Below are 72,089 nucleotides of genomic sequence, written 5' to 3' on the forward strand. Positions count from 1 at the left end.
AATGAACTACATCATGCATCTCTAAAGGAAAACAACAATCTATCTTGTTAGAATCTTTCAATTTAGATAAAAGAAACTTGTTCTATTTGTTTCCAAATTTAATACTTTTATACTTTAAAATAATACTCAACTTTACTTGGGCCCGGCATTGTACCACTTTGCGCGCCTTTCTTAATGAGAATTGAGGTAGCTAATCCCAAAACCATTAAGACACTTCTAGACCTTATGTCTAGGGGCAACTTGGAGCCCATCCCTTGGACCTTGTGTCCGGTACATGCCCTTTTTAAAAATAAAATACTTTTCTTTATATCTTACTTTAAATGCTTCTTCTGATAAAATGCCTTGGCATTTCTTTGAGCACTTGATATGCTACTGATCTCAATTCTTAAAAAGATTAGGGATTCTATTAAGACTTTGGTCTCTTTTTTTTTTTTAACTTCTAACAGCAATACAGAAAACTAACTACAAGCTAAAAATTTAATCAAGCTATCTCATATTCATTGCTTATTAAAACCAAGCCAAAACTAATAAAACTTGTAAAGGAACATGAGCATTCTGATTAAGGCTTTAATGTAGTTATCAATTAAACGAATGCTGCTGTTATCATACTTTTAAGCATGCACATTAAGCATATAAGGAACCAAAACTTAGCTCATTGCAAAATATTTCCTTAACTACTCTTTTAATCTTCAAACTGTTCTAACATGGTTCTAAACTTAAGGAAATAAATTAAGCCATTAAAAGAAAACAACAGGACTCTCTCAAATAAGGTTGATCTACACCCATTGCATGGCACAAACTCAAATCTGACTTACCCAACCATAAAATGATCCCATAATCCACCTAGCATATTCGGATTTAACAATTATGGCAGCAACCATTATAAACCAACCCGAAACCACAGGAACTATAATTGGTTCTTCATAGATTAGAGATCAAAAATCTTGTATTAAGCCTTTGTTAAGTCTAATCGAAGAATTCTTTACAGATCAAACTTCACAAAAGGATTTTGTCTAACTTCTTAGAGTACACGGCATTAAAACAGCAACCCTAGCATGCTTCACAGGAAACTCAAGCAACCAGAAAACATAAACGAATCGGAACTACTCCTACTGCAGGTGAGAAGCAACTCACCTTGGGTTCTTGAACTTACAACCGAAGGGGAAGTGCTCTACGGTTTGGATGAAGTGAAGGTCTCGGCGATCCCTTCCTATCCGCGTGTTCTCCTTGATGAGGAGACCACGAATCCGCGAACAACTCCCGGAAAGAAGTCCTCGCCGGCCGCCGGAAACGAGCCCTAGCGCCGTCGCCCCTTTTTCGCCCGAGAAAGAAAATCGCGCCGTCGGGAGAGAAAAGAGAGGAAAACTTAGGTTTAGGTCACGGTAAACACTTAACCCCTTTATAACTTAGTTTTAAATTCGATTCCAACTATGCTTAAATCTATTTCTCTCCATACTAGGTTAATAAAACACGCGCAGTCCAGTTGGTTAGTCGGCTCTCAACCAAACCAAGGGTCTAGGCTTCGAATCCTTATCCGCGCACCTTTTATTTTCAAAGTTTATTTTCGGTTTCTAAAATATCGCTTAACTATGCTATAAACTTAATTCTTTCCTTATAAGGTTAACAAAAACCTTGTAGCTCAGCTGGTTGGGCTGGGTTCGGCTGAGATTCGGTTCGGGTCAAGGTCTTGGGTTCGAGTCTCCCCTTCAACGTTTTTATCAAAAACTTCTTTCTTTTTGTAACTCTACTAAACGACCTCCAAAAATTGCATAAAAATACTCTAAAAATTTCTAAAAATCCCTAGAATATTTTAAAAGCATTTTCAGACATTTTCAAAGATATTTAGAACTCAAAGTAAGGAGAATTGGGTCGTTACAGACCAACCCAAGTTAAATAGATTAGGGCATGGGGGTGTGAGAGCCACACGGTCGTGCCCGCCGCATGCCCTCTTTTTTCTCGCTTCTTTCCCATCTCTTCTTTTTCCCAAAGGCCCTAAATCACTCCCTTCCAATTTCTTCACTTATTTCCCTTAAAGTTCAACGACTCTAGCTCTTGCAATGTCAAATTTAATCAAGGAAACTGCACCGACAAGAAGAGGGAAAGAGAAGTTGCTTGCTTCAAAAGGAGGGAATTCATGCTTCAAAGGTATTTCTAACAACTTTGGTATTATTTTTTCTAGTGATGAACAAAAGCGTCATTATTTCTCCTTATGTAAACATTCCATCTTGAGCACTAAGTTTTTGGATTATGCAACCTTGGATACTTTAGGTTTTAGAAGTGATGTTGAATGGCTTCTTGAAAGAATAGGTTGGAATAAATTGATGATCATGAAATATCCAACTTATCCGAGAATTATTTTAGAAATTTTAAGTTCTATCATGGTTGACAATGTGCAAGGTGGGGGGAAACTCAAATTCTATTTATTGAATGATGATTATGAATGGATATTAAGTGATTTCAATACTTGCTATAATTTGCCTAGGAATGGTGTATGTACAATTCTACCCGTATTCGAAAATTCAAAATTTTGGCAATTAATCTTCGGGCAATCTCACTTTAATCCTCACACATCCAAAGCCTCTAGTATCATTAATCCTATTTTTAGATACATTCATTTAGTTAATAAAAATACTATATTTGGACGGGAGGATAAGGAAGAAATAGTAAGACTTACTGATTTATATTGTCAATGGGCAATGGTTAAAAATATCCCAATAAATTCAGGCTATTTTTTCCTTAAGCACTTAGTGAAATTAGGGAAGGCAGAATCTACCACACTTATTATCATAGGTGGGTTGCTAACTCAAATGGCGCTAGTACTAGGGTGTGATTTGGATGGATTATAAATGGTTGAGAAAACTTGTGGACTAGATTTGAACTCATGTTTAGTAATACATATGTTAAGACGTGAGGAACATGGATATAACCTTCTTGTTAAAAATAATTTCCCTTTATGATTGCCCAATTCTGATTTAACTACTATTCGTATTAAGGACAATTGGCGTTTAATCCTAGCAAATCAACATTCTAGATCCTTATCAATGTCAATTTCGAGAGATGTTCCTCCAGTTAATCATAACATTCTTAAATTCAATTTCCATGAACTTCATTCTATTTTGGATAACATTCATAATGACTTAGAATAGACTAATAAATTTTTTACTAGTAAAGATTGCATGGAAGATGAACAATTTAAGGAACTTCAGGAGTGTTTCAAAAGTGAAAAAGAGTTATGCATCAAAATTTCTGAATTCATGAACTCTTATAGGGATCAAATGGAGTTTAATGAAGATTTTTTAGGTTTTATGAGATATTTGTAAGATGACTTAGACAAATTGTTTGAATATCATAAATTTTTTAGGGATGAAGTATGATGGTTTATTGATTTTTTTTCCTTTTCCCCTTCCTGAGTTCCCCAAACTTCCACCACCACCACCATATTGATTTCATCGGGATGATGAAAAGTTTAACTCGGGGGGGGGGGTGTTTGCAACCTGAATTTTCTTTTATATTTTCATTTGTTTTGCATTTTGTTTTGCTTTACTTGCTTTAAGTTTCTACTTATTTCAGTTTTTGCTTACGTCCTACATTTTTCTTTATTTTGTTTACTAAACTTGGTTGTGACTATCACTTGACTATCTTTTGAAATATTTTATGCCATATTGAGAACATAATTCCTCACTACTGCTGGCTTGTCTAAAAGTAAAATTATCAGCACGTTTATATCTTGATTCATGATGTTGTAGACATAATACTAGTATATTTAGTGTACCTCTTTTCTCTATCTTCACATGAGCAAAGTGTTGTACGGAAACATATTTGAGTTTTGGCTTGACCATAAGGATCTTATTTTCACTTACTTGGGCTTGAATGGTTGATATCTTTGGAATAGACATGATTCATCCTATTTGTTCAGTACTTAGTTAGTATGGTGATTTCTCAAGCTATATTTTGGTTATTGTATGATGCTCGAATCATGTAAGCTCATTTTGAAAAATCAAGATATCCCAATATTTGTACTCAAGTGCATTTGTGTTTAAGTGTTACATCTTGCAATCACTAAAAATAATTAAAAAATGATGAATAAGGGATATAAAAAAAATAGTTGTCGTGAGTGGAAACTAGAAAGTTACCCCTTTAAGATCGAGTTAGGTTACTGGGGAAATGACTGTTATGTTTCTCTTGATATCAAACATGCCTTTGAGACTTTGGGTGGATTGAGGAATATGAACCAAGTGTGTGGCAGGTAAGTGTCTATCACCGGAAACATTAGGAACTCAATTGGATGACGACTTGACTAGGATAAGGATTAAAACTTGAAGAGTTTGGGTCACTTGTTGCACTGTGCATAGGAAACTTATGTTTAGGCCATACTTGAGTTATTTCCATGATCATGCTCATCAATGAAACTTGTAGATAGAGTTAGGAAAATGCACTAGGGATTATGAGGCATTATGGAGCACATAAGTTTAGATTGCAACATTTTTTTTGAGGACAAGCAAAAGTTTAAGTCTGGGGGTATAATGTGCACAGATTATATATACTTATTTAGCATATTTTGACACACATTCACATATTTTACACATGCTTTGTCACTTTCATACTCTTAGTTTTATTTTCAGCATAATTACTCCTCTTTGTTTGAAGATCTACTCTTGTGTATTTTCTATTGACAGGAGTCGAATTTGGAGAGGAAACAATGTTCGCGGTCGAGCTAGCCAACAACTGAAGGAAAACAACACTAACAATGTGACCTACACAGCCATGTCAAAGAAGCGAGGAGGAAAATGACCTTGGCTGCATGGTGCACACAGTCCGTGTGGCTTCACCAGAGGAGGAGCATGACATGACCGTGTGAGAGCCACACGATCGTGTCACCCAATAGCATATCCAGAGCAAGGCTGTGTAGATCCACACGTCCGTGCGACACTTCTAGAGAGCAAGCAGAGATTGGTTGTGTGGTCCACATGGTCGTGTAGGATTTCCAAAGACCAACAATGGCCAAACCGTGTGAGCCACACGACCATGTAGGCCATCCAAAGCCAAAGCAGAACATGGCCGTGTGGATCCACACGGTCATATCACCATGGCCGAGAGGAGAATGTAGGCGGTCGTGTGAGAGCCACACGGTCGTGTCACGGACCGTGTGGTGCCCGTACCCTAGCTCTATAAAAGGGGGTTTCTGCCCTTTTCAAAGGGAGGAAGGCTCTCCCTTTGGGGAGATCCAACTTGGTGTTGTTCTTCATCGGTGATCCGTTGATCCGAGGCCATCTCCATCTCCACATCGACTACGGTAGCTAAGGATTGGTTCCTAAGATCACTCATCGACACTAGATAAGCTTTTCTATTCTCTTTTCTCTGGATTGGGATTGAAATGCTCGTAATCTTCTTGTCTTCGGATCTACCTTTTAACTATAAAGTAGATCCATTGTTCTAGGACTAAGGGAGTATTTGTGGTGTGATTTGATGTAAGATCTCATGGATATGCCAATTTGATATCTAGATGATGTTAGTATGTTTTGTATCTATTTGATCTTGTAAGGATTCATGTGTTTGGACCTAATTACCATGTTTGATTGAATATTTATGATGCTTGTGGATCCCGTAGAGGGATGCCCTAGATCGTATGATCGAGGGATGCTAGTGACAGGCAGTCCTGCTAACGGACGTCTAGGGTGTCTTCTTGAAAGGTGAAGCAAGTCTCTACAAGGAGGTGGGATGGTTGAATGTACTTAATACCTACATCATTACGTGGATTGAGTAGAGATGTGTTTCTGTGTTGTATGACCGAGGGACGTTAGTGACAGGTAGTCCCGCTAACGGACTTCATAGGGATCATATCTATTTGTTCGGTTATGGTGTAGATCAAGGTCCCTTGCCGGTTGTCTTCTACAGGAGAAAATCAACAACTTCCTATAAATGCATGTTAATTGAGGATATGAATTGGTGAACCATATTACATTGATAAATATTACAATGAAACCGAACTCCTAGAACACTCATAAAAATCAAGTTCCTTCATTTACTTTTCTGTTTCTATTTTTAGTTGCTTTACTAGTACATTCACTACCTTTGTCAATTGTTTAACTAATTCATTGTGAGACATCTCTAGTGCTTATAACCAGACCTTGTAGGATTGATAATCTTTTATTATTGACAATGAAATCATGCACTTGCGATTGCGTAACATCCATTCCAATATATCCTTCAGTTCCTTGACTTGACTTTTCAGTCTGAAATTTTCTTCCTCAAGTTGTTGGACTTGAGTTGAAGTTTCAATCTGAATAGATTCAGTCAAGGAGCTTGGGTTAGTCACTTTATTAAGGGATATACCTCCTTTTGGAGTGACTTGACCTGAACGTTGAATTTGGCTAGCTTGCGCATGAGATAATTTTCTAAGTTATGTAGTTTATCTATTTGAGAAGAACTTACAGTGCGATTAGGTCCTTCAGAAATGGATATAGATCTGTGGCTTCTCTTGACTCAGTTTCCAACTCACTCTCAGTTTCAGATTCGTCGACTTGTTCTCGAGTCATAAGTGCGAGGAAGCTCGTCTATTCGACATCTTCGTCAGAATCTTCTGAAGAGGATTCATCCCACATTACCTACAATGCCTTCTTCTTCCATTGCTTCTTCATTTCCTTCTGGTTTGGATAGTTGGCTTTGATGTACCCTTTTTTGTTGTAGCCGTAGCAAGCTAGACTTGGCTTTTGGACTCGGTTGCATTATTTTTGACTGGATCACCTTCTTGATCTCCTTTTTGGTGAATCCTTTCTTCTTCGTATAAAGTTTTTATAAAAGGTTGACGAGCTCGGAAGTGATCTCGTCATCGTCGTCTTCTAAGTCCAGTTCATCTTTAAACTCAGGTTCGGTCTGGTGCTTGGCTTTTGGTTCCCACGTTTTAATTATACTTGAGACCAAAGCAATACCTTTCTCAATTGGCAGTGCATTAGTCTATTCATGAAGTTTGAATTTGGAAAACAATTCATTCAATTTAATTTGCGAAAGATCCTTAGACACTTTATAAGCATCTGTTGGAACCCTAAGCTTATTTTGGTGTGATCAACAAGTTAAGTTAGGTCATGTGTTTTTCTAACCTTGTGTCTAAGTGTGCAGGAGCTTAGGAGCACAGGTAGTCGAGCGAAAGATGCAGCTAGCTAGAAGGACGGCACGCGGTGCGTCCTAGGGATGAGGCGCTACGGAAGAGTACACCGGCGGACGAGAAGGAAGCGTGCAGTGGTTCTGAGGGGCGAGAAGCCGAAGCGGAAGACTACTCGAGAAGCAAGAGACGCAGCTAGAGAGAAGGTCGGCACAGGGTGCGACCGAGGGACGAAGACTGTGGATGAGTACGCTGGCGGATGAGAAGGAACCATGCAGCGATTCCGAGGGACGAGAAGCCGGAGCGGAAGCCTGCTCGAGAAGACCGGAAGCTAGGTTCGGGTGAGCCCTTTTCCGGATGGCAGAGATCACCCAAGCGAGCGGATCCGGAGTAGAAGACCTGGACCAAGGCAAGCAGAGCTGGAGTAGAGGACCCGGACTGAAAAAGTCAACCAGAGTTGACTTCGGGGTCCGGGCGCTCGAACCTGAAAAATTGACCAGATCGCGGTTGGCATGATCTGAACGTTGGGGGATAAAGTTTTATCCCCCCAAGGCGCTCGGAACCCTCAGGGCGCCCCGACCAAGGCTGTAAATATAGCCTTAGTCCAGAAGCTTTTCAACAATTGAGAACTCAAGAATTCTTTCTACACTTGTGAGCTTTTTTTTCTATAGTTTAGCTTCTGTTGTGCACTTCATTGCTGTAAAAGGCTTCTCTGCCTGAAGGAGATACTAGTGCTACTCTTTCCTTGGATTAACAACCTCCCCGGTTATAACCAAGTAAATCTCGGTGTGCCTTTTACTTTTCTGAGTTATTTTCTGTTTATCTATTTATGCAAGTGTTAGCTTAAGAGTTTGAGAATGGTTGGTTTTTGTTTTTTTAGTTACAAGGCTATCCAACCCCCCTTCTAGCCGGCCGCAACGATCCTACAACATCTACCTTGGATGCCCACAAAGTGTTCCTCAAAAATGCATTGAGTGCATACATGATGACGTCACAATTTTCCACCTTTTGACCAATTTCATGGAGACCGTTGAGGAGGTCTTGGATACGTGCATATAGTTGGCTCACTATCTCACCCTCCTACATTTTTATATTATACAATTTATTTAGAATCAAATCATGCTTACTTATCTTGGTGTCTGAGGTTCTCTCGTGTAGTTCGATTAGCTTCTCTCATAGTTCTTTTACGCTTAAAAATGGGTTGACTTGGTTTAGCTCTTCTTTTGTCAGGCCTCATTGTAGAGTATGAGTAGCTTTGGCGTCAGCCTCAATCTTCTTTCTGGTTAGTGCATCTCATTTGTCGTATGGGATGAGGATTTCATCTTCAGTGGGATATGCAAATCCCTTCTAGATGATTATCCACATTTCCATCTGCATCTTGAGGTGGTACTGCATTCAGTCCTTCGAGTAACCAAAGTCTTTGCCAGAGAATAGTGGAGGGCATGTAGTTCTATAACCTTCTTGGTGGGCCATTTGAAAAAGAGCTCTTGCACAACAATAAAAACAGAGCTTATCCCAAGACTAGGTCTTGGCTTAGTAGTGCGGAATAAAGTATTAAACAAATAAGAGAACTCGAGTGGTGTTGCACTAGCTTCGAGAAAGAAGAAAACTCGATTGCGATAAAATTGATCAGGAAGAGGCAATTGTACTGATTCCGATCGACTCTAAAAAATTTTAAAATTAATACCACGAAAAATTTACTTGAATGGTGGTTTTAGTAATTTAAAGCGACCCCACTCTAATACCAATTGTAGGATCAATGTGCTAAAGGGGGGGGGGGGGTGAATAATGCTCATGGCTTTCACAATCGTTTAAAAATATTCAAGTAAAGCGTAGTGGAATAGAGATAGGAAAGAAAGAAAGAAAACAAAGCAATCACTAACACGTTTCTTTTACTTGGTTCAGAGCTTGTGACGACTCCTACTCCAAGGCCCGCGATCGCCGATCGCTTTCAATGGGCAATTCACTAACAATTCCAAATAAGGACAAGTGTGAAATCACAATATTAAAATGATTATAAAGTAAAGTATACCGATAGCTACAAATCTCAAGATTCTTGTTCTAGGTCGTCGGAGCAGCATTTGGGCATCATGGAAGCATTTTCTAAGTAGCGCATAAGAGCAGAAGTCATCCGGAATGTTATGTTTCATGTGATAGTCGAATGCAGCTTTTATAGGATGTTCCATGCACCTGGATCCCTTCTAGGTGCTTGGACTGTGACGTAGGGTCGTCCAATCAGCAGGCTCTAGCGTGGCGAAGAGATGAAATTTGGCATTCCGAGAGCTCGGACTAGCTCCGAGTGTTCGGACCGCGAGGGCACCTGGCCCTCGCCCAGGCTGTTGCTCAGCAAGGTATCCTAGGTGCCCGGACCAACTTTTTCCAGCCCCTTCCTTTTCTGTAAAATAAAGTTAGTCCAAGTAATAAACATTATATAGAATATAATTTGACAACCTCTAACTGTCTGGTTCTGACTTTGAGTTTCGTTAAAACTCTAGGTCGAACTGACACCTACTGTTCTCTCTTCGAGAAATGCATCCTCACCTACTCCTCTCAGAAGAGTTTACCTTTTGCCAGACCGGTCCTCCAGACCATCTGGATTTTTTCTTAGCGTCCAGACTTCAAGTCTTCATGTTGAACGCTCACTCCATGATCCGTCTAGATTTCCACCTGGTCAACGACCACCAGGATTTTTACCTAGAGTCCTCGACTCTAGGATTTGCCCAAAGTGCTCGACCCACCAAGACTTCGCCTAGTCCCCTGGACCAGGACTTTCCATCACCTAGGGTTACCTCCCCCTTGGACCTCGGGTTACCTCCTCCTAGGATTTTCCAACTGCCTAGAATCCACTAGGACTTTTGCTTAAGAACACTTAGGACTTTCCTACAAGCTCATTCACACTTGTTAGATAATAAGTAACCTTAACTTTGTACCCTTTTCCATAATCAAAATACAGGTTCGATCATCTAGTGCTCCCTACACAATAGTATACACACAATAATAATCAAACTAACTGAAATAATCACATCTAAGGTAAAGCTCTACAAGCTAAACCACGGTCTAACCTCATTGGCATATAGGCACGAGCCTAATAATAAACAAATATTTAGTAGGATACTCAATATTTTACTCTATGGTATTGCTACATAAAGACACAAGTCTAAATAGCAATAAATATCATGGATAGCAACGAGACTGCATAGATATCAAATAGATCAAAATATAAGATCAAGTAATAAAAGGTCAAACTCAAGAAGTAACATAGAGTGGAGTCAAGGTAAGCGATAACTACTATCTAATCAATAAACAATAACAATAATCATGCACTAAGATTCAAGAAACTAAAGAGGTCAAAGCAGGAACTTCCCACCTCATTAGAGATCATCTTAACCATCTTCGAGTCAAAGGTCTACCTCGAGCTCCAATCCCAATTGGTCGCTTCTTCTCCGGCAACAGTAGAGGTGGCCTCTTGGCGGAGAGCGGTTGGTGTTGGTCAAGGCAGTGTTGATGGCCAGGGTAGTGGCGGTGGCGGCTACCCACAACAGTTGGCAAGATGCTGGCTTCGGTAGCTACTCAAACAAATCAAGCAGATCTCAACGACTAGCATAGTAGTGCGTGGCTACTCAAACATAGCAAGGGCCAGTGGTGATGACAAGGAAGAAGAAGAGAAAGGAAACAACAACAACAACTCTCAACAAGAATCAGGGAAGGCCGGTGGGGCTAGGTTGCTGCAGCGGTTGCACACGATGGTGACGCGAGTGTGTAAGACAACCAGGGGTTGCTCATGGTGGCATGCGACCAGCGACAGCAGCAATGGCCGGTGGTCAGGGAAGGAGACGGGCACGTGCCCACGTCGGCCAGACACGTGGGCAGAGGAGTGGTGCCAACGGTCGGTGTACAAGGAGCGATCCTTCCGTCGTGCATGTGGCAGAATACCGCCGTGAGCGCATGGGTGAAGGAGCGACGCGGAGGGTAGGAGACACCAATGTCGGTCGATTGCATGGGTAGGGATGCGATGCCGACGATAGGCGTGAAGGCGACGTCACACGCGGCGGGCAGATGCGACTGTCGTGCGCATGGGGAGGAAGGAAACGCCACTAATTTGAACTTAGGATTCAATCAATATGAAAACCTAAGTTTAATTCAATCAACTCCCACTTTATATAGGGTATTTCTAAAGAGACTTTATATATTACTTGTCTATCCCTAAAAAAATCTAAAATGACTCAGATTAAATTATGAAAAATTCCATAAAATTCTAATAAATTCTATAAATTTATTTCCTTATTAATTACTAATTATTTAATTTTTCTCTTTCCAAAATAAATTCATTTAGTTCTAATTTTAATCATTTTAAACCATTATATATATATATATATATATATATATATATATATATATATATATATATATATAGTGCTATATGTAGTCTCTTTTATCTCACGGCTAGTAGACCCGATATATTATTTTTCATGGGTATGTGTGCAAGAAGTCAATCTTGTACCAAAGAGTCACACTTGAGTGCAATTAAACAAATTCTTCGATATCTCAAGGGAACTCAAAATATAGGCCTTTGGTATCTTCGAACTGAGACCTTTGATCTAGTGGGATATACCGATTTCGATTATACAGGATGAAAATTGGATGGCAAAAGTACTAGTGGTGGATGTCAATTCCTAGGATCCTCTCTAGTGAGTTAATTAACTAGGAACAACATTGTGTAGCTCTCTTCACAACTAAAACGGAATATATAGCTATGAGAGAGTAGGTATCACAATTATTGTGGATGACCCATACATTAGAAGATTATAAACTCACTTACAAAAATACCCAAGTTATTTGTGATAATGCGAGTACTATAAACTTAACTAAAAATCCAGTCCACCATTCAAGAACAAAGCATATAGAGGTTAAACATTATTTTATTCATGATCATATGACTCGAGGTGATATTGTCCTTAATTATATTGAGTTAAAATCCAACTTAGCCAGCATTTTCACTAAACCTCTTCCCAAAGTTGAATTCAGTTTTCTTCAAAGAGAATTGGGAATGTGTTGTGTTGTCTAGACCACAACCCTTTATGATCACTTCAAAGATACAAATTCTTAAAGTCCACTTAACCTTTATTTTGCATCTCACAAAAATATAGGATTTCCCTTGGTTGTTCCTTTGATATGTTTAGATGGGAGTTCTTTGTCATAATGCTTGTTATGATGCATTACTTTGGTCAAGAAGGTTGATTGTTTCTGTTAGTGCAATATCCCTCAGGTCAAAGTTGACTTGGTTGACCAAGCTTGAGTCTTGGTTTGGGTTTCAATGTTTGACAATACAAGACTTCGATGATATGGACAAGTGCAGGTGCAGTTGTTCATTTGGGGAGATTGTTTGGTGCAATTTCCCTCTGATCAGGGTCTGATCAGGTTGATTGAAGAAAAGTCAAGTAGGTCAAGGTTGACCAGATACTTGACTGAGAAGTCCTAACTGGGATGTTAGGCAGAAGGAAAATCCTGGTGAGTGAAGCCAGGTGAAAGACCTAGTGAGTGAAGCTAGGCAGATAGAAAATCCTAGTGAGTGAAGCTAGGTGAAAGTCCTGGTGAGTGAAGCCAGACAGAAGTGAAAATCCTAGTGAGTGAAGCTAGGTGAAAGACCTGGTGAGTGAAGCCAGGCAGAAGTGAAAATCCTAGTGAGTGAAGCTAGGTGAAAGACCTGGTGAGTGAAGCCAGGCAGAAGAGAAGTCCTAGTGAGTGAAGCTAGACAGAAGGGAAGTCCTGGTGAGTGAAGCCAGGCACGGGGAAATCCAGATGGGTCAAGGTTGACCAGACATCTGGTGAAAGTCCAAGTAGGTCAAAGGAATTGACCGGATACTTAGCACGATGAGGAAAAGTCCAAGTAGGTCAAGGGAGTGACCAGATACTTGGCACGATGGAGAAAAGTCCAAGTGGGTCAAAGGGATTGACCAGACACTTGGTGAGAGAGTCCTAGCTGGTCAAGGGTGACCGGATGCTAGGTTTTATGTACCAACAAGTCATGGTTGACAGGATGTTGGTTTAGGGGGCTTTGGACTTGCTTTTGGGCAAAAACCAAGATCTGGATTGATCAGCGGATTGATCCAGCATATCTGGATTGATCAGCGGATTGATCCAGCAGATCTGGATCGATCAGCCGATCGATCCAGCAGATCTGGATCGATCAGCCGATCAATTGGATCATGCCCAATCGATCAGCTGATCGATCGGGAGAGTCCCCACGAACAGAACCCCTTTGGATCGATCCGTGGATCGATCCAGAGGTCCCAATCAATCAGTGGATCGATTGGGAGCTGCTGTTTGTGCGCGATAAGCCCTGGATCGATCAGCCGATCGATCCAGGCTATTCCAAAAAGCACAGAGGCACTCTGAATCGATCGTTTGATTGATCCAAAGCCTCCCCGATCGATTGGGAGCAATCCAATCGATCGGGATCCGACCGTTAGCATCGTATTTAGCTGCAGGCAAGCGTTTCCTTCAGTAGAACTTCACCGATTCATCTCCGATCCTTACAGCATCTCCACAGCAACTCTTTAAGGTTCAGATCGCCAATTCTTGAAGGATCTTAGAGAGACATCCAAGTCAAGAGGCGAGAACACAACAAGAAGAAAAGCTAGGGTTAGGGTTTTTATTGCTTATCTTGTAAGATATTTCTTGTATCTGTTTTCCCTTTGCTTTCTTCTTGTATAGAGAGATTGTAGGGCTTCTCCGCCTTTGGTAGTTACCATAAAGGAGGGTTATTCATAGTGGAGGGTGCGTGCGTGTGTGGATCCTTGGACTAGTTACCTCTTGTGAGGTGGATACCAAGTAAAATCCATTTGTTAGCGTTGTATGCTTTTGTTTCTTGTATTTTCACTGCATATCTCTGAAGAAAAGAGCAATGCCGACGACAAGCACGCGAAGAGCTATTCACCCCCCCCTCTAGTTACTTTTCGGTCCTAACAGTTTCATGGATCATTCATTTGACCAATCATGAGGAAGATCAATTCATAATTTATGTGTATTTAGTCTAAAGAATATCAAGATTGGATATTTTAAACTTTACTAACAATTTTAATTCACTTAAATAGCTTTGCTCATCTTAGTCACACCTCTAGAATGTCTGAATCCAAGTGTGGGTACAAATTGGCCAAATTCGGCATAAATAAAAGGTTTCAAAAGTTATCAGACACTTATCAGGGCTCTAAGCGACTGATATCAGTTATCAATCGCTTAGGAACCCAAACTTTCATCATGGATTGAATCGTAATCGCTTAACCCAATCGATTGGGCTAAACAAATTGATTGGATAAATTGATTTGGGAATAAAAATCCTGTGCCAGAACTTTCCTCAAGCTTCAACCCCAACCATTTGAGCATGTCTCTCTTGATTCCATGCATCGGTATTTCTATGGACAACCACGTCTCGATAGACCCCTAGCTTCCATCACCACATATTCTTCTACGGAGATCTCTCCAGCTTACTAAGTCTTGTTTAAGGTCATAGTCAACTGTATTTTACCCATTGTCACGAGGGCCCTTGCATTAATCAGACCCACACATATGTTCATGTTATATGCCCTTAGCCAGTCCCTTGACATCAATATCGCATTAAACATGTTCTAGTGCATCATACACTTCACTCGACCGGTCCACAGGACGATCCACATGCCCTTTGGCCATGTCATTACTGAGTGGCTGGTGTCTATGGGAATCAATGTGTCATGTTGTTGCCAACTTCTGATGACGCTGAAGTATTCAAGGATCTCTGCACGCTCTTTCTCCTTAGCTCACATTATGCCCGAGGGCTATCATCTTCATTAGGGTGTGCATCGGTAGAGGCTGCAAATGATAGGGCTTGCAGAAGTTGATGCTGAGGTGGAGGCTGGGTCTGTCATGTTTGAGTCCAAGGATGATGTCTGACCTCAACTCCTTCAATTTAAGGAGACCATGGACCCTCAATTTGAGGAGTTACGAGTGGAGCATGATATGGAGATGGCACAGATCTATGGGTAGCTTGCTACTCTCACACAGGGCTAGGCTATCACTCAGACTGCCGACATTAGATTATATATCACATCATTACATGATTTGATTTGTTCTTGGACTATCGGTCCACTGATTCAACCTCCTCCTTCAACTGGTGGTGCCTCCGCTACTAGTGTTGGTCCTTCGGGAGTAGCTGTTCCTTCAACAGATGGTGGTGATTCTGTAGTCACCGATGATGTTATGAAGTTTTTTGTATCTACACTACAAGGACTATTAGATGTATGTGGTCTGCTTGGACACATTGCTTTCTTTATGACTATTTCTATGTATATTTTGGTTTTTCTATGAATTTTTAGTGAGAGAGTGTCTCGGTGTTCCTTTCTTGGTTGATTGCATGTGTTTAGGGGGAGTGCCCCTATTGTGTTTATGCTCCTTGCATTTGTTTTAGGGAGTACCCATTTCATGTTTTCCTTGTAGAGATTTGGATTATATGCATGTGTTCCTTTGGGTATGCATGGCTTAAGGGGGAGATTCGCTTCTTTCATTTACTTGTCTTCCCTTGTGTATCTATTTTTAAATATTTGCCAAAGGGGGAGAAAATATTATATTTAAGTTTCATGCAACATATTGTTTAAGTTAGGCTAGAAATTAGTCTAAACTTAAATAGATTGTCAAGCATCAAAAGCAGAAAATTATTGGTGCAATCATGTCCTAAATAAGAAGTTTCGATGGTTGACAATTGTTTAAGTTTAGGCTAATACGTTGGATCTAACATGAGTTGCAAGTTTATAGGACAAGAGAAGCCCTTGTAGGTCGGACAACTGGATGCAAGATAAGAGAAGTCCAAGGAGGTCGGGGATCGAATCCTTGGCAAGAGAATCCCTTATAGGTTGGAAGACTGGATGTAAGACAAAAGAAGTTCAAGGAGGTCAAGGACCAGATTCTTGGCAATGGTAAAACCCAAGCCGATCGCGAGATTGGATGCTAAGTAGTTGAAGACCTAGAGATGAGGAACCATAGACACAAAGTCTAGAGAATAAGAGATCATCTGGCATTAGATACTTGGTATCAGTACAAATACTAAATGGTATAGTGTGTCAATCGAATTACCAAAACCCTTAATCGCTTAAGGGAGTGTTAAGTGATTAAGTAATCATTTAAGAAACCTTCTGTTTGAAATAGAAGGTTTCTAAATTGATTGCTATAATCAATTTGGAGACCGTAAGTGATTAGAGCAATCACTTGTAAGTACACTGTGATAGTTTTGATGTAATCAACCAAGTCAAGTTAGATCCTGTTGTGTTCTAATGCCTTGTGTCTAAGTGTGCAAGAAATTAGGAGCATAGGAAGTTGAGCAAAAGACACAGCTAGTGAAAAGGACGGTACAAAAGAGAGTAGATGGGCTCGGTGCATCCAAGGAATGAGACACAGCGGAAGAGTATGTTGGAAGACGAGAAGGAAGTGCACGACTATTCTGAGGGATGAGAAGATAGAGTGAAAGGTTGCTCGAGAAGGTAGAAAAATGGATTTGCGTGAGCCCTATGTTGGTGCGGGAAGCATCCGACAATCGAACCTTAGTTTTGATAATGGCAAAGGGATTTAAAGTTAAGTTTAATTGTTATCTAATGTGTATGATTGAGTGTTTCAGGAAAGTCCTAACTGCGGTTAGGCAGGTGAAAACCCTAGCGGGTGGTAACCCTAGGTCCTAGGGGGTGGTAACCCTAGGTGGAGAAAAGTCCTAGCTGCGGTTAGGCAAGGAAAAACCCTAGGGGGTGGTAACCCTATGCGGGAAGTCTTGGCGGGTCGGCACTTAGGGCAAAAATCTTAGGGGGTGGTAACCCTAGGTTAAAATCCTGGTGTCGCGAACCGGGTAGAAGTCTGGATGGGTCTAGGACCGGACATCCAGCATGAAGACCGGAAGCATCGGACGCTGAGCAAAAGTCCAGTCTATCTGGAGGATTGTACTGGCAACAGGTTAATCTCCTGAGAGGAGTAGGTGAGGACGCGTTCCCCGGAAGAGGGAACAGTAGGCATCAGGTCGACCTAGGGTTTCCGGTTGGAAACTCGAAGTCAGACCCGGACAGTCTGGTGACTGTCAAATTTATTTATATATTATCTTTTGTGTTCTAACTTTGTTTTGTATGAAACTAATATTTTTGTGCAGGATTAGAACTGACCAGGATCGGTCGACCGAACCTCCATGCTAACAGATCAGGTCTCCAGAAGTTGGACCGGGCTTGACTAGGGATCGGTCGACCAGACCTCGGGATCGGTCGACCTAACCTGGGATAGGTGTCAACTGGATCAAGACGAGGTGTGCGGGTCAGAGGAGACTGATCGGTCGACCGGACCCTGGGATCGGTCGACCGGACCCTGGGATCGGTCGACCGAACCCAGGGATAGAGTTTGACCAGATCGAAGCGGAGCGACAGATCGACGGATCAGATGCGGTGGAGATCATCTGATCGGTCGACCGAACATGAGGATCGATCGACCGATCCGCTTCGGGTCAAAGCTGATCCCGAGACTTAGGGATCTGGATCAGATCTTGCAGAGCTATAAGAGGAGGCCTCGAGGTACAGCTCAACAATCAATTCGAACAGAAGAACGTGTGACCTTATACGCTGTTCAGAAAGCTTCAACTAGACTTTGCTACTCCGACAATCGACAACCACTTCATATTTGTATTTTGTCGGTATAATATTTCTTTTTAAGCTCATACTTGTACTCATCTATTTGTAAAGATTTGCACTATATAGTTGTTGCCCACCGAATCCGGTCAACGACTACGGGCCTATAAGTAGGAGTCGAGATAGGCTCCGAACGAAGTAACCTCTTGGAGTCTTCTGTGTGTTTGTTATTTTATCATTTCCGCTGCGTTACTTTCGAATGATTTTCGAAAATGTGAAAAAACCACGAGCGCTATTCCCCCCCCCCCCTCTAGCGCTTTCGATCCAACAATTGGTATCAGAGTGAGGTAGCGTTGATCTGGTGCAACCACCAATCACGTATTTTTTTGTGGTTATTTTCAGTATTTCGGAGTCAATTAGAATTAGCCTAATAGCTACATTCTAAATTTTTCTTTCGGAATCGATTTTTGCTCGAAGTTGGTGCAACACCACTCGAGTTGGTTTCTTTTATTTTCATACCGCACAGCTAATCCAGGATCAAGTCCAGGTACATTATTTTTTGTTTCCTTGTGTGCAAGTTGTTTTAAAATGGTCCTCCAAGAAGGATTTAGCACTTCTCGCCCCCCGCTCTTCTCCGGAGATGATTTTGCATATTGGAAGAACCGGATGGAATACCACCTCAAGACGCAAGTTGAAATGTGGATCATCATTCAGACCGGTCTCGAGCTACCACGTGACGACACCGGAGAACTGGTTTCTTGCACCAACTGGGACACCAGCATCATGAAGAAGGTGGAAGCAGATGCCAAAGTCACTTTCATGCTACAATGCGGGCTTACAAAAGAAGAACTCAACAGAGTAGGACCCTTCTCAAGCGCCAAAGAGCTATGGAGAAAACTGATCGAACTGCACGAGGGCACCTCCTATGCTAAAGTAAGTAAGCATGATTTAATTTTAAATAAACTGTATAATATTAAAATGCAGGAAGGTGAGACGGCGAGCCAGCTTCACGCGCGCATCCGGGACCTACTCAACGGGCTTCATGTGATCAGCCAAAGGGTGGAAAACCGTGACGTAATAAGGTACGCGCTAAGCGCTTTTCCGAGGAACACCTTGTGGGAATCCATGGTTGATGCTTACGAAGTTTCCAAGGATTTATCTTCAATAAAACTAGATGAATTATTTTCCGAACTAGAATTACATGAGTAGACTAATGCACGCCCGGTCGAGAAAGGTGTTGCTTTGGTTGCAGGTACCAGCAGAACGTGCGAACCAACGTCAAGGCGCAAATCCAAGCCCAAGTCAAAAGATGAATCAGATGCAAAGGACGATGACGAAGTTGTTTCTAAACTGATAAATCTCGTACGGAAAATATGCAAGTCGAAAAAGGCGAATCAAACAAACACGAAGGACAAATCTAAAGTCACCTGTTACGGCTGTAACCAGAAGGGGCACTACAAGCCAGATTGTCCAAACAAGAAGAAAAGAAGGAAGGTATTAAAGGCGACCAGGTCCGAGTCATCAGATGAATCCGAGTCCGATGAAGAAGAACCAACAAGCTTCCTCGCGTTGCCAGTACAAGTAAATATTGACGAAACTGAGTCCGAATTAGAGTCCGAAACCGAGAGCGAGTTGGAAACTGAGTCCGAGCAAAGCCACGGATCCGCATCCGTTTCCGAAGGACCGAACCCCACTGTAAGTGACTTACTTGCCGAAACTCAATTTGATGATTTGCAAAAGTTAATTCCTTACTTGCTTAAGAAATTCGCTAAATCCAATGTTCGTGTCAAGTCACTCCAAAAGGAGGTAACAACCCTTAAGGAAGTGACAAACTTGAGTTCCTTAACTGAGCCTATTCAAATTGGAAGTTCAACTCAAGTCCAACAACTTGAGGAAGAAAATTCAAATTTAAAAACTCAAATTAAAGAACTCAAGGACACGTTGGAACGGTTCACTATGGGTTCCAAGAATTTGGATCTGATTATTGGAAAACAGCGAGCTGTTTACAACAAAATCGGACTTGGATTTAAAACTAAAATAAAATACAAATCATATTTATCGCTAGTAAATAGAAATAATAGAAAAATTGTCCAAGCATGGGTGTCAAAATCCAACTTGGTTAATCAAGTTGGACCTGGTCACTATTGGGTCCCCAAGGATCAGATCCATTTCCTTGATAAACCACATCGAGGCTATGATCCAGGGGGAGCCAATAGAAAAATCATCTCAATAAATAGATAAATTGATTGATGCTTGTTTATTTATCTTCCTTGCAATATACATGCTTAGACTAGGATAGCTTAAGGATCTAGGCGTAATTTACACTTGCTAGTTAAATCTAGGAGTTTCAAAAAGGAAAATTAAATATATATTTCTTTGAGCGATTCTGTCTAGGAAGGGGTGGATGATCCCATACCCAAGAAGGCCTAGAGCCTCGCCCTGACCTGGGATTCAATCATGGAAAGACATATTTAATTGACTAATTGGAAAGCCTAAGTTTAACTCAAATGTAAATTAATCCTTAGAAATAACCTAAATTAAAGATAACCATCTCACAAAATTATATAAGATTATCTGATTGATAACTTAGAATCGGGTGAGATGGATCTAGGTTGAACTTAGTCTTAAATAAATTCAATCAAATGAATCGACTTAATTAACTTAAATCAAATAAATTAATTATTTGAAAAATCTTTTAACTTATTAAAAATCTTTTTGAAAAATATTTGAAAAACTTACTTGAATTAATCTTTTGAAAAATATTTGAAAAATTTATTTAAAAACCCCTTTTAAAACTCACTTGAAAATCATTTTAAAAATTCTTTTAAAACTTATTTAAAAATCATTTTAAAAAATCCTTTTAAAAATTATTTGAAAACCATTTTAAAATCCTTTGAAAACTTATTTGAAAATCATTTTAAAATCCTTTGAAAAATTATTTTAAAACTCACTTGAAAATCATTTTAAAAATCCTTTTAAAACTTATTTGAAAATCATTTTAAAAACTCCTTTTAAAAATTATTTGAAAATCCATTTAAAAATCATTTTAAAAATTATTTGAAAATTATTTGAAAATCATTTTAAAAAATCCTTTGAAAAATTATTTGAAAACTTACTTGAAAATCATTTTAAAATCCTTTGAAAAATTATTTGAAAACTTATTTGAAAATCATTTTAAAAAATCCTTCGAAAAATTATTTGAAAACTTATTTGAAAATCATTTTAAAAAATCCTTCGAAAAATTATTTGAAAACTTACTTGAAAATCATTTTAAAATCCTTTGAAAAATAATTTGAAAAATTATTTGAAAATCATTTTAAAAAATCCTTCGAAAATTTATTTGAAAACTTACTTGAAAATCATTTTAAAATCCTTTGAAAAATTATTGGAAAAATTATTTGAAAAACATTTTAAAAAATCCTTTGAAAAATTATTTGAAAACTTACTTGAAAATCATTTTAAAATCCTTTGAAAAATTATTTGAAAACTTATTTGAAAATCATTTTAAAAAATCCTTTGAAAATTTATTTGAAAACTTATTTGAAAATCATTTTAAAAAATCTTTTAAAAATTATTTGAAACTTATTTGAAAATCATTTTAAAAAATCCTTTGAAAAATTATTTGAAAACTTACTTGAAAATCATTTTAAAATCCTTTTAAAAATTATTTGCAAATCATTTTAAAATCCTTTTAAAAATTATTTGAAACTTATTTGTAAATCATTTTAAAAAATCCTTTGAAAAATTATTTGAAAACTTACTTGAAAATCATTTGAAAAATCCTTTGAAAATTAATTTTAAACTTATTTGAAAATCCTTTGAAAATTAATTTCAAAATCATTTGAAAAATCCTTTGAAAATTAATTTTAAAACTTATTATTTGAAAAATCCTTTGAAAATTAATTTCAAAATCATTTGAAAAATCCTTTGAAAATTAATTTCAAAATCATTTGAAAAATCCTTTGAAAAATAATTTTAAAACTTATTTGAAAAATACTTTGAAAAATAATTTCAAAATCATTTGAAAATCCTTTGAAAATTAATTTCAAAATCATTTGAAAAATCCTTTGAAAATGAATTTTGAAATTTTGAAAAATACTTTGAAAATTATTTTAAAATAATTTAAAATTATTTCTTAAACTTAGAGTTTAGAAGAAATTTAAAAAAAATTTAAAAGAAACGCTTAGACTTTAATGTTTACAAGAAAATTAATTTTAAAAGCTAAGTGTTTACTTCAGAACTCATTTTTTTTCCCCTCCTTATTTTGATATATGGAAAAGTGGGAGAGTATAAGGAAATTCAAAGGAAACTAAAAGAAATCAGTTTAAGGGGGAGCTCCCATTAAGGGGGAGCTTCAATTTGCTTAGGTTTTATTTATGCTTGTACTCATTTTATATTTACCTTTATTGCATTTTCTTACTTAACTTTGAATTTCGGTTGCCATAATCAAAAAGAGGGAGATTGTTGGTGCGGGAAGCATCCGATGATCGAACCTTAGTTTTGATAATGGCAAAGGGATTCAAAGTTAAGTTTAATTGTTATCTAATGTGTATGACTGAGTGTTTCAGGAAAGTCCTAACTGCGGTTAGGAAGGTGAAAACCCTAGGGGGTGGTAACCCTAGGTCCTAGGGGGTGGTAACCCTAGGCGGTTAGGCAAGGGAAAACCATAGGGGTGATAACCCTAGGTCATAGGGGGTGGTAACCCTATGCGGGAAGTCTTGGCGGATCGGTGCTTCGGGCAAAAATCCTAGGGGGTGGTAACCCTAGGTTAAAATCCTGGTGTCGCGAACCGGGTAGAAGTCTGGATGGGTCTAGGACCGGACATCCAGCATGAAGACCGGAAGCATCGGACGCTGAGCAAAAGTCCAATCGATCTGGAGAATCGTACTAGCAACAGGTAAATCTCTTGAGAGGAGTAGGTGAGGGCGCGTTCCCCGGAAGAGGGAACAGTAGGTGTCGGGTCGACCTAGGGTTTCCGGTTGGAAATTTGAAGTCAGACCCGGACAGTCTGGTGACTGTCAAATTTATTTATATATATTATCTTTTGTGTTCTAACTATGTTTTGCAGGAAACTAATATTTTGTGCGTTGATTAGAAGAGATCGGTCGACGAACATTGGGATCGGTCGACCGAACCTCCATCTATCGTGTCTCGGAGTTGGGGGGGCTCGACCGGGATCGGTCAGGACTCGGGATCGGCGTCGGCCGCTGATAGGTGTCAACTGGATCAAGCCGAGGTGTGCGGGTCAGAGGAGACTGATCGATCGACCGGACCCTGGGATCGGTCGACCAAACCCAGGGATAGAGTTTGACCAGATCGAAGCGGAGTGACAGATCGACGGATCAGATGCAGTGGAGATCATTTGATCGGTAGACCAATCATGAGGATCGGTCGACCGATCCGCTTCGGGTCAAAGCTGATCCCGAGACTTGGGGATCTGGATCAGATCTTGCAGAACTATAAGAGGAGGCCTCGAGGTGCAGCTCAACAATCAATTCGAACAGAAGAACGTGTGACCTTATACGCTGCTCAGAAAGCTTCAACTAGACTCTGCTACTCCGACAATGGACAACCACTTCATATTTGTATTTTGTCGGTATAATCTTTCTTTTTAAGCTCATACTTGTACTCATCTATTTGTAAAGATTTGCGTTATATAGTTGTTGCCCACCGAAAGCGGTCAATGACCGCGGGCCTTCGAGTAGGAGTCGAGATAGGCTCCGAACGAAGTAATCTTTTGGAGTCTTCTGTGTGTTTTTTATTTTATCATTTCCGCTGCGTTACTTTCGAACGATTTCCGAAAACGTGAAAAAGCCACGAGCGCTATTCACCCCCCCCCCCTCTAGCGCTTTCGATCCAACACCCTATTCTAGAAGGACGAAATCACCCAAGCGAGAAGAGCTAGAGCGGAAGTCGGATGAAAAGTCAACTTGCTGTTGACTATGGTCCGAGCGCTGGGAGCGATTCCAGGTGCCCGGAGTTCGGGCACCCAGAGATAGTTTGGGTGCTCAGACCACTTCGGGTGCCAAGGGAGCCCCCGAGGGCACCCTCGACTGCGAATAAGATTTAACAGGGTCTGGGTGGCTAGAGCGAGTCCAGGCATTCAGACTAGAAAGTTTCTCGAGATGCCACCTATTACGATCCAGTGCGACGTGGATAAAGTTTTATCCATGTCCAGGTGTCTGGAACCCTTCCAGGCGCCTCGATTAGGGCTATAAATATAGCCCTGATCCCAGTAGCTAAACACAATACTTGTAAATGATCTACTTTCAGTTTATTTTTGTAATTGAGTGCTTTAACTGTTGTAAAAGGCTTCTCCGCCTGAAGGAGATTTATAGTGAGCTTTCAACATCTTGGATTAGTAATCCCCTGATTGCAAACCAAGTAAATGATCTACCTCTTCTTTCTTTTTGTTAATTAGTTTCTTTTTGAGCAAGTGGTTTATTATTATTTCCAAAGTCGAGAAAGGTGTTTAGTTTTATTGTACAGGGCAATTCACCTCTCTTTTGCTGACCGCAAAGGACCAACAAGTGGTATCAGAGTCCAACTGCTTTAGAAGGACTAACTCCTGACCGAAGCACAGAAGATGATGGTCGGACCGAGCATCTACCCATCGATGTTCGAGGGGAAATTTATGATTTGGAAAATAAAGATGGAGGTATTCTTCAAAATGTTTTTTGATTTATTATTAATATTAAAGTATGGTTTTGTAGCACTGAAGGACAAAGAAGAATATCAATGGACCAAGATGGAGCAACCAAACTTTGTAGCAAATGGACAAGCCGAATTCCATCTACTAAGCATGCTACCTCCATAAGAAGTCAACAAAATCGGCGCCTACGAATCAATAAAGGAACTTTGGGAGAAGTTCCTAGAACTACATGAGCGTACGTTTGAAGCCAAACTCATGAGATAGGACCTGCTCTGGAACCAAATCTACAACCTCCGATTGGAAGAAGGAAAAATAGTCAACACCTCCACTCGAGTATCAAGGAACTCATCACTGGATTTACGAATCTCAGAGAAAAGGTAACCAATCAAGATTCGCTAAGGTACGCGCTTAATGCATTTCCTATAGCCCTTGAATGGTCAATCCTAGTAGATGCATATTTCATCTCTAGGGACTTAAAGGTAAATGATTTAGAGGAGTTATTTTCAACATTTGAAATTCACAAATCTAGAAATGCAGATCTCAAAATGAAGATGAAGTAGAACATTGCCCTATAGGAAAAAGTGGATGAACCCGAATCTAAAACCTCTCTCAATGATGATGAAATGACATTCATGGTAAGGAAGTTCAAAAGTTTTTTTAAAACTAATAAGTTTAATCAGGAGCAGGGTAAAAGAAGGAAAAGAAAGGTAAGATGCTACAACTACAATGAAGAAGGGCACGTGAAAGACAACTGCCCAAATTGAAAAGAAAGGACAAGGACAAAGACACGAGCAAGGACAAAAGACTAACCCAGAAAATGCACAAGAATCTAAAAGCGACATGGAACGAAACTTCATCAAAATAAAAAAATCGAAGCCTATGACAGACTTGCACTCATGGAAAGTCACAAAGAAGGTGATGAAGGAAACTCATTAGAAATGAGCATCGAGAGTATTGATGAAGGGGGAGCAACATCAGAAGAGAGCAACACTACAGGGGTAGGGCAGTCTTAGATGATGAGATCGACAAGGTAAGTCAGGTACGATCTCTTCCTCCTGATAAATTATTTAAATTTATAAAAACATTGTCAAAAAATTCTTGCAAATTAGAGATAGATAATAAAAAATTATTAAAAGAAAATAATGAATTAAAAGGAACTTTAGCTACATCTTGTCGATTAGAAGATTTCGACAAAAAAAAAATAGAAAATAAAAATTTAAAAGAATAAATATAAAATTTAAAAAATTCTACATATTCGAATATTATTTCTTCAAATTTTAGAAATTTTTAAGGACTCAATTGATATCTTAGATATCATAAGGGTTAAATTAGAAAATTATCAGTAAATTATATCCCTAAGAAATTCTTGATTAACCCAATTAGAAGGAACTTACATTGGGTTTCAAAATAATACTTAAATTAAATTCTTATGCATGTCATACTTTTAATTGATTTAATTTTTTATTGTTTACTTAAAATTATCAAATAAGTTATTTTATATAATTTATTTTAGAAATTAATTAGAATTTATTTTTTTGAGATAGATAATTTCATCTCTTATTTATAGACAAATTTTCAGAATTTTTTATTCATTATATTTTTTATGAATTTTCTAATAAAATCCATATTTTTTTTATTTAAAAATATTTTTCAAGGTTATCTTTGTGAATTTTATTTTTTTGTGAAACCTTATCATTTTCTCTATCTAAGAAAATTTTTCTGAAATTTTTTTTTGACCATTGATGAATTTTTTAATGAATTACTTATCCAAATGTAAAATTTTAAATTACAACTTTATTAGAAAATATTTTATTTCTACTTAAATCAATTTTATAATTTAGTAATTTTTTTACAGCTCTAATTATGTCGGTTTTACTACTATAAAAATTTTTAGAATTTTTCCATAATTGTTTAAATTATTTTTTCTAAAATTGGTTTATAAATTATAAAAAACCATTTTTAAAAAAAAAATTAAACTCCATGATGTTCTGGATGATAATCATTATAGTGGTATCCCTTATACTCTATTTTAAATCTATTTCAAGTTATGTTCATAGATTACCTCTATTTTTAATGTGATCAAAGTATAAGAAGTAGAGGTTAAGTCTAGGGGGAGCGTGCACATATTTTTCTTAAATGCAAAATATGTACTTGCTATTTTTATTGTTATTTGTTTTATTTTATCCTAACTTAATTTAGGTTGCTCACATCAAAAAGGAGGATATTGTAAGTACCTCGTGATAGTTTTGATGTGATCAAGTAAGTCAAGTTAGGTCCTATTATATTATGACGCCTTGTGTCTAAGTGTGCAGGAATTTAGGAGCATAAGAAGTTGAATGAAAGACGCAGCTAGCGGGAAGGCTGGCATGGAAGAGAGTCGACTGGCTTGGTGCATCCGAGGGATGAGACACTGTGGAAGAGTATGCTGGCTGATGAGAAGGAAGTGCACAGCGATTTTGAGGGACGAGAAGTCGGAATGAAAGATTGCTCGAGAAGACCAAAAAATATGCTCGGGTGAGCCTTATTCTAGATGGCCGAAATCACCCAAGTGAGCAGAGCCAAAGCGGAGGCTAAACGAAAAGTCAACTTGCTGTTGACTATGGTCCAGGCGCCTGGAGCTAGCCTGGGCGCCCGGACCACTTCGGGTGCCGAGCCCCCGAGGGTGCCCACAACTATGGATCATATTTAGAAGGTCCGGGTCCGAGCACCAGGTGCATGTCCAGGCACCCAGACTAGAAAGTTTATCGAGACACTACCTGTTGCGATCTAGTGCGACGTGGATAAAGTTTTATTCACGTCCAGGCGCCTAGAACCCTTCCAGGTGCCCCGATTACGGTTATAAATACAGTTCTAATCCCAGTGGCTAAACACAATACTTGTAAATGATTTACTTTCAGTTTAGCTTTGTAATTGAGTGCTTTAACTGTTGTAAAAGGCTTCTCCACCTGAAAGAGATTTATAGTGAGCTTTCAACGTCTTGGATTAGCAATCTCCTGATTGCAAACTAAGTAAATGATCTACCTCTTCTTTCTTTTTGTTAATTAGTTTCTTTTTGTACAAGTGATTTATTATTATTTTCAAAGTCAAGAAAGATGTTTATTTTTATTATGTAGGGCAATTCATCCTCTCTTGCTGGTCATAAGGGACCAACAAGTGGTATCAGAGCCTAATCACTTCAGAAGGACTAACCGCCGACTGAAGCACATAAGTTGATGGCTGGACCGAGCATCTACCCACCGAAGTTCGAGATAAAATTTATGATTTATAAAGGAAAGATAGAGGTATTCTCTAAAATATATTTTGATTTATTATTAATATTGAAGTATAGTTTTGTAGCACCGAAGGACAAAGAAGAATACCAATGGACCAAGAAGGAGTAAGCAGACTTTGTAGCAAATGGACGACTTGAATTCCATGTACTGAGTGTGCAACCTCCACAAGAAGTCAACATAATCGGTATGTACAAATCAACAAAGAAACTTTGGAAGAAGTTTATGGAGCTGCACGAAGGTACGTCTGAAGTCAAACTCACGAGATAGGACCTGCTCAGGAACCAGATCTACAACCTCTGATTGGAAGAAGGCAAAACAATCACACACCTCCACTCAAGAATCAAGAAACTCATCATTGGACTTATGAATCTCGAAGAAAAGGTAACCAACCGAGATTTACTAAGGTATGCGCTTAATGCATTTTGGACCCCTGAATGGTCAACCCTAGTAGATGCATATTTCATCTCTAGGGACTTAGAGGTAAGTGATTTAGAGGAGTTATTTTCAACATTTGAAATTCATGAATCTAGAAATGCATATGTAAAAATGAAGACGAAGGAGAACATTGCCCTACAGGAAAAAGTGGTTGAACCATAATCTAAAACCTCTCTCGATGATGAAGAAATGACATTCATGGTAAGGAATTTCAAAAGTTTTTTTAAAATTAATAAGTTTAATTAGGTGCAAGGTAAAAGAAGGAAAAGAAAGGTAAGATACTATCACTGCAATGAAGAAGGACACGTGAAAGATAATGTCCAAAATTGAAAAGCAAGGACAAGGACAAGGACAAGGACACAAGCAAGGATAAAAGACCAACCCAGAAAAGGCACAAGAACATAAATGCGACATGGGACAAAACTTCATCAGAATTAGAAATTGAAACCTACACCAGACTTATGCTGATAGCAAGTCAAGAAGAAGGTGTAAAGCAAACTCATCAGAAATGAGCATCGAGAGTATCGATGAAGGGGGAGCAACATCAGAAGAGAGCAGCACTATAGGGGGAGTCTCAGATGATAAAATCGACAAGGTAAGTCAGGTATGATCTCTTCCTCCTGATAAATTATTTAAATTTATAAAATATTGTAAAAATTCTTGTAAATTAGAGATAGATAATAAAAAAATTATTAAAAGAAAATAATGAATTAAAAGGAATCTTAGCTACATCTTGTTGATTAGAATATTTCAAAAAAATAAAAATAAAAATAAAAATAAAAATAAAAATAAAAATAAAAATTTAAAAGAATAAATACAAAATTTAAAAAATTCTGCATATTTAAATATTATTTCTTCAAATTTTAAAAATTTTCAAGGACTCAATTGACATCTTAGATATCAGAAGGGTCAAATTAAAAAATTGTTAGTAAAATATATTCCTAAGAAATTCTTGATTAACCCAGTTGGAAGGAACCTATATTGTGCTCCAAAATCATACTTTAATTAAATTCTAATGCATGTCATACTTTTAATTGATTTAATTTTTTATAGTTTACTTAGAATAATCAAATAATTAGAAATTAATTAGAAATATTTTTTTTTTCGAGAATGATAATTTCATCTCTTATTTATTGACAAATTTTTAAAATTTTCTATTCATTATATTTTTATGAATTTTCTAACGAAAATCATATTTTTTAATTTAAAAATATTTCTCAGAGTTATCTTTGTAAACTTTATTTTTTCTGTGAAACTTTATCATTTTCTCTATCTAAGAAATTTTTTCTAAATTTTTTTTTGACCATTGGTGAATTTTTTTATGAATTACTTATCCAAATACATATTTTTAAACATTTTGTAATTACAAGTTTGTTAGAAAATATTTTATTTCTACTTAAATCACTTTCAAAATTTAGTGAAGTTTTTTATAGCTTTGATTATGTCAATTTTACTTCTCTAAACATTTTCAGAATTTTTTCATAATTTTTCTAATTATGTTTTCCAAAATTAGTATAAATTGTAAAAATTGACATTTTTTTAAATTTAAACTCCATGATATTCTGGATGATAGTCATTATAGTGTTATCCTTTAGAATATGTTTTAAATCTATTTCAAGTTATGTTCATACGTTACCCCTATATTTAATGTGATAAAAGGAGAAAAAGTAGAGGTTAAGTCTTAGGGGAGGGTGCATATTTTTTTCTTAAATGCAAAATATGTATTTGCTATTTTTACTATTATTTGTTTTATTTTACCCTAACTTAACTTAGCTTGCTTATATCAAAATAGGGGAAATTGTAAGTACCCCATGATAGGATTGATGTGATCAACTAAATCAAGTTAGGTCCTGTTATGTTCTGATGCCTTGTATATAAGTGTGTAGAAACTTAGGAGCACAGGAAGTCGAGCGAAAGACGCAACTAGTGAGAACGATGGCACAGAAGAGAGTCGATAGGCTCAGTGTGTCCGAGCGACGAGTCATTGTGGAAGAGTATGCTAGCGGACGAGGAGGATGTAACGACCCGGCCCTCTTGGCCCATTTGGCGACCATCGGGTCGTCGACCGTCGGCCCTTATGTCATCGGCCCATTTGGCGACCTCTCATGTCGTCGACCGACGACCCTTGGCCGTGCCGTTACTCACTAGGACTTTCCACCCCGGTAGTGGATTTTTGCCTCCCCCAGGATTCAAACTCTAAACCTCCAGGCTTAAGTATTAGAGTTTATGAATCCTGGTAACCAAGTGAGATACTTAAGCCTGGAGGTTTAGAGTTTAAATCCTGGGGGAGGCAAAAATCCACTGCCGAAACCACGAGGAGTCTCTACCGAAAAATTTCAACAGAGTCTCCCCTGTACCGGTGACCTTAAAATGAGATACAAACATAGTATACATCAGCCACAGGCGGCTGGAACATTTATCAAACACCCACGCAGTTAAATAAGTAGCATCCACCTTTAGAGTACTAGTAGTAGTGTAGAAGGTGGGTCTTTACAGTTGGTATCAGAGCAGTTCCCATTCTCTAGTATCACACATCAGCACCATTTTTGCCGTCTTCAAGTAAGAAAGTATTTAAGTTTCTTTTTATGCTTTCTTTATAGAGTGATTACTTATAAGTGCTTAAGTCAGATAAGAGTTTTTGTTGTTTTCTTTATTCATATACATAAGTATGTTTAGAAAGGATAGAGAAGATATCAAGTCTTCCAAAGACCACTAATGGGTACGATGCGAGATGAATACTAGAGGACCGAGAAGTTAAGAGATTAAGAGACAAAGAAGTACCACTAGTAAAGGATAGTATAAGATAGAAATATCTGAATTCAAGTTCATAACTTTTTAGATAACAGAGAGAATTGTAACGACCCAATTTTCCTCATTAGGAGTCCTAAAAGTGCTTTAAAATATTTAGAAATACTTTAGAAAAATTCTAGAGATTTTTAAGAATTTATAGAGTATTTTTATATAATTTTTGGAATTCATTTAGTATTTTTACCAAGAGGAAGAAGTTTAAAAAATAAAAATTTATTGAAGCCGGGTTTTGAACCCAAGACCCCGGACCCGAATCCGGACTTAGCCAACCAACTGGTCTGGAAATGTTTTGTTAATCATATATGAAATAAATAGTATTTAAAGAATAGTTGGTAACAGAAAATAATTAGAAGTAAAAAAAAGGGGTTTCGGCTGAGGTTCGAACCCGCAAACCCTCAACCCGGTCCAAGTCTTAAGCGAAACGAGCTAGCCAAAAGACCAAGCAAGTATTTCGTAAAGAAATTTATAAGGAATTGGTCTTAAGCCATAACAGAATATTGGATTATAAAGGGAGAACTTAATTACCCCGTGACCTAGCTTTTCCCCTTTCCTCTTCTCCCTCACGCGCGCGACAAATCGGTGCAGCTTGAAATGCTGATAATCTGGAGTCTTGGATTTCAGGCGACTATAGCCTTGTGGTTCTAGGAATCACCGATCGAGTTCGAAATTTGGAGTCAATTGATTCTCTGTGAGTGCCGAGTAAGGCGGTAAGTTGCTATCCTCCTAGTTCCGAAATCCGATTTAGTGTTTTCTTCAAGTTTTCGGAATGAATTGTACAAATTTGTGATTTGTTAGGGATTTGGTTTTCTTTATGACCTTCGGATTAGGTGGTAGAGATTTGTGAATTATGAGGTTTACTGCCGTGGTTTTCATCAGGAAGTTGAGAAGAGGATTTAAATTAATTTGGGCATGTAGTTTAGTTTACTTCTGGTTGAATTGATGTGGCTGTCGTGCACCCCAAAGAAGGGAGTTTTCTGTTCGAAGCATATCACAGGAAGTAGTGTTTTCTTTCTGGTGCTTGCCGCCGTGAACCCTAAAGGAAGAAAGAGGATAATTAGTTTAGATAGTGAGTTGGTTCTGTATTTTCGATTAAGCTTTACCTAAGTTTTGAATTCCAGCAGATTCAAGCATACCATCATCTTCATGTATCAATTTCTTTTATCGTAATAACATTCTTTCCTTATGCCTTGCTTTGCTGGAAACAATTCAGAATCTGTAGATGATCTAGATTGCATTTCCTCTTGGTTTCTAGGATGTGTGATGCCGGGACTATGGAAGTCTTGGGACTAGAAAAGAAGTTTTATTTTTAGTTTCCGCATTTTAGTTATTGTAAACATTTGAGTTGTATTTTAAGTTCATGTCATTGAGATTATTCTATTTGCATGTAGGATGAGTTCAGTTTAGTAAGTAGATATTTGTGTGTTGATACTTATTTAACTGTGTGGGTGTTTGATAATGTTCCAGCTGATGTATACTATGCTTGTATCTCATTTTAAGGTCACCGAAGTGGGGAGACTCTGAAATTTTTCTCGGTAGAGACTCCTCGTGTTCGATCATCTTAAAGTAGAGTTAGTAGTTAGTACCGGTCATCATCCCAGGAAGGTGTAGTAAAAGAAGGGTGGTCGTTTCAGTCAGTCGGTCTATGTCCAAGCGCTTGACCGATCGTTAGTTACTCACGATGGACTTTCCACCCCGCGGTGGATTTTTCCTCGAGATTCGAACTCTAAACCTCCGGGCTTAAGTAGATCATCTCACTTGGTTGATCAAAATTCTAATACTTAACCCTGGGTTTAGAGTCGAAGAGGGAGGCAAATCAGCGGTGATCCATCTGGTGGTGGCTAGTGAGTGCTAGTCGGTCGAGGGAGCCAGTCGATCATCGCGATAAATGGGCCGACGTGATCGATGACCGGGTCGCCAAATGGGCCAAGAGGTCGCTGGAGGCGCAGGTGAGTGAGCAGCGGGATGTCAAGCGAAGGTTGCTCGAAAAGGTCGGAAAATGGTTTTGGATGAGCCCTATTCCGGATGGCCGTAATCACCTAAGTGAGCGGAGCCGGAGTGGAAGCTGGATGAAAAGTTAACTTGATGTTGACTATGGTCCAGGTGCTTGGAACGATTCTAGGCACTTGGAGTCGGTTGCATGGAGGTGCAGGCGCTGCGGGCGCCGCCAGTGTCGGGCGCCCCGGGTGCCCTCGTGACACGATCAGATTTAACATGGTTCAGGCGCTCGGAGCGGGTCCTAGCGCTCAGACCAAAAAGTTTATTGAGATGCCACCTGTTGTGATCCAGTGCGACGTGGATAAAGTTTTATCCACGTCTAAGCGTTTGGAACCCTTTCAGGTGCCCTGATCATGGCTATAAAATACAACCTAATCCCAGTAGCTAAACACAACACTTGTAAATGATCTACTTTCAATTTAGCTTTGTAATTGAGTTCTTTAACTGTTGTAAGAGACTTTTCCACCTGAAGGAGATTTATAGTGAGCTTTCAATATCTTGGATTAGCAATCCCCTGATTGCAAACCAAGTAAATGACCCGCCTCTTCTTTCTTTTTGATAATTAGTATATTTTTGTATAAGTGATTTATTATTATTTCCAAAGTTAAGAAAGGTGTTTGCTTTTATTGTGAAGGGCAATTCACCCCCTCTTACCGGCCGCAAGGGAACAACATCACTTACGAAACCTTTTGTTTAAAATAGAAGGTTTCCAAATCGATTATTGTAATCGATTTGGAGATCGTAAGAGATTAGATGGAAGCTTATGTTCAAAATATAAATGATATGGGTTATGATAAGCCAACCCCTCGGAGTGGAGGTCAAGGATGAGAGGAAGAAGAAGGTGTTCATAGTCGGTCATCACGGAGACGTAATTGCTATAGAGCCAGACCGCCGAGTCAGGGCCGGAAAGTTCAAGAGCTAAATGCGGGACCCAAACATGGTTTATGGGGAATAGTAATATGAACGATTTGGTGAGGCGCTGCTTGTTGCTTGAGTATATCTCACGACGCTTGTTTCAGGTGAATAGACCTGGCCGACTCAAAGCAGCTTAGCTTAGATGCACGAAGCAGCTCACGGCACGAAATAAAGCAGTACGAACGATCGAACCAGAGTCAAACAAACGCTCAGACGGTTTCAAGGTACGTCGATGTTCGACTGTATTAAACATCCAGTTACACGACCTACGGTGTCGATACGCTAAGTATTTTAATTGATCATCTCTACGATGATATAGACCCCGATATATGCTTTGACGAGTAGCAAGCGCAAGTTAAATTGTCTGACTTGGAACGACGATACATTTCATAGTGATTACTCTCCTGCAAGTTCATGTGAAATTACGGCCTTCGAAACTCTCCTCGTCGCTCTTTCGTGTAAAAGGCCAAAGCAATAAGCAAGCGACATGCTGAGGGACACACACCATTTGCTTAACGCTTCAAGGCCCTACAAATAAGTAAATGAACTAATTTACAGGCCCTATCCTGAATCGCTCACGCGAGGTCAGCCGAAAACGACTGGCGCCCGGCACTCCTGATCGCCACGTGCGCGTCACGCCCGCGAGTCGCCCCCTTGATATTCTGCATATGACCTGGAGGATTCATATCAATATCATACTACTACGTTATATAATCTAGCCCATCGAATTTGGTTAGAGCACTGAATGGGCGGACCACCCAATGCGGTTGTAAATAATATAAATATATTGTGCATCTATATTATCTGTAACAAAGCTAAGATAAATCATCACACGAACTCAAATAATCACCCACTGGTAAATCACTTTAAAGCAACTAATAGCTTTCATTGACACGGGCGGCTGGCCAATACCACGACCGATAATGTCAAGAAGAGAATCGAATACATGAGTATAAACAATCCATGTGATAGAATAAGCAATAGCAGAAGAATACTGAATGACTGGACTCAGCGACCAGTCGTCCTTTTACTCACCTGGTGAGTGAAATATACTGGGTGGTGTAATGACGTATAGATGTAAATCAAACGAGTATCAGTGATCAATTGGAGCTGCACGACATCGCATAATACCTGTACATATATGCAAATCTACAATCCATACCAGGTCCCGAGAATCGCTTGCGTATGTCTAGGTCGGTATCTATCATCGTATCGAATTATGGTACGGCATGCCGTATATGGAACAGATAAACTTAGTATCATCGCTGAATCTCAGCCGTGTGGTGGAAAAACGTATATGGATAAGTGCAATAAACAAGAAATGATAAGTACGATGACGAAGAACACAACCAATAGCAACAACGGAGTAACAACCAAGCGGTAACAACAGACAACTGCTCTTCCTACCACTCTCATACAGCCGGTATGGTCTACGGTGTACTAGTGACGATGAGAGACTTCGGACAGATAAACTTAGCACGCGCCACCTCCTCGGTGTTTAAATGGGCGGCGGTCAAGTCAATTGAATTGCCGCCGATCGGGTCCCCCACACCTCCCTTATCACTACCCACCACCATGAGAAAAGTGAGGCACACGACGTCTCCACGCGCCATTCTACCACCTCTACCCCGGTTCCAAAGCCCAGCGCCAGTAGACAGCACCGCCGGCACGACAGACGGGGATCGTGATGGAATGCATGAAATGCTATCGATGCTAACGCCAACATCGTCGTACCGTCATAAATGTACGCTTAATACGGTGGCCAAGACGCCGTAAAAGACCGTACGTGACGTAAGGTTTGTAAACAACGGTATAAACAAGTCTATATAAATAACCTACACATCTAATATCGGGCATACATCCGTATCCATACTAGTAATATTATTCCGCTAACGTGCTGACCGAGAGACCAGATGATACAGAGTAGTACTATCGAGCGATAGTATCATACGATCGAGCAGTGGGTGGAATAAGATCGGCAAGAAATAGATACGAACGTGAACTATCTTAATAATGCTCAGATCAAATGAATCGATACTATCTTACAAGAACTACTTTATACGTAGATCGTGGTAAAGTAGAAGGCCAGGTAGTCATCGCTTACAAAGGGTGCAAAATCGCCAGATTACAATTTAGCTAATTATATAAACGCTCCCTGAACATTGTGGAAAACCCTCAGTCCATGTCCTTCTAATCTTAGCTAAAATAGCTAGAAATCAACTAAGTAGAATCACTACTCCATGGAAATCCACCAGTCTCCTCACTCTGACGAACACCACAGATATCGATTGCAAATCCTCGGTTATCCACAAGTGATCGCATCATGATCCATATATATTAAATACCCTAATCACCCAAATTCTATAAACGATCAATGCTAATCAGTCGTAAATTATCTTTAATATACTAATCCGTTCATCTCAATCTGTCTACAACCTCTAATCCGTAAATCAATTAAATTTTAACCAAAAGAGATAGTACTATCTTTCGAATTCAAATAATCCAATAGAACCATTTAAATGTAATACTTCGCCAATCACGAAGAGATAACACCAGTATTACAGATGAAAATCCTGACGGATACTTTAGTAGAACCTAAATCGATACACTATGATCTAAGAATTCCGAACGAAACATTCACCAAACTATTCGTCACATCAATCGAAATTCAGATGATAGGCAACCTCAGGAGAAACTAAATCCCATACTGAATCACCGTGCCGATTATCCTCGAGCAGTCATTATATCGTGGTTATGTAGGTCATTAGATACCTGTGAATCACTGGTTAATCGATTATCACCGGTCAAACCATTCCCATAAACCCAACCAAATCGAGAAGAATACCACGTATGCTCGAATCCATGCCATCTAGACACTTACCCAAGATCGAGCCTAGAGCACAAGATTCTCTTGATCGGAATCCCGTGGATCCGTGAGGAGGCGCCTCTGCCATTACCGAGGAGAACACCTCGAGGGAGAGCAGCTCTGTCCAGAAACGACTACACATGGTATCATTCAACAACCGTACTGAGGAGGATCAGTCACGCAGCAGGAGAGGTAGGCATCAGAGCAAGAGCGAGCAACCATTGACAGTGACGACCGCCATCGCCTGGGCACGGTGGGAGAGCTCAGAAGTCAACATGATAAACAACCGAAGAGGAAGGAGAAGGAAGAAACCCGGGCGGAAATGCGGAAGGAGACGGCTAGGGCACAGAGAAGAGGGGGAATCGGCCTCGGCAATCAGGTGTCGCGATGAGGAGAAGGGCGGCGGTGGTGTGTGCGGCGCGATGAGAGGAGAGGGAGGAAGGGTTCGGGTGAAAGAAACGAGAAGAAGGGAAATAATAGGTTTAATAATTTCAACTTAGGTTTAGATTAATTAAAACCGTAAGTTAATTCTTCTTGATCAACTCTCCATGAAGGATAGTCCGAAGTTCTCTCGTCTATTATTTGTCCTCTCGCAAACTATACATCGAGATCGATTAAATCTGTAAGAATTTCTAAAATCACGAAAATCGATAACAAGATTAATTGTCAATAACCTTATTATTTGGGTCAGATGTTACATTCTCACTAACTAACACACAACCCCACTACAGCCTCAAACTTTTCAGATCACGTCTAATGTACGATCAATCAATGACAAAGATCAACTCTCCAGACAACTCCTGTATCACCGTCCATTAACAAACCAGAGGATGACCTGACATGAACCTGGGTTCAGCATGAAATGCTCGTCGTCTGTTATCTCTTGCCGCTTGCCTATCTCCTGTTCACCAGAACTAGCTAACCCGACTACGGATAAATCATTTATATCTTAAATTAAGTATAAGTTCACAGTAACTTAATTCAATTGATCCCCCAGACATGTGAACTAGACATGACGCATCTGAAGTCATATATGTCTCTTCATATTCGACGAAAAAGCTAGTCTGCTGTGGTGTCGCACCCTATCGGATGACATCGAATCCACATATGTCGAGTGTTTTCTCAAGAAGTGAGCACAATCAGTGACTAACCTCCATCGTATATAAAGCAGATATAAAGTAGCATCGTATCGAGTGCAACAGCAGCAACACTACCCACACTTTTCACGTCACGCAACGCCAATTCCCTTACCATCTTCACTACAGGCATGTCTATGTTAAGTTCCTCGTAGTGATATCCTCTGCATGCTCAAGCCTATACGCAACTGTACGCACCACTAATTATTTCCGAGCTCAAACTTTGGTTATCTAACCGGATAGCATAACCCGAGGATCAGTAATTCTATAATATGGCTCCTGCTCTCCGAACTAATAAAATTAACTTTCGGTTCACATCAAGCAAGATCAATCTTCATCTTCGTCTTCGAACTCGTCAGCCGAACCGTGGTCGATCCTAACCCAACCCAGAGTGAGCTGTCTCCTCTGGTCGAGACCAACTAGATAAATCAATCTCTGCTACCCAAGAGCCAAATAAGAGTAAATCGATTCTCTACGAACCAAGGCAATACGAGTAAATTGGTTCTCCACGAACCAAAGCAATATGATATTTAGCATATACCCACTACTAAACTAGTGATAACATAAATTAATAACACTAGTGGTATACGGTAATGGTAGATCACTATGAAGATTGAAAAGTAGAGGATTCAAGATTATTGACCACATCGTTTGATGATGATAATCGCGGATCGGTAATATGTACAAAAGCAGTAACAAAAGTGCACTACTAATAAACCACTAAATGCAACTAACACTAACAGAAATAAGATAATGAATCGATAACGTACCTCTCTCCACATGGCTGAGAACCTGGCTCGGGTCCCGAAACTCAAAAGTCAAAAGCAGAAACGAATCATTTAAAAACCACAAAAAAATAGCTTATAACCCAGGCTCGATACGAGTAATTGTCATTCGCCTGCATCAAAACATACTACTACTTACACATCGAGATCGACGTATAACCGATACTCGATATATTGTAATATACACGAACTATATCTACACACCACCCACTAGTTATATATCACCACACCGGGAAACAGAATAAACACCTGACGCAGCGCAGCTTATATAATATATTATATGTTCACGCCCACTACCCTATCAGAATAATCAAACGGAATTTCAACACACATCCTCAACACAAACGTGACGAAAGCAATACGCCAATGAGATAATGTACGCCGATGTCGAGCGAATCAAACCAAATGAGGAGAACTCAAGTATAAAACCCAAAATACAATAATAAGCAATAAAATACCTAAATCGTAGATCGCTCAATGAATGTGAATGCGATCTGATCTCCGGACCTCACATCGTCCTTTACTCGTGAATTACCCTATCTGGATGATAGATAAAATAAAGGTGAATAGAAGGATAAGTAGTCGACACTTCAGCAGTTACTATTTAATAAGTGTTCATACCGACATATCCCTTTAGGTAGCAAGGTACAAGGTCCCCCAATAAAGACTAACGCCTCATAACTACACGTGTCACACGTCGCGAGGTATATACACGATCATGCAAAGTCGTGTTCGCGCAGGTCATGTCACACTACGAATGTCAACCCGAAGAACATAAGTAACAAAGAGATAGCAGCAAAGCAGCAACATAAGCTACGAATATAGATATAAGATAATAACAAGCGTATGTAAACACAATCAACATGAATAGAAAGATAAACACAACACAATATAATATCCGGCTTATACCTTCGCATCGACCCCAGATCGATCAACCCAAGATGGCCCGAGACGATGAGAGGCAGAACCAGTAAAGGCCGCCGCCACACCTGAGACCCATGGCGCCATAGTCAGGTAAGGATCGGGCGACGGGTGGACGGGGTGCCGGGTAACGAGCATTTAAGCGCGAGAGCGCAGAGTGACACAATTACCAACGCGTGTCCACCGCGGCGAAAGGGTACGAGTGGTCATGAAGGGCCATGTCGAAGCAGCCACTTGCCCAGGCCGCTCAAGCCTCCGATCGAAGACGATCAGATTTCGCACGACATGATCATCGACCGAACGCAAGGTCGCATGTACGTGTATATAAATGTAAACAGCGATGTATTAAAATGTATATGCGGCGAAGCTCTCACGATAAGTTCGCACCAAGATATAAACGATCAAAGCGGTGTCGTGTATCATATATATAACTAATATAATACGTATGTCTGCGTCGTATCCTAACTAGCTATAGCACAATATAATATTAATGTGATACAAGCAGAGATCAGACCGATCAGATCAAGCAAACGTGGCTCGAGCGATTGCACGGGAGTAGTGAAGGCGGCGGTCATAGGAGTCAAGTCGTATCGGGCATAAACTCACTGTAGGATCAAACTACTAAAGAGGGATAAAAGAAGTTTCCTTTATCGCATAAATCATCGTCTAACCTCCATCAAGATACTCTGCCTCAAATGCTACATAGCCTCCAAATCCTAGTCGCTCACAAAATTTAGCTCAGCATTATTTGTACTGACTATCAACCTCACTCAAACCACCTTGTGGTGGAAAACCACAATCAACTCATCGTGAATCCTCAAATCTCTCGAACACACCATCTTATAATCAATCCAATGGTCTTTTATATCGATCATGAACGCTTCTATTAATCACCCGTTATCAACTGATCCATATATGGAAATCCACCCAATTAAATCACAACATCAAATTCTATTAATCACAATATCAATTTAGCTAACAATCGTTCATAACAAATCATAATACTAATCCCATAATCCTATAAATGATCATGTAATCATCTACATCAACCCTACATCATAAATTAATTAATCCTTTACTTATCTACACATATACTAATCCCTTATTAATTGAAGAACTAATCCTCACTGAATTAAATTTTAACCAAAAGAGATATGTTACCTGAATCAAATAATCCCACAGAACCTTTAGCAACCTAAACAGAATACTTCCTGCCAATCACCATTAAAATTCCAGATTCCTGAAATACCACTTACCAAACCATCGTCGACCCCACGGAAGAAGCAAGAATCCGAGCTATTAACTATTCATGCTCAAAGATCCAGTCAATATATACCTCTTACCCTTCTTTGATGATCAATCGGTGTCAATGTAATTCACCGGGCGAGAATCCCCAATTGAATTACCGCGTGGCGACTTCAAACCAACAACATAATCTGCCTTCCAAAGGTAAACCACCCATCACACACACGATCCACAGCCCAAATCCTAAAAGCAGACTAGCAGCCAAACGATCGACATCGAGATCGATCGCAGGAGAGGAGAAGACAATCAGGAAACCTCCCTCGACACGGAGAGGAGAAGACACGGCTCAGAGGCTCGGCCAAGAGGAAGGACGGAGGGAGCGACGGCTGCTCCAAGCTCGAGGGAGACCGGTAAGGAGAGGGCACTAACCTCCTAAATGATCACACGCACCGGCCTATTACTAATCGCCGCAGCAGTCTCAGAGAAAAGCGTCGACCAGATCGCAGCACGGGAACCGCAGAGACGGCTTCAAGAATGATCAACAGGCATCAACTGGTCCTCTCCCGATCGCGCGACATCGCAAGAGAAAAGCGAAGGAGAAGAAGAGCTGCGACGCCGCCGCGCGTGGCGGCATCGGACTAAGCAGGAGGGGAAACTAGTGGTGAGGGAAGAGGCCGTCGGCCCATCATCACAGGAGACAGGTCACAGGAGTCACAGGAAAGCTGGTGTGCATATGAGAGAGAGGAGGGAAGGTTCTATGAAAGAAACGAAGAAGGAAATAATGTGGTTATAATAATTAACTGAACTTAGTTTAGATTAATTAAACCAGTTAATTCCTCAATCAACCCCTACTTAAAGGATACTCCAAACAGGTTTTTACTGTACCCCGAATCCATCCCCTCGAAATGGGTCATACGACCTCCGTTTAAATCCTGAAAATCCAATAAGATTATCATCATCATTCAAAAATCTTATTATTTAAATATTATTGGTGCTATATTTTACATTCTCAAAAAAATTGTCCCCATCTCGTCAACCTCGTGGATCCACATCAATGTACCAATCCGAGTGAAACGTACCATATCGTACGCCTTCATCCAATATCATTAACAAACCCTCTAACCGACATGATACAATCCTCGTCACTATCTGCTCGCTCGCTTAGCCTCACTCACAATCGAATAGCCTATGGATAATCATTTATATCTTAAATTATTAGGCACAGAGGCACACTTGTATCATCAATAGATCCTCCACTCGGCACCAGCCGAACCAAAGACAACACATACAGTCATTCGACAAGAAGCTTGTCCTATCGTGGTATTGGTCATTCACATATATGTTTGTCCGAGGTGTTTTCCTGCAATCTCGTGCTCTGACAACCTAGACCTCCCACTCCTAACCTAACCTCCCTCCCCTCGAGACCTTAGCCCCACCGCTGGTTAAGTAAGTCGTAACAAACGATACAGTACTATAGGAAACATATAGTCCCATAACATCGATCGTATCTGTCACTACCAAGGCGGTACGCAATCTCCGATCCATCAGCAGACTAGCGAGCATCCGTGTCTAACCTAACTCAAACGTAACGGGTCTTCTAGCCACCATTCAAAGACACAAGTAACTAACTCGAGGAAATATCTATAAAATGAGTGAGACTGCTCTCTACTACGAATCTAATAAATAGTTGAGTCCAAGCTCTAACTATCTCACCGACTCAAGACTCTAACACATAGAACGGATTTAACATCTGCATCTCAGTCAACTCTGAAGGTGAATCTACAATTAAACCGTTCTTGATCATCATCTAGAAATTCAACTATCCTCTGTAAGCCAATGAGTAAATTTCTCACCGTAACCTAGGCAAGGACGTAACACCAAAACATTTAAACCAAACATTTATACTAACCACTACTAAACTATGACGTAATTAATAATACAGTGGTATAAATGGTACAAGACTAATGAGATCAGATTCCCACGAGATCGATAGATCTCTGTTCCGGTGGTGATCACCCATCACGATGACGCTACATTGACGTTTATGGTGAACACCTGGTTGAGGTGAATACATAATCATGTATAACCAATATATGCGCATGACGCACCTAACTAACAACAACGTAATCGACAATGAAACATGTAATATATAATAAGCTTATGTCGTCCTCTCACACGCTCCGTACCCACACATCGAGCTTGGAGAACCACGACGAAAACCAAACTTACGGCTCTATCCAAGCTCGATAAATTAATCATGTCGCCGCGTGTGATAAGTCCCACTCGAATCACGATCTCGCTCTACACTCGGACTACATACCATATACATCGTTCATTAACCATACCTGAATATATTCAGGCATCGAATCAATAATCACCACGCACAATATCAGCCCACCTTCACCAGCCCTAAACAACCGAGCTTAAATATATTAATCACCCAGATTTACCCACAAGCATTATCACACACCACTGACACAATCATGAGTCACAAATACAACTAAATGAGCCTACTTTTCGACATGAGCACAAAACACTAATTCAAACCAGACTCATGTAAAACAAAGCTTACCACAAAATAACAATCAGAACCAAAGACAAAACTCAAATAATAGCGAGCAGTAGAAATATACTGATCATCGTAAGCCGAACGTTGACGCGATCAGGGACGCCAGTCCTCGAATGCTGATATCGTTGAACACGATAGTGAACTACGGGAGGTGAGTACAACACCGTACGGAGGTGCCACCGTATGAATACCATATTAAGTGTAGGTGAGTATACAGATCAAGAACTCGTAATAAGATCACCTGGTACATAGAATCAAGACACTGTCAATGAACGCTAAGTTGAGGTGTACATTAGTAAGGTTCATCTACTCCTATAATAGTGTTCAACGAGTGTAGAAAGATAAGTCCCCCACATGAGCTTAGCATGGCGAGGTGAGGTATATATCACGTCAAGAGTTATAGATAGGTAAACATAGCATGAACAACCCACCCCGAAGCATAACGTAAATAAACAACAACACATAGATAAGCTAGTAATGTAACAACATGATAATGCAAGCAACAAAGATAAACTACAACAACAGATAATAACACACAGACATACTTGATTTGAACTTACTCCAAGCATCAGACACGACCGACCACCCATGTGAGGAGTTGGGATCGACGACAACTGACAATTCCAAAGGCCACTCTCCACGGTTGTGATGAGCGAGCTCATAGTCGCGGTCGACTGAGCCGCTCCAACCCATCACTACCCATGAGATGACGGTGGGGAAACAGTGGGGCCACGTCACGCAGCCCTGCTGCTACGCGAGCGTTGCAGCCCAGTCGAGCGAGTGATCGCCAACCCAACCGATCACAAAGAGATAGATCTAAGTCGAACGCACGCTGCGCTACACGCATACGACGCACGAACCAACAATGCAAATACCATCATATATATATAAATGGTAAATGTATATACGAAGTCAAAGACAGAAGTGTAAATAAACAACAATCAAAGCATATAAACATGGTATCGTGTTGTCATATATAACCAATACCTAATATCTAACGTTCTCGCATCCGGTATCGATACCTAGTAATATAGTATCTCGCTAAATATCATCGATAGCAACGAGAGAGATCAGATATACAGTAACGAAGTAAAAGATCGAGTGAAGTATCAAACGCAGGAAAAATAAAAGCGGAGTCAAGATAGATACAGCAACTATCTGAACATAAAGCTCATGCACTAGGATCAAAATACTAAAGAGATAAAGCAAGAAGTACCCGCCTTTATACGTAGATCGTGTCCAGAAACCCTCCGTCAAGATACTCGTCTCAAATCATAGTCATGCAAATCACAGGATTACAATTTATCTAATTACATATGCAACAACTAGCTAAAACCTCCACCCAAACTAATTAGGGAAAACCCTAATCAACTCATCCATGAATCCTCAAATCTTTCTGAAACACCCACATCTTATAATCAATCCAATGGTCTTTTATATCGATCATGAACGCTTCTATTAATCACCCGTTATCAACTGATTCATATATGGAAATCCACCCAATTAAATCACAACATCAAATTCTATTAATCACAATATCAATTTAGCTAACAATCGTTCATAACAAATCATAATACTAATCCCATAATCCTATAAATGATCATGTAATCATCTACATCAACCCTACATCATAAATTAATTAATCCTTTACTTATCTACACATATACTAATCCCTTATTAATTGAAGAACTAATCCTCACTGAATTAAATTTTAACCAAAAGAGATATGTTACCTGAATCAAATAATCCCACAGAACCTTTAGCAACCTAAACAGAATACTTCCTGCCAATCACCATTAAAATTCCAGATCAATTAACATACCGAAATACCACTGTTTACAACCTATTGGATACACTGATCGACCACGAAGAAGGAACAAGAATTCAACCAGAGAAACTATTCGTCACTAAAGAATCCATCAAGAAAAAAAAATAGCCCTCATTACCTCTTCCACTTCAATCACTGGTGTTGATTATAGAACCGATGAAGGAACCAATCCCCAATTGAAACTGTGGTGGCCGAAACCTAAACATAAACATTGCTTCCCAGTAAACCACCCAAATCCAACCAAGAAGAATACCACATGCTCGAATCCATGCCCAAATCTAGACACTTACCTCCAAGATCAAGCCTAGAGCAACAGATCTCCTTGATCCCAGATCCGGTGATGAGGAGAGGAGAAACGGCCTCTAGGGCTCGGCTCGAAGAGGAAGAACACCCTCGAGAGGGAGACGACGGTGTTGCTCCAAGAAACGACACTCGGGTGGCATTCGGAAGCTCTCAATAACCTACGTCAAGGAGAGGTGATCGACCTTCTGCTGAGTAGAGCACGGACACAGTCGGTTGAAGGAAGAAGGGGGGCCGGCAGTGGAGATCGACGACGGCACTGCTCCGAGAGGCAGAAATCGGGAACCGGCACTCGAAGGCTCTCAAGAATCAGCATCAATGAAAGGCGATCGTCCTCTGGGTGGTGGTCGGCAGCATCGCGAAGAGAAAAGGGAAGGAGAAGGAAGAACCGGCGTTGGACGGTGGCGTGTGGCGCGACATCGGGCTGAGAGAGGGAGGGAGACGGCTAGGGCACAGAGAAGAGGGGGAATCGGCCTCGGCAATCAGGTGCCGCGATGAGGAGAAGGGCTGCGGTGGTGTGTGCGGCGCGATGAGAGGAGAGGGAGGAAGGGTTCGGGTGAAAGAAACGAGAAGAAGGGAAATAATAGGTTTAATAATTGCAACTTAGGTTTAGATTAATTAAACCATAAGTTAATTCCTCAATCAACTCCCACAAAAGGGATAGTCCAAACAGGCTTTTCTCGTCCCTATTATTTTATCCCCGCAAACTATTACATACGAGATCCAATTAAATCCCAGAAAATTTCTAAAAATTCCTGAAAAATCCAATAAGATTATTTGTCCAATAGCCTTATTATTTAAATATTATTTGGGTGCTGTATTTTACACACGAAATTATTACAAGCTAAATACAATTTAAAACAGTAATTAAAAATACCAACGACACTTCGGAAATATTGGATTTAAAGCTCCGGGTCGTCAGGAAGTATTCTCAGCACTTCTGGGTCATCTCGTTGACAACACGTTAAAGAAAGGTTGCTTAGAGGAAGTTCGCCGAGGTCATTCGAGAGTCGCTCACATGCTCAAGGCACTCGAAATCCATCCAAGGCCCTAGGAGTGCTCGCTGGATCAAGCCCGACCGTCGCGCTTGCGCCTTCAGGCTCTCCAAGCGCCGCGTTATCCTTCATCACCTGCCTCCGCGCGCTTCACTATGGCCCATCACGCCCAAGCTTACCAGATCCGATGCTAAGGCCTCTCAGCTCCATGGAGGCGCCAACGCTCATCGATGCTGTTATGCTCTCTCCGCAAAAGTGTATCCCGAACACATACCCGCAAAACCAAGTTAACACAAAACAATAATATAGATAGATATTAGAATGATCTGTCACTTCCCGTCCGACTATCCAGTCGACTCTCGACGCCACCAGCCTCTGCTCTCTCAGGGACGCGGCTTCACCTACTCCACTCGGAGATTTACTTGTTGCTAGTATAATCCTCATCATCGACTCTGACTTTTGCTTGGACCGCTTCACTTCTCTTTCCCTACGGTTCCACTTTCACCGTGACACTGTGGCTTTCCACAGGTTACAGACTTTTGACTTCTCAACCCGCCAAGACTTTCCGTGACAGGGTTACCCACCTATGACCAGGCTCCCTCCACCCATCGATCATAGCTAGGACTTTTCATTCAAACTTGTTCAACATATTAGAAACCAAAACACCTTAACTTTGAACCTTTGACATAATCAAACATAGTCGATCGTTGGATGCTTCACACCTACATCTCCTGATTACGGCAATGCAGAGTTAAGTAAACAGAGTAGTAAAAAGTAGTATGAAATACTTAAACATGAGTATATGCTATTCCCTGATTATGTTTAAATTTACTCTTTACTTAACTTTTCTCTCTCCCCCTTTGACATAAATCAAAAAGAAAATTAGGAAAAGAGAAAAAAAACAAATATTCGATATTAAACTCCCCTTGACGGGTAGCACATTTTTCGAAAAGAAATCAACTTAGCTATATTTTTAGCTTTTAAATTGATTGCGATGAGAAAGCACTTTGCCAGATAGCTAAGTTTGGATCTTAATGTTAGTTTAAAGAAAACTTCATTAAGCTTGAGAAATACTTCACTTAAGGATAGATAACATAGTCAAAATAAAAGGTATTTTAACTTGATTTTTCAAAGAAAACTTAGTCAAATTTGAAGTAGTTTTAAAGAAGACTTAGTTAAAGTTGTTCTGAAAGATACTTAATTAAATTTAAAAAGCTTTCAAAAAAATATTTAGTTACCTTTTTAAATTTGAAAACGATTTTAATAAAGATTTTTTTTAAATACTTAGTTAAATTCTTAGTTTGAAAAGTAGGGAGTTTGATAGGGGATAATAATAAAAAAAATATAGCCAAATTAGAGATAGTTTGAAAAGTTTATCTGAAAAGTTAATACTGAGTTTTAAAAGATTTCAAGACCAACAATTAAAGATTTATTTCAGTAACCTATGTATTAATTTTAAACAATCATTTTAAAAGATTGTTTTTAATAAAGATTTCAGGAGTTTTGACCATTTAATACTGAGTTAAATCTGAAAAGTTTTTCGAAAGATATTTAATTAAATTTGAAAAGCTTTTCAAAAGTTACTTGATAGTTAGCTCGACTCTGCTTACTCCCCCTTAATTAATGCAAACATGAATCCCTAGGGTCCTAGAGTCCAAGCACGTATAATAGGTCTTTTATATTTTGCCTAATTTTCCAACTCACTCATTCTAGGTATTCAAGCATGTTTAGCTTATGAGTGAGTGTGAAATAAAGTTAACTTTGTCAATAAAACTATTGAAAATATAGGCTTGAATTTCAAATGAGTAACTATTAAACTTTTGAGAATATATTTAAAAATTAATTGGAGTTGACATTTACAATCATAATTTTATAATATGATTTGAGAATTAAAGATTTTTAAACCCTTTTAAATTAATTAATATTTTGAAATTAATTGAATAATATTCTAAAATTAATTGAATAATATTTTGACGTGATTTTCAAAAATTTGTTAAATGATTTTGAAATTAAGTTTTTAAAACATTTAAATAATTGTTTAAAAGATTTTTCAAATAATTTTGAAATTAAGTTTTAAAAGATTTTTAAATAATTTAAGATATTTTTTAAATAATTTTGAAATTAAGTTTTAAAAGATTTTTAAATAATTTAAGAGATTTTTCAAATAATTTTGAAATTAAGTTTTAAAAGATTTTTAAAATGATTTCTTTTAAAAGATTTAAAATAATTTTTTAAAAGATTTTTCAAATAATTTTGAAATTAAGTTTTAAAAGATTTAAATAATTGTTTAAAAGATTTTTCAAATAATTTTGAAATTAAGTTAAAAGATTTTTAAATATTTTTTTAAAAGATTTTTCAAATAATTTTTAAAATTTCTTGAAAAATAATTTTGAGTTAATTTCATTTGAAAAAATAATATTAATTACGAATTTAATTTTGAATTTGAATTTCAAATTTGATTCTCTTTTAAATTTCTATTCCTTAGTCATCTCACCAGATCTAAATTTTCAATCAGGTAATTCTACAATTTTTGTGAGATAAATTAGGTTCAATTTTAGGGTTATGTTTAATTTTGTGTTAGATTCAGGTTTAGTTTTGGGTTCAACAAGTAGGCGTTATTTAGATAAACTTCTGGGCTATGGTGAGTCACAAGGACATCATTAAAGTAACCATGCCTTCGAGGTTTTCCAAATAGTCCTACCCATTGAACTTAGTACAAAAGCTTGGTCTAACTAGTTAGGATCCATAAAGGGTAGCTTCGGTCAGTTCCACTTAGCCAAATGCACTAGGTCGAAGCCATATCTTCTTAGACATGCGATGACTAAGTTTCCCCAACTTCACCAGTACCGTGGGTCAAGTTAAACCTAGCCCATTTTAATCTATCCTTAATTACCCTGTCGGGTAGTCTACTCTTGGTTACCCTTATCGGGTGGATTAAGTTCGGATGTGCCAACTATTCTGGAGCCTTCCTTTGGATTTTAATTTGATTTTGATTTAATTTAATTCAAATTTAACTTGATTTTAATTTAATTTGAATTTTAAGTTTATTTAATTTGATTTTAATTTAATTTGAATTTTAAGTTTATTTAATTTTAATTTTAGTTTAATTAATTTAGTTTTATTTTTATTGTTTTTCTTTTTAGCTTGTTTTAAAGTTTTAATTATATTCCTTTAATTTTATTTGTTAAGATAATTATTTATTTATTTATTTATTAAGATCAATTTCATTATTTATTTATTAATTAAAATAATTTTTGCTCCCCCTGGATCATAGCCTCGATAAGATCATCAAGATAATAGACTTGATCCTTGGGGACCCAATATTGACCAAGTCCAACTTGATTGACCAAGTTGGACTTGGACAAAGCTCTGTACCTTTCTATTATTTTTATTTACTAATGATAAATACGATTTGTATTTTAGTTTTAAATCAAAGGATTTGTTGTGAGTCATTGCTTTCCAAGAATCGATCTAGATTCTTGGAACCCAGTGAACCGTTCAACGTGTCCTTGAGTTCTTTAACTTGAGTTTTCAAATTGAATTTTCTTCCTCAAGTTGTTGGACTTGAGTTGAACTTCCAATTTGAATCACCTGCTTAAGGGACTTGAGTTAGTCACTTTAAGGGTTGTTACCTTGAAGTGACTTAACAGACGTTAGATTTGACCAACTTCTTAAGCAAGTAAGGAATTAAGTTTTCGAATTATCTAGGTTAATACTAGACATTATAGAACCTTACTGGGTTTGGGTTCTTTGAAACGGATACGGATCCATGGCTCCTGCCGGACTCTGACTGTTTGCTTGCGATTCAAGCCTCGGACTCGCCACGCTAGTATTGGTAGAGCGAGGCTTCTTGTTCTCTCTTCATCTCTTGTCTGATTACTTGGACCATGTTGCCTTTAACACTTTCTTCCGTCGCTTGTACCGCAAATGCGCAACACCTTTCTCTACGGAGTAGTATTAGTCTGCTCAAATAATTCGTTAATTAAAACATACTTACCTATTTTCGTATCAGAAATACCTTCGTGAAGCTCAATCAGCTTCTCCCATAACTCCTTCGCACTTGAGAACTTTCCAACTCGATCAAGCTCTGAATTTGTTAGTCCACACTGTAGGGTGTAGGTTGCTTTGGCGGTGACCTCTACTTTCTTGATTAGGATAGGATCCCAGTTCTCGCATGGTGTTGGTTTGTCGGTTTCGTCAGTTGGTAGTTCGAATCTAGTCTTGACCATCATCCATATGTCAAACTAGGCCTGGAGAAAAGACTCCATTCGGCACTTTCAATAACCGAAGTCTTCACCGGAGAAGAGCGGGGGACGAGCAGTGGTGTAGCCTTCTTGATGGGCCATTTGAGAAATAAATCTTGCACACAAAGAAACAAGAAGGCTTGTTCCAAGACTTGGTCTTGGATTAGTAGTGCAGAATAAAGATAGAAATAGCAATTTACAAATTTTGAGAAAAAAATAATAAAAAAATAAAAAAATATTATTTCAAAATTTGCTAAATGCGATATTTCGTTAATCTCAATCAGTTGTGAAAAGATGAAAATGAATTTTTTTGAAAACAGTTTTGGAGGGAAAAAATGAAAGGCGTGGCTAAGCAGATGAAAAAACCACAAAAAAATGCTCAAATGGTGGTTTCACCTATTCGAAGCGACCCCGCTCTGATACCAATTGTTGGATCGAGATGCACTGGAGGGAATATGGCTATTTTGTTCGCTTGAATCGTAGATAGCAACAATGAGTAAATAATGAACAAACAAACACACAAACACAAGGGATTTAATTGGTCTGAGCCTATAGCGACTCCTACTCGAGCCGTGATCCTTGATCGCTTTTCGGCAACAACTATAAGCACAAAATTATTACAAGCTAAATACAATTTAAACAAGAATTAAAATACCAACGACACTTGAATATCGATTTGAAGCTCGGTCTCGGGTAGGTAAGTATTCATGAGATTCGGTCGGCCCGACGTTAAAGAAAGGTTGCTTAGAGGGAACAAGTCAAAGGGTTTGCGCACTTTACAGTTGCTCAAGGCGCCTGAATCTATCCAAGGCGGCTCAGGATGGCCGAGTTGCCGTGTTGATCAAGCAGTGGTCGTGACTTATCCCTTCAAGGCGCCGCGCCTCGCTCAAGGCGCCTTCCACCACCGCCTGACTGGGCCCGCAAGCTTGAGCTTACTCTCGCAGCCTGCAACCCACTCATTCTCGAGGCGCCCAAGCTCCATGGAGCGCTCTGACCTGCTCATCCGAGTTTATGCCTCTCTTCTGTCCTGCAAAAGTGTTAGTCCCAAACACATACCCCGCAAAACCAAGTTAGCACAAAACAACAATATAGATATGATAATAGAATATGATGACGATCCGGATTGTCGATCTGGATTTTCAACCGAAACCCTAGTGGTCTCTACTGTTCTCTCTCGAGGCGCCCTCACCTACTCCACTTGGGAGATTTATTTATATCGGCCGATCCTCCGGAGATCGACCGCTTTTGCAAGCTCAAGCTTTTTGGACTTCCGCGGACTCGCTCGGTCCAGCTTTTCACCGTTCGCGACACAGGACTTTCCACCTAGGGTTACCCCCCAGACTTTGCCACACCCGCCAAGACTTTTCGCATAGGGTTACCACCCCCTATGACCTAGGGTTACCACCCCCTAGGGTTTTCCACCTGCCTAACCGCAGTTAGGACTTTTGCCTAAGTACACTTAGGACTTTTCTGCAAACTTGTTCAACATATTAGAAACCAAAACACCTTAACTTTGAACCATTTGACATAATCAAAACATAGGTTCGATCGTCGGATGCTTCCCGCACCAACATCTTTTGCATATTTCATTCAAATAAGGTGTCACAAACGACAAAAGAGGTACATCTGGGGTATGAAAAAAATTCCTTGAAGAATTATTTGGAGAGGTCTAGGTTGTACTTTCCCCATCTTCTAACAAACTCTAACAAATTGGGGACCACGTCATGATTGCAGATGTTATATGAGATAGTATAAAAAGGGGAGTCCTCTCTGATGGAAAGATATGCTGACGCTCATAAACTCTAGCATCCAAAACTCTATTTCTTCGTACTTTCATTATTGTACTTCTTCTTCTTCTTCTTCCACATTCAATAGAGAGAACTGACTTGAGTGTTGGAGGACCTAGCCAAGGATTTCCACCCCAGTCTTATGTCATTAACGCTTTGTTGGCTCGTCTCGCTGTGCGCAGGATAGTTGAGAAGCTCTTCCGGATCTCCAAGAGTTCATCTTCCTCGGAATCACCGTTCATAGGAACCAGCACCCCTTCTCGCAGATTTTAAATAGCATCAAATTTGGCACCGTCTGTGGGAATCTTCACCTAGATCTGAAATTACGAGATGGAAGAAGTTGGAAAGCTTAACACGGTAACCATGACGTAAGAAGATCTAGAGTTTCTCGTCAACGCTAGAGTGCGGAAGCTATTACAACAACAACAACGAGCTAATACCGGTGGCACGTTGCCTGTAGCTCCAAATCCGGTGATATCGACAACCGCTCATCAAAGGGAAAGAGGGGTCAAGGAGGATGATCCTGCTTGCTTGCTCCCTGCTCCCTGCTCCTCTTTCCCCAACCCAACATCCTTGAGTATTTTTTTGCACACCTTTTGAACAAGGAGGGTGAAAGGAAGACCCTCAAGAATCTTCTGGAAAAGTACCTATACAGGATAAGCGTGAAGGAAAGATCATGGCCGACGATAGCTCCCTTGAGCGTATCGTTACCCCATTCTCTCAATGGGTGTTGGATGATCCTTTGCTGAAGCATTATAAAAATTTAAATATCGAAGAATATTCAAGGACAACCGATCCAGAAGACCATCTTCTTAAATTTAAAAATGTCACTCTCCTGCAACAATTTACTGATGGTGTTAAATGTCGAATGTTCCTCACTATATTTGGAGGGACAACTCAAAGATGGTTTAAGTGATTGCCAAACAACTCTATTCGTTGTTTTAAGGATTTTCGTAAGATATATCTTCATCATTTCTCTAGTAACCAGTGGTACCACAAAACCCCCTGGAGTTTTTTTTTCAATCAAGTAGGGGCCCAAGGAAAGCATCAGAGCTTATATTAAGAGATTTAATCAAGTAGCTATAGATGTTCCTACGGCTACTATGGAGATCTTAGTAAGTGTCTTCTCTCAAGGAATTAATGATAATGATTTATTTAAAGATCTGGTCAGAAATCCTGCCACCAACTTTAATCTATTGATTGAGCAAGCAACTGAGTTCAATAACGTGGAGGAAGCTCAAGCTACTTGAAGGAAAGAAGTTGCTCCTACTCCCGCTCCAAATACAGACCGTCCAATGGTGCCTACTCAGCCACCCAGAGGGCCTCGTGTAGTTCCTCCACAACGTCACCCTGAACCACGACCTCAAGCTGTGCAACACATGGGAGTACCTCAAGAGGTTCAACGAAGATGGTACACATACTATCAAACGAACCCTCATAGTATAGAAAATTGTATACTCTAAGGAATCAGTAAGCTCGTAATTCTCGATATCGACAGTGTTCTCCAGCCCAAAATCGTCGACAACATCCAAGGCAAAATAGCCCGCTTAAACTGGAATATCGGGCTACTGGAAACTTTAAACCTTCTCAGTCGATCGGCGACCTTAAGGGGTGACCAGATAGGCTCCCTTAAGGGGCACTGAAGACTTTAAACCTTCTCAGTCGATCGACGATCTTAAGGGGTGACCAGGTAGCTCCCTTAAGGGGTGACTGGAGACTTTAAACCTTCTCAGTCGATCGGTAACCTTAAGGGATGACCATACAGTCTCCCTTAAGGGGCGACCGGAGACTTTAAACCTTCTCAGTTGATCGGTAACCTAAGGGGTGACCAGGCAGGCTCCCTTAAGGGGTGATCGGAGACTTTAAACCTTCTCAATCAATCGACGACCTCAAGGGGTGATCAAGCAGGCTCCCTTAAGGGACAACCAGAGACTCTAAACGTTCTCAGTCGATTGGCGATCTTAAGGGGTGACCAGACATGCTCCCTTAAGGGGTGACTAGAGACTTTAAACCTTCAGCAAGTTGATCAAAAGGTTCAGCATTAACTCTACCTATATTATATTCATATTAACTTATTTTGTTAGGGAATACATGTCTGATCAGCTCATTATTCAGATCAGGGGTTCATTAAGAGTTGCGGATATTATACTTGGCCTATTTATTCCATTCAAAAGTGTATGGCTGACCAATTTATTAGGCATATTAAAAACTCACTATGGAATTCTTATGTTCAGCATGTTTATTCTATTCAAGAGTATATGGTCGATCAATTGATCATACAGTTTAGAAATTCATTATGAGAGGCTTACATATTATATTTGGCATGTTTATTCTGCTCGGAAGCACATGGTCACGCCATCTATCATACATGCTAAAAATTCTATATGAAATGATTATATTATATCTGACTTACTTATTTTGTCTAGGAATGTATGCCAGACTGGTTTATGGGACAAGTCGAGGGTCCTTTATATGATTGGGCCGCTCAGCCTATCGTTGAGGCCCAAATATTATTAAGGTATACTGAAAAATTAAATTTATATGAAAGTAAGGGTGGTTCTGAAGATATGAGAAATCATACAAGACAATGAAGGACAAGTAATTACTAATTTTTACTAGTATTCGGTACGCAATAAATAGTTCAAGGTAATGAGTAAATAATGGGAAGGTGTAAATACAAGGTTACAGTTTCATTCAAAGCTTCTTAGAAAATCTTTCGGAAGCTCCTTGTTGAGTCACCGATGATTTATGAAGAAAATAGGGGGTTCTCTGGATAAATAATCTCCCTCCCTTAATTGTTGAACAACCTCTTCAGCAGAATGGGTAAGAGTTCCTATGATGTATCGAGCGTATTCCTCGCCAAATTTGGGGGAGTCCAAATAAGATCTACATTTGCTTTGCTAGGGCTCTTCCTCACTTGCTTTATATATCTGAAGTTCAGACTGTAGGTTGTCTCTCTTGCCCTTAAGGGTAGCTTGTTCTGCCATAGAACGTTCTAGTTCTTCTAATAGTAAGGCTATCTGTGAATCTTAGGCTTTTGTTTCCTCTTGTTGTTGTAGTAATGTAAAGTTTTTAAAAGCTAATTCCAGAATCAATTCAGGAGTTCCAAAGCCATGAGATAACTCTATTCTTTCAAAAAGAGTAGTTTTATGAGATAAATCTAAAAGAGCTTTGTCTTTTAGATTCTTCTCTACTTGAAGTTAGGACTCACTTCGTTGTAATTGGAGCTCTAAGTTTTGTTTCTCTTCTTCTCGGGATTGTAGCAAGTTGCTACACTCTTGTAAAGCCTTCTCTAGACTAGCAATAAGCTCAGCTTGTGAACTCACCTTTCCTCGCAATTGAGTGAGTTCATCACTAGGAAGAGTGGAAGTGGTCTATAGCGCCTCTACTTTATCTCGCAAAAGTCTGTTGGCCCTTTCTAGATCTGCAGCTAGTTGATCAAAATGTAAGCTCGAGGCATAGAACTGGGCAAGATAGAAATATAATTACACTTTGTATCTATAAACCAAGGAAATCTAATCAAAAACTTACTGCGGTAGCTTGACTATGGTGCTCATCAGCACGTTTAGAGATTGTATTCCTTTTCATGTGTGCTTGTGATTGTAGCCATGACTCAGCTAAGGAACCTTTTAGCTGGAGCAGCCCATATGAGGGAGGAGTAGATGTTTGTCCTAATTGGGATGGTAGCCTATGGGATTGTTTAAAAAGGATGAAGGAACTGGTAGAAGTTGGGGGCCTTGGGGAAGAAGAAAGAGGAAGTTCAGGCACTAGCGGGAGAACCTAAGAAGGCGGATCAGGGGGTGTATGACTGATCAACATGGGATCTTGCTCAATGGGTATTTCAGTGGGTATAGTAATAGCTGATCTCTTGCAAGGGGTTCTCTTAGCACGTAACCTAGTTGGAGAAGAACTAAAATTCTGAAGAAGGGGCAATGAAGTCGTAGGGGTGTCTGATGTCATTTTGAAAGTAGAAACGACTAAAGGAACAGCATGAAACATAGGGATAAGGAGATCGGTTCTCATCATATTGAGTGCAGAACAAGAACAAACATGTGTAGGGGATGCAGGCTCCTTACCTCTAACATAGGAAATTTCGGAGGAAGTAATGCAAATCTTCTCAGCAATGGGTATGGTAGATATAAGTAGACTCAAGGCTTCAGTATGAGGTTTTATGCGCCTAACCACGAAGGGATTTTCCTACTTTGGTGAGCTGGAGGGTTCTTTGGTTGGTTCAGCTAGAGAGAGTAAACCGAGAGAGGAGGAGGGATGGTTAAGGCGATCGATGATCTCTTAATAGGTCTTCTCCCAATTTAGTCAAAACTGCTCTAGTCAGGCGAGTATTTTTGTACATGAAAGCTGGGAGAATAGCTTGAGCTAAGAAAAATGAGTCATAAATTTGTGTTAGGAATGATTTGAAAGTGGCAAATAAATATCCATAAGGAAAGCAAACTTACCAAAGGAGACGTCTAATTCTATGTCGATTGGACTAATACTAAAAGCTAACAATAAACCTTCTGCGATCAACGCAGGTAGGTTAAACTTCACACCCTTCAATTTTTCTCATAGAAGAGTGAAGAACAGAGTCTGTAAAAATATCGCCTAAATGGGGAAGAGAAGGAATGTTTCACTGCCAGGTTACTGGATATAGCGAAGGAAATGGAAGGCGTATGAAAAAAAAAATTATCCCTCCACTCTCCTTGGGGTGGAATTCTAGTAAACAGAATGGTTTTAGGGCGTGATTGAAATTTAAATAAATCATCCTCTATTTGATAGGGAAGGAAGCTATGGTGAAATAGGCGAGGAGATAAAGGGAAGTTAAGCAAGCAAGAAAAAACAATAAAGCCAACCATAATAGAGAAGGATTGGAGAATGAGTTGATATAGGGGAAGGTTAAAAATACTTACTAACATCAACAAAAAAAGGAGTGAATGGGAAACTGAAAGCTTGATAAGGCTTGTTCCCAGAAGATTGCAGCACTCTCCGAAGGAGGACAGTGAGGGCAGTTCTCTGGAGTAGGGATGGCTATGTATGAAGGAAAACCGTAGTTCCACCGGAGTTCATAGGCCTCTTGGGCAGTAAAAGCGGAAGAGCGTTGAGTATACCACTTGTTAGAGTTGACATTGTTAGAAAGAAAGGATTAGTAAGGACGAAAAGAGAAGTGAGTAAAAGGCGGAAAATGATAGATAGCTAAACTAGAGGAAGAAGATGATGCGTTAATATTGTTTCCTCTTTTTCTCTTTAAAAGCCTTAGTCAAGCACCGAAAATGTCATTTTAAATAGAAACATTAGATCAGGGCAATGGAAAAAAGCGAGATGAGTTGTAAGTCGTTGGATGGATAAGTAAGGTGGTGGCTATAGTGAGACAAGTACCTTAGGGGTAAGGTGCACATGTGTAGCTAATAAGAAACCAACATAAGCAACTGACGCAATATGTTACTTCCCTGAGGAGTGGTTGTTGTTACCAAAATCAAGCTCAAAAGTTTTGGGATCCCAAGGAGCGAGAATTACAATAGGGCAAGAATATTCTATAGTCAATACAAGGCAAGACTTGTATTCTTTTCACATTGAATATTCTTGAACCTACTAGGCATACGCGAACTTACTCAGCCATCAAAGGTCGGTTGAATATTAAAGCCGAGCAAAATAGACACAGAAGCTAACAAATCCGATCGATCGATAAAGGTCAAGTGAGTGTTATGTACGGGCGATAGTAAGTGCGAATTAGAGTAAGTGTGACCATCCTCTAGAAGAGGAGTGAGAAGGATGAAACAAATCTAAATCTGGTTGGATATTAAGAACTATATGAAAGTCAATTCTGATCGAGGATAAATATGAGCTCAATCAGCAAATAAGAAAATCAAACTAACTTTAGAGAAAATCAACATAACTTCACTTGGTGGTATAGATTTTCATTTATGAGAAGCCAAAACTAGTCATAAATTGAGTATTTAAAGCATCATAGGAAAATGTTGGTACATGGAATTGTTAAAAGGATTCTCCAATACAATGACAAGCCATAGGTTACATTAACTTAGGAAATAGATCGGGGGGCCTACTCTTGAGCAGTCGTCTGTGGTCAAGGAAGTTAGCAGGGGGATCAGAGGTTAAATATCCTTTCTCTTTTAGTTATTCTATGGCCCCTCAACCCCATGATTAAAGGCTTTGACAATGGATGCCGCAATAGGATCATTGAAAGTGGGTGATTCAAGAAGTATCCTTTTTCTCTCGGTAAACCGCTCGTCTTCACCCGCTTGATAGTTTGTTAAGGCATCTTGAGACGCTTTCAGTTCAGCCTCTTTAGTAGAAGTATATGCTTGAGCTTTGGCTTAGGATAAGCGTAGAGAGGCTATCTCAACATCTTTAGAGTTTAAATCAGGGGTTTTAGCAGCCAATTTAAGAGCATGGGCATCTTTCAGCATCTGCAGTTAGGAGGATAATTGAGTATTCTCTGTAACATGCTTATCCAGTTTTGCTATTAACTCAGTGTGAAGGTTGATCTCTGATTGAACCTGAGATTCAAGGTTTCCTACAGTAATTTTTCATTAGCTCAGGATTTCAGATTCAATCTCGAGTAGCCTGCGAGTCTCTTGTAGCTCTATGCAGATAGCTCAGCTATTTGTTTAGAGGCTTGGGTGGAAAACGCTTCAAGAGTGGGTTGCTCAACGTCTCATTATCTCAAGCTAAATCATATAGTTGGTGGGCCACGCTCATATTGGTGACCCGACGTTGTGGAATGAAAGTCATTAGTAAGGCACCTAGAGGGGAATAATTGAATAAGAGATATCTTAACTTAGTTTCTTCAAGGGAAAATTATCTGCTAACTCGGTAAAAGTAAGTCCTTCAATTTATTGGCGAGTTTCCACCCAGTAGTATAGGGAGGGTGGAAGAAGGTGTAGATAAGGAAGACAAAGAGGGTTGAATTGAAGGTGGCAAGAAAATAAGAAAAGGAGGATCTTGAGTTTCTTAGGGAGGTAAAGGAATTTTCTCCTGCAAAGTCATAACAAACCCAGGATCCGAGCTGGTGCTTTGGGTCGGGCAGTCTTCCTGAAACTGGAAAGGTGATGAAGCAAAAATAGGATATAATCAAGATAATTTAAGTTTAGGAGAAGTAGTAGGGATATCTCCTGGAACCATATCTTCAGAGGTAAAAATGACTTGTCTTTTGGGAGAGGGCGCTAGAGTCAGTTTGCGCCTTGGATGTTTTCCTTTAGAAGCAATGTCTTTCACCCTTTCTTGCATCTCTAAGGGAGCAACTTCTGGTAATAAAGGTGAATTTGCAAGTATTTCTTCTGGAATGGCTTGTGAGCTAGAGGCAACCACTTGATGGATGGAGATATCATTTAAGGGAATAGCAGGAGATTGATTTCGGTTAGCTTGGAATTCTTACACTTTGCCCAGAAGTTCCTCCTCTGCTAGACTAATTTTCTTGTCAACCAAAGCTTCAAATATGACATCCACTACATCAAATAGAAAGTATTTTAGTTAGTAAAAAAGTAGTTATGAAGGTGTCATAACTTACCAAAGGAGTAGCATAATTTCTTTCGAACAGGGTTAGGCCAAAAAGGTACAAAAGGTCAATGTGTATCCATTTATGAATGTAAAAATAATGATCAAGTGTAGGGAATTTTATGAAAAAAGAAGCGTGACTTCCAGCCCTTGATGGATGAAGGCATCTCCTCAAAGAAAACCATTTGGGGATTGGAAGAGAAACACTCCCGGTTTTGATTTTTTTGGGTAGGAGAACATGAAAAAATTCTTAGGCGTAGGAGGGATGTTAAAGAGACAAAATAACATGTATAGCCCACACAGATATCGAAAAGTATTTGGGGTGAATTGTTATAAAGGAATGTCAAAGAACTGGATTATCTCAGCTAAGAAGGGAGAAATGGGAAAGCATAAACCTGCCACTAATTGATCCTTGAAAAAAGTAACATAGTTATCAGGAGGAAGATGAGGATGGGTATCGGAGTGGGGAACCTTAATACTATACTCATTGTGGATTTCATATTGAAAACGAATGAAAATTCTATCGGCGGAACCAAAAGATGAATGAGTCTGAGCGTACCAAGGGACAAATGATTCCTCAACCATGGTGGAACACGGAAACAACTAAGGGATAAGTGACTTACTGAGTTCTTACAGAAAGGAGATAACAGAAGAAGGTCGAGAAAAATGAAGGGGCGTCGGGTGTTGGAGAGGGTCGAGAAAAAGAATCACTGAGAAATGAGTTGAAGAAGACGAAGTGTAAAGAAATAAAAAAGGCTTAGGATTTTAGTGTAGCATAGCTAATAAGGATCATCGTTGAATTAAAACGGCCCGTGTTGGGAAACTCATTGATTTGCTGAGGAGAATATGTGATAGGACACTAGAAAAGAAGCATGTGGAAGGTTGCTTCAAGAAATGGAAGAAAATGTCATGCGATACTCATCCACGAATGGACATTTATGATAGACATGAAAGACCAAATCATGTTTGGGCTGAGGCACCATATCTTCGTGAACCCCCAACATTTTCTTTTTGTTGAAGGACCAATCACCAACTAGAGAACTTCAAAAAGTTGCTCATCTTTCTAGGCATAACCAAAGGAGAAGAGAAAAGAAAATATAAAATAATAAGTTAGACGAGTAAGCAGAAAAAACTAAAACTTGTGTCTAGTCAGTCGACTACATCTCCTTCGACTAGACTTGAATGGAAGGCTAGTGATATGGGTTATGATAAGCCAACCCCTCGGAGTGGAGGTCAAGGATGAGAGGAAGAAGAAGGTGTTCATAGCCGATCAAATGTATGATCGGCAGAGCAAAGGTCGATCGAATAAAAAGGCTCTATGTCTGCACTCGGATGGGTAAAATCCAACCGAGCTTAAAGGCATTGAACCTTATAAAGCTTTTAGTATATGAATGATCAAGCGAAGGCTAAACGAGCACAAACATGCTTGTATGCACTTGGACGGGCAAAGCTCGATTGAGCTTAGAGGCGCTCGGCGTTATAAAGCTTCTAGTATATGAATGACTGAGCGAAAGCCGAACGAACACAAACGTGCTTGTATGTGCTCGGATGTGCAAATCCCAGCCGAGCTTAGAGTTGCTCGGCCTTATAAATCTTCTAGAATATGAATGACAGAGCAAAGGATGAACGAGCAAAAATGTGCTTGTATGCACTCGAACGGGCAAAGCCCGATCGAGCTTAGAGGCTCTTGGCCTTATAAATCTTCTAGTATATGAATGTCCGAGCGAAAGCCAAATGAGAACAAACATGCTTGTATGTGCTCGGATGGGCAAAGCCCGACCGAGCTTAGAGGTGCTCGGCCTTATAAACCTTCTAGCACATGAATGACCGAGCGAAGGTCGAACGAGCACAAATGTGCTTATATGCTCTGGGGCAGGCAAAGCTCGATCGAGCTTAGAGGCGCTCGGCCTTATAAAGCTTCTAGTATATGAATGACCGAGCAAAAGCTGAACTAGCACAAACGTGCTTGTATATGCTCAAACAGGCAAAGCCTGACCGAGCTTAGAGGCACTCAGCCTTATAAAGCTTCTAGCATATGAATGACCAAGTGGGGAATGAACGAGTAGAAATGTGCCTGTGGGCACTCGGTCAAGCAAGTCCTGATCAAGTTTAAGGGTACTCTTAATATATGATCATCTTAAATGACCGGTCGAGATATGCTTCACAAAAGGTATTCCTAATATGTCACTGGGCTTGAATGACTGGTCGAAATACATGTAATAGATTATTTTATGACAGTGTGGCAAGTTTGGCAGGAAATATTTGTTGGTACCCCAAGGTAGTTTTAATGTGACCAAATAAGTTAAGTTAGGTGTTGTTTTGTTTAACCTTGTGTCTAAGTGTACAGGAACTTAGGAGCACAGGGCGTCGAGCGAAAGACGCAGCTAGTGAGAAAGATGGTACAAGAGAGAGCCGACGGGCTCGGTGTATCTGAGGGACGAGGTGCTGCAGAAAAGTACATCAGCGGACGAGAAGGGAGTGTGATGTGTTTCCGTGGGATGAGAAGCCAGAGCGGAAGATTGCTCGAGGAGCAAAAGACGTAGTTGTTTGAGGGATGAAAAGTTGTGGAAGAGTATGTTGGCAGACGAGAAGGAAGCAAGCAGTGATTCTGAGGGACGAGAAGCCGGAGCAGAAGTTTCCTCGAGAAGGCCAGAAGTTGGATTCGGATGAGCCCTATTCCGGATGGCTGAAATCATCCAAGCGAGAAGAGCCGGAGCAGAAGACCCGGACCGAGGCGAGCAGAACCGAAGAAGGAGGTCCGTACCAAAAGTCAGCAAAAGGCTGACTACTGATGCCGGGGTGCCTGAGCCAGTCTGGGGCGCTCGGACCAGGTCGGGGTGCCCGGACGAGTCCAGGGTGCCTGGAACCATTCCGGGCCCTCGGAACTATTTTGGGTGCCCAGAACTCAACTTTTATCCAGATCAACGTGGCTTTTGACCATTGCATCAGAGATAGATTTTTATCCCATTTTAGGCACTTGGAACGCTTCCAGGCGGCCTAAGCAGAGCTATATAAACATCCCTACTCCCAGAAGCTAAGAAAGACAAGAAACTGTGAAACAACACTTGCATGCTTTTAGTTTTCTATTTAGCTCTCTGATTCTGTGATGTCATTGCTATAAAGAGGATTCTTTGCCTAAAGAAGAAATTAATGCACTTTACTTCCTTAGATTAAGAATCTCTCCGGTTGTAACCAAGTAAATTCTCGGTGTCCCTGTCTTTTAGTTTCTTTATTATACTTATGCAATTGTTAGATTTATAAAGCTGTAAATTTGAGAAAAGTCTTTTTGTTTTGTTTTTGTGCAGGGGCTATTCACCCCCCTCTAGCTGGCCTCCAAGGGTCCTAATAAGTGGTATCAGAGCTAGGACGCTTAAGGAGGACTAATCGCCGAACGAAGTACACGAGATGGTCAGACCGAGCATCTACCCACCAATATTTGAGGGGGAGTTCGCTTTTTGGAAATGTCGGATGGAGGTATATTTTAAAACAGATTTTAATATTTCACTAACAAATAAGTATGGTTTTGATATGCCCAAAAGTAAAGAAGGAAAACAAATTGAGAAGCATCGATATACTGAAAAGTAACACAATGACTTCATGGCTAACGATAAGGCTGAGTTCCACCATCTGAGCGTTCTACCTGCCCAGGATGTCAATAGAATCGATAATTACGAGAATGCAAAAGAACTTTGAGAAAAGTTATTAAAGATTCACGAAGAGCCAAAAGTAGCCGAATCCAACTCCTCGATGAACTCCGAGTCGTTATCGGAAGCAGAAAATGAGGAAATTATCGAAATTGCTCTCAAAGCCAAGTACCTACCTGAAGATAAAGAAATTTCTTCAGAAATGAGGATTGAAAGCATCAATGAAGGGGGAGCAACGTCGGAGGAAAGCAGCTCTACAGGGGGAGCATCAGAAGTCAACAAGATAAGTTAGGTGCGATCTCTACCTCCTGACCAATTGTTTAATTTGATAAAAATATTGTCGAAAGATTCTTATAAATCAGAAACAGAAAATAAAAAATTATTAATAGAGAATAATGAGTTAAAAGGAACTCTAGCAACAGCTTGTCGATTAGAGGATTTCGACAAACTAAAAATAGAAAATGAAATGTTAAAGGAACATACACAAACTTTAAAAATTTATGCATGTCCAAAATTCTCTGCTTTGAATTTTAGACATTATTATAGACTAAAATAGGAATTTAAATATTACAATGGGTAAATTAGAAAATTGTTGAAAACCTAAAAATTTTCTTGTTAACCCGATAGAAAGGAATCTATTTTGGATTCCAAGATCAAGCTTGTATTTTTTGTAATTGAATTTTTTTTAAAACTATAAAATTCCTTTTGAGTTTAATTATTATTCAAAATTAATTTAATCCCAATTTTTCTGAGAAAGAGGAATTCAATATTCATCTATAGAAAAATCTCAATATTTGAATTTTGTTATTCAAAATTTTCAAGAGTTATCCCTACTAACTAAAAAAACTTTTTTGAAAAGTTTTTGAGTTATTTATCTAAATACAATTTTTTTTTTAAAAAAATTAAATTATAAATTTTGAAAATATTTTTTTCTTTTGTCAAAATGCATGCTCTATATATTTTTAAGAAAATATTTCAAGATTTCTAAAATTATTTTAAGGCTTTCAATTTTGATTATTTTTCTCTTACACTTGTGTTTAAGATCCACCAAATTTTTTTAAGTCATTTTAACCTTATAAATTCAGAATTTTGTTTGTTAAATGACTTAAAATTCTTGACAAGTTGGCCTTAGACTTATGAAGTACCCCACTTTTTTATATGATCAAAGGGAGAGAAGAGAAGATTAAGTCTAGGGGGAGGTAGTTTAAACTTTTTCAATTTTTGCACATTATTGTAAAATTTATTGCTTTTACTTTATGTTGGTTTACCCTAACTTAACTTGGGGTGCTCATATCAAAAAGGGGGAGATTGTTGATACCCCAAGGTAGTTTTGATGTGATCAAACAAGTTAAGTTAGGTCTTGTTGTGTTTAACCTTGTGTCTAATTGTACAGGAACTTATGAGCATAGGGCGTTGAGCAAAAGACGCAGCTAGTGAAAAGGATGACACGGGAGAGAGCCGACGGGCTTGGTGCGTCTGAGGGGCGAGGTGCTGCGGAAAAGTACACCGACGGATGAGAAGGGAGCATGCGGTGTTTCCAAGGGACGAGAAGCCGGAGCGGAAGATTGCTCGAAGAGAAAAAGATGCAGCTGTCCAAGGGACGAAGAGTTGCGGATGAGTACGCTGGCGGACAAGAAGGAAGCACCCAACGATTCCGAGGGACGAGAAGCCGGAGTGAAAATTTACTCGAGAAGGTCGGAAGTTGGGTTTAGGTGAGCCCTATTCTAGATGGTCGAAATAACCCAAGCGAGTGGAGCCAGAGTGGAAGACCTGAACCGAGGCGAGCGAAACCGAAGGAGGCCCTGACCAAAAGTCAGCAAAAGGCTGACTTTTGATGCCCGAGGCCCCCGAACCATTCCGAGGCTCCCGAACCAGTCCGGGGCGCCTGGAACCATTTCGTGTGCCTAGAACCCGACTTTTATCCAGATTGACGTGTCTTTTGACCTTTACATCAGAGATAGATTTTTATCTCATTCCAGGTACTTGGTACACTTCTAGGCACCCCGAGCATGGCTATATAAACAACCCTGCTCCCAGAAGCTAAGAAGGACAAGAAACTGTGAAACAACATTTGTACGCTTTTAGTTTTCTCTTTAGCTCTCTGATTCTATGTTGTCATTGCGTTAAAGAGGCTTCTTCACCTGAATGATAAATTAGTGTGTTTTACTTTCTTGGATAACAACCTCCCTAGTTGTAACCAAGTAAATTATCGGTGCCTCTGTCTTTTAGTTTCTTTATTATGCTTATGCAAGTGTTAGATTTATAAAGCTGTAAATTCGAGAAAGGTCATTTTGTTTTGTTTTTATATAGGGGTTATTCACCCCCCCCCCCCTTTAGCCATCCGCCAAGGGTCCTAATAATATTCTCTCGAAGCTTCTTCAGTTGTAGGGGTACATTCTTTTGCATATTTCATTCAAATGAGGTATCACAAACGACAAAAGAGGTACATCTGGGGTATAAAAAAGATTTCTTGAAGAATTATTGGGAGAGGTCTAGGTTGCACTTTCCCCATCTTCTAACAAACTCTAACAACTGGGGACTACATCATGATTGCGAAAGTTTATGAGATAGTATAAAAAGCGGAGTCCTCTCCGATGGAAAAGTATGTTGACGCTCACAAACTCTAGCATCCAAAACTCTACTTCTTCGTACTTTCATTATTGTACTTCTTCTTCTTCTTCTTCTTCTTCTTCTTCTTCTTCCACCTTCAATAGAAAGAAATGACTTAAGCGTCGGAGGGCCTAGCTAAGGATTCCCACCCTGATTTTATGTCACTAATGCTTTGTTGGCTCATCTCATTGTGCGTAGGATCGTTGAGAAGCTCTTCCAGATCTCCAAGAGTTCATCTTCCTTGGAGCCACCGTTCATCGGAACCATCACATCTTCTCGCAGATTTCAGACATGATCAATAAGGTTTCCAAATCAATTAGGGTAAGTGATTTGGAGAAGTCGTGTTCGAGTAAAAACACACCAAATCGATCACTCTAATCGCTTAAGGCATGTAAGTGATTGAGCTCTTCTCCCGAATCACTTAAGATTCAAATAAATGAATCTTTGCCGTCAATTTGGGTAAGTGATCGTTCAACTGATAAATCAGAGATGATTAAGTGATCAAAAGAAAAATCTTAAGCGATTATCGGTCACAAAATGACAAGAAAAATGGCTCATTTCCACAGGGTTTAACACGATTGAAGATGCCTCTTACTCTGACACAACTGTTCCATTTGCTGATAAGTGCTCAAGTTCAAGTGCTCAATATCTCTAACTTGCTACATCTTCAAGCTACTCAAAGAAGGAGAAGCTACACTAAAACTGTAATCTCTTCTCTTCTTCTTCCTTGCGAGCTATTTCACTTGAGAGAGAGAAAGAGAGCTAAACTATGTCATGTTTCTCCACTTTCGGCATTGTTCCGAGAAGAAGTTTTATAATGGATGTTGTGACCGTAATGTGGATCCTTGGATTAGTCATTTCAAGGAGATAAATACCAAGTAAATATAAGGAGTTAGCATTGCTTCTGAGTTTTCACTGCATAATCAAGAAGATCAAGAAATTGAAGCGAGTTATTAACTCTCCCCCCCCCCCTCCCCTTTAACTCAACCAAACCTAACATGAGATACCTTCTAACCCTGACCACCTGATCGAAATGGCCTAATCAATTGCAATCGTTAGATTAGAGGAGTTGAATCGCCATTGCCTCATACGAAAAGCATGTGTTAGCCGTTGGATCATAAAAATGGAAGTTGGGGGGACACTTGGCGCGTGCCCATGAAACAATATTATAATAGACAAGACAACCAAATCATTTCATCAATACATTCTCACACGTTGCGTTGACGCCATACCTTTCCTTTTAAATGCATGACCTACCTTTTTCGAGGAGGATAACATTGACAGGAATGTTTGGAAAACAACTCAATGGCTAATCGAATGGTAAATAGACTCATGTCTAGTCGGTCGGTCATGAGCCTCCTTCGACTAGACTTGAAGGAGAGGATTGCGATAAGACGTGTTTGGAGTGGCGCCGAAGGTAATGTGGGGTCGATATTTAAGATGAGGTAGCAGTCAAAGTCAATGCAATATGATGGTCAAAGTCAAGTTGAGATGACAATTAAAGTAAGGATGCACGTATCCGAGTGAACCACCTCTCAGGAGCAAAATTTGTAGTATAAATCTAGGTGGACCTAACCCAGTCAGAGCCACGGGGCACAACTCCTCATATCTTATGGGATATCTTATAGGCATAACACATAATCCCGGGCGGCCCTCTAGAACCTACCGGATCTACGATACTTAGTGTTCCACTCAACACTCTTCACTCTTCATATAAGCAGAACTCCTAGCATAAACTCGGGCGGACTTAGAGCCAGCCAGATCTACGGGACTCAGTGCCCCACTTAGTACTCTTTACTCTTTATATGAGCATAATTCCCAATATAAACCAGGGCGGCCCTAGAGCCGATCGGACTTACGGGACTCAATGCCCCACTTAGCACTCTTCACTCTTCATATGAGTAGAATTCCCAGGATAAACTCGAGCGGCCCTAGAGTCGGTCGAATCTACGGAACTCAGTGCCCCACTCAACACTTGTCACTCTTCAAATGGGCAAGTCTCTCAACATATAGGCAGTCGAACCAAGAGTTGGTCGAACCTTCATGACTTAGCTCCCCACCTCATGTGCAAGTCTCTCAGCGTACATCCGTTCGACCCCTGAGCAAGTTGGATTTTCAGACTTAGTTCCTCATTTTTCCTGGGCGCGACTCCCGTTACATCAGCTCAGTCCCAGAGCTAGTCGGATCTCCTCTAGAAAACAACATTATTAGAGAATTTTAACAACTTATTAGATAATAATATCTACTCACAAGAGAATATTTCCTTAGTAATTTAGTTTTTTTTTGTATGCATGAATTTTATATTAATAAATTAATGTCAGTATAAAAAATTATTTTTTGGAAGAAGAATATATTTGGTAAAAAAATATCAAAAGCACCCTTTCCATTCAGTATCATAAAAAAAATAATCTTATTTAAAAAAGATATATCAAAAGAAGTTTAATTTTAAAAATATTCTTGTTCTAAAATTATTATAATAATTATAATAAAATATATTTAAAATTACTAATAATCTTACTATTTTATTAATAATATGGACCTTTTACTAACTATCTGCCAATTAATTTAGTGAAGCCTAAAATTAAATTACGCTAGTGTCTATTTTCCTTTTCACGCTTGAAATAATTTTATAATTTTTTAGTAATTTTTACAGGCGCATTAATTAGGATGTAGAGTTCAAGACTCAGCTGTGGTATATTAATAGAAAATTTTCTCATTAATTAATTAGAGATCTAAAGTTCAAAACTTAGCTGCAACGTATTATTGAGAATTTTCTCATTAATCAATCAGGGATGTAGAGTTCGATGCTCAGTTGCGGTATATTATTGAGAGATTTTCTTATTAATCAATTAGGAATCTAGAGTCTCTTTAATCCAATATCTTAAGATTGACAACTTTACGAACAGAGAAACTTCTATAAATACCTTGGCCTGACAATATTAGATAACATACTTTTCTCAACTTTTTGTCTAAGATAAAGTATGATATTAAATTAATTTTTTATGGATAACATTTTGACTAAGATTAAGTGTAGTATTTGTTGGCTAAGATTATAGGCGACCTTTTAACTAAAATCAAAATCAAAATTACTCACCAAAGTTTCTACAACAATTTAAAAAAAAACAAAAAAAATGCTACAAATAAAAATAAGGGAAGCTTTTTTGTTTTTTTTTGTTTTGGCAAATATCTTTTTATTTTGTCTCTTTTCAGCATGTATATATATTATTGATACACACTATTCATTTTAAAGTGGTGCTGATCAAAATTACTCACGAAAGTTTCTACAACAATTTGTTAAAAAAAAATGCTACAATTAAAATAAGGGAAGCTTTTTTGTTTTGGCAAATATCTTTTTATTTTGTCTCTTTTCAGCATATATATTATTGATATATACTATTCATTTAATAATATTTTAAAAAATTACAATATTAATTAACTTAACAAATATAAACTTTGTTTTATTTTCAATAGAAATTGACCATATCAAAAAATGAAGTCCAATGAACCTTATAAATCTCCCTTTTTTTTTTAAGGTAATTAGCTATTTCTTCTTTCCCCTTTGTAAACTCCTTATAAATTCGATCTAAACATTCTAAAAAAAATATATCACAATCAAAATCAAACATGGCCAACTTGAAAATCGTCTTCCCTCTGTTTATTTCTCTTTGCATCATCCATAGAGGTATAATGATCTTCTTCTTTTTTTCTTTTTCCACAAATCATTTTTAAATAAAATTCTAAGAAAAAAAAAACTATTATTGCGAGTCACAACACAGGTTTAAGCGACTGCACCGATCCAGCTGCAGACATACGTGTGAGTCAAGCAGTAGTAGGGCAGTATAACAATGTGCCGGAGTACGAAGTGACCGTGCACAACAACTGCCCTTGCGCTTATATGGAAATCGTGTTCCAATGTAATGGATTCGATAGCGTCGAACCGGTAAACGAATCAGTGTTTAAGCCAATTGGAGGAGGGCGATGTTCTTTCAACAATCGTGATCTCTATGATGGAGGGGAGACTATCACCTTCAAGTATGCATGGCAAACTCAACAGCCTCTTTCCTTGCTCTCTGCTATTCTCTATTGCAATTAAGTGACAGATGTGAAAGTGCATCAAATGGTATTGTGAAATAAAACTTATTGGCAATTTAATGGTGCTATTATATTAATTGATAAAGAGAAACCTTAATCGAAAGTTAGACAAATGAAAGCTCTAATGGGACTAGAGAAACCTAGTTGGGAATTGTTTTAAGTACAAGATGAATTAGCTAGGAGTTAAAAACTTGGCACTAGTGAAGTTCTAATGAGGTTGGGCAAATCTAGTTGGGAATTGGGTTAAGTCCAAGGTGGGTTAGCTACGAGCTAAAACACTTGGCACGAGAGAAGTCCTAGTTGGAAACTAGGCAAAGGAAATGTCAAGTTAGTCAAGGATTGACCGAACACTTGGTAAGAATGTTCCATTAGGTCATTATTGACCAGATATTGGGCAACGGAGCTAGGGTTGTGCAATCAATTAAGTAATCGATTGACCTTGAGTCAATCTATTGGGAAGGTGCCCAATCGGATTCGGAGTCACAAGAAAACATTGGTGAATCTATTGAATAATCAATTCATACTTTCCCAATCGATAAGGTGATAGATTGGGAGAGGTAATCGCAAGAGCATAGAGAGGGCCCAAATCGATTGACCAATCGATTGGGTCGCGCCTAATCGATTGGTCAATTGATTAGGGTTGTCTTCGTGATCGGGGTCGAATCGACTGGGAGTTTACTTGATCGATTGGGAGATGTTCTTCGCGAAGTAAAAGGCCTCTAAATCGATTAGGTAATCAATTTAGACAAAAGTGAATCTACCAGGTGATCGATTGGGAGAAGCAGAAAGAGTTGTTGCAAGATTTGGACGGCTAGATTTGATTTGATTTCACATGAAAATCGATTAGGAGTAAGATAAATCAATTGGAAATCCTAAATCAGTGTGATAAAGGGATTTCTTGAAGATTTAATTATACTACTTCTCCTCCAGTTCTTGTGAAGGTTGAAGAGAAGTGTTATTGCACTTTCAATTGATCAAGAGGCAATCCAGAGCAATAAGAGATTAAGAGCAAGGTTCTTCATTGTTGTATTTATTTCCTTATTCTTGTTTTATCCTTGTTGTATTCTCATTTTTGGGTTTGCACGAAGCTTCTTCACCTCTGAAAAGGAGGTTTTCATAGTGTTTTTTGTGAGTGAGGAGTGGATCCTTGGATTAGTCATCTTAAGTAGGTGGACACCAAGTAAAATTAAAGGCGTTAGCGATTGTTTCAAGTTTTAGCAGCAACAAATCTCAAAGAAGTTATTGAAGCTATTCATCCTCCTCTAGCTCCGAAAGTGTCCTAACAAAAAACAAGGAAGTTTTGACATAGCAAACTTCTGAAGGCTATATCTTTTGGCTCGAATATTAAAACAAGGTAATCTCTGATACGAAACAAAGATAGTTTAGAACTCTAACACTTTTACTGCTTACCAATTGATTGAGTAATCGATTGGGGGGGTTAATCAATTAAGAAATAGATTGGTTTATGAAGCATAGTTCAAAAGATATGGTAATCAATTGGATAATTAATTAAGGTCAATCGAATCAATTGGTTGATCGATTGAGACCCTCTTTCACATGAACACAGGAGGAATCAATCAATTGTGAATGCACCAATCGATTGGGAGATCATTTCTTTACGAAGCACAGTAGCTTTCTCGCAAATGGGCTGAATTGATTGGGAAGATGCTCAATCGATTAAGCCCGACGTTGATTGATTGGGAATCGATTAACTGGGATTGTCATGAGAGAACAGTAGGGTGCTGGATCGATTAGCTATTAGA

Source organism: Zingiber officinale, chromosome 11A, assembly GCF_018446385.1.
Source record: "Zingiber officinale cultivar Zhangliang chromosome 11A, Zo_v1.1, whole genome shotgun sequence".
In the NCBI taxonomy this organism is placed as follows: domain Eukaryota; kingdom Viridiplantae; phylum Streptophyta; class Magnoliopsida; order Zingiberales; family Zingiberaceae; genus Zingiber; species Zingiber officinale.